Source organism: Macaca mulatta, chromosome 3, assembly GCF_049350105.2.
Source record: "Macaca mulatta isolate MMU2019108-1 chromosome 3, T2T-MMU8v2.0, whole genome shotgun sequence".
Taxonomy (NCBI): Eukaryota; Metazoa; Chordata; class Mammalia; order Primates; family Cercopithecidae; genus Macaca; species Macaca mulatta.
This window is the reverse complement of record NC_133408.1, coordinates 158,260,139-158,332,227: the sequence shown is the minus strand read 5'-3', so window position 1 is coordinate 158,332,227 and position 72,089 is coordinate 158,260,139.

Here is a 72,089-nt window from a genome sequence, read left to right as displayed (position 1 = left end):
TTAAGTCACAGTTTAGAGGCAGATTACTCTATATTTGTTGTCAGTAATATCAAGACCCCAGGCTCACTCAATCCTTCCCGTTGACTATCCCCAGCATGATAGCTGACTCTCACCTCCATCTGACCTTAATAAACAGTCATGACTTCCTCACATGACAGCAACACCCAAAGTAAGGAGCAAAGTTTGCTACAAAGAGATTTTGGGTGTTTTTTGTTTGTTTGTTTTTATTCTTTCTTTTTCTACACCTCTGTGTCATGGAGAAAAACTACTGTCTAGAGGTTCTTAGCAGATGACTCATTGTGTCTTGTTGGCTGAAACCAATACCTATGTCCATTTTTTTGAGTAGTTACTGACAAAGTTTGATGAGACGGTCATAATTGGTCTATTAAGAAATTCTTACAATGCTATAGAGAAACTTGAGACTGTGTAATTTCTTTTTAAAAAGATATTTAACTGACTCACAGTTCTGCAGGCTATACAGGAAGCATGGCATTGATATCTGCTTGGCTTCTGGAAGGCCTTAGGGAGATTTTACTCGTGATCACACAAAGAGTGGAAGAAAAAGCATGTGTGTGTGAGGGGGAGCAGACAGAGGTGCCACACTCTTTTTTTTCTTTTTTGGATTGCAGAAATTTATTGAAATTGGAGACATTGTTTTAATCTTCTTGTGCCATGAGACTCCATCAGGCTGTCTACAAAGACCACTGGGAGGCTGAGGATCTCTTGAGCCCGGGAGTTTGAGGATGTAGTAAGCCTCAAAAGGCCACTGCAATCCAGCTTGGGTGAGGCAAGACCCTTTCAAGCGGTAAGCTGCATGCTTGCTTGCTGTGGTCATTAAAAACCCTGAAAGCGGCCGGGCGTGGTGGCTCACGCCTGTAATCCCAGCACTTTGGGAGGCCGAGGTGGGCGGATCACAAGGTCAGGAGATCGAGACCATGGTGAAACCCCGTCTCTACTAAAAATAGAAAAAATTAGCCGGGCGCAGGGGCGGGCGCCTGTAGTCCCAGCTACTCGGGAGGCTGAGGCAGGAGAATGGCATGAACCCAGGAGGTGGAGCTTGCAGTGAGCCGAGATTGCGCCACTGCACTCCAGCCTGGGCGACAGAGCGAGACTCCGTCTCAAAAAAAAAAAAAACAAAAAAAACCCTGAAAGCAAAGACAGCATATTAATCATGGCAAAAAAACAAATGGCCACACACTTTTAAACAAGATATCAAGAACCCACTATCATGAGGGCAGCACCAAGCCATGGAGGATCCGCCCCCATGACCCAAACACGTCCTACCATGCCCCACCGCCAATATTGGGGATTGTATTTCAACATGAGACTTAGATAGAAGAACATCCAAACTATAGCAACTGGTTTAAGTTATTATTAATTTCTTTGAACTGGGCACATTACTACCTAAAATGAATCAGAGAAGGGCTGCTGGACAGGCAAGACATCAGTAGTGTCTGATACAACCATTAGCACCAATAAATTATTAAAATTAATTTATCTAATGATTATAAATGTGCATTAGGATGCTGTAGTTCAGCAGGTAGCTCACATGAAAACATTTCCGCTAGGTTTCTTTTAGAGATACTTATTAAATGATGAGTCTGGGATATTTCACAGATGTAAAATACTTCCTTATTTCCTTTGAGTCGTGTCTTTATTTTTACTCTGTTCACTTTCTTTCAAACTTGTAAATATTCTGTTTGCTCAGTTCAAAAAACTGTGTTCAGATATTTAACCTATAGGAAAACCAGCTTAAGAAAGTTAGAATATTTTGTATATATTTTGTAACATGCACATTTCAGAACTTGCTTAACTATCTCAAAGTTTCATGAGATTGTTTTAAAACACCATTTATTCAAGAATATAAAATATGGAACCAAAAAAGACCCCATATAGCCATATGAAGTCTAAGCAAAATGAACAAATCTGGAGGCATCACATTACCTGATTTCAAACTATACTACAAAGGTATAGTTACCAAAACAACATGGTACTGGTATAAAAAGGGGCACATAGACCAATGAAACAGAATAGAGGACCAAGACATAAAGCCCAATACTTAGAGCCAACTGATCTTTGACAAATCAAACAAAAACATAATGTAGGGAGAGGACACTCTATTCAAGGAAAGGTGGGGGGATAATTGGCAAGCCACATGTAGGAGAATAGAACTGGACCCTTATCTCTACCTTATACAAAAATCAACTCAATATGGATCAAAATCTTAAATCTAAGACCTGAAACCATAACAATTCTAGAACATAATGTCAGTAAAACTCTTCTAGACATCAGCTTAGGCAAAGACTTCATGACTAAGAACCCAAAAGCAAATGCAACAAAAACAAAAATAAATAGTTGGAACCTAATGAAACTAAAAAGCTTCTGCACAACAAAAGAAAAATCAGCAGAAAAAACAGACAACCCATAGAGTGGGAGAAAATATTCACAAACTATGCATCCGACAATATACTAATATCCAAAATCTACAAGGAACTAAAAAAAATCAGCAACAAAGAAACAAACTCATCAGAAAGTGAGCAAAGAACATGAATAGACAATGATCAAATGAAGATATATAAATGGCCAATAAACATATGAAAAAAAATGCTCAGCATTACAAATTATCAGGCAAATGCAAATTAAAACCACAAAAAGATGCCACCTTATGCCTGCAAGAATGGCCATAATTAAAACATCAAAAAATAACAGATGTTGACATGGATGTCATGAAAAGGGAACACTTTCACACTGCTGGTGGAAAGGTAAACTAGTATAACGACTGTGAAAAACAGTATGGAGATTCCTTCAATAACAAAAATAATTATCATTTGATCTAACACTCCCACTGCTGGGTATATACCCAGAGTAAAGGCAGTCATTATATGAAAAACACACTTGCACACACACGTTTATAGCAGCACAATTTGCAATTGCAAAAATAAGGAACAAGCCTAAATGCCCATCAACCAAGAAGTGGATAAAGAAAATGTGGTATGTATACACCATGGAATAGTTATAGAAAGGAATGAAATAATGGCATTTGCAGCAACCTGGATGGAGTTGGAGACCATTATTCTAAGTGAAATAACACAGTAATGGAAAATCAAGTATTGTATTCTTTCACTTTTAAATAGGACCTAAGCTATGAGGACACAAAGGCAGAAGAGCAACATAATGGACTTCAGGACTGGGGGGAAGTAGGGAGAGGAATGAGGCATAAAAGACTACATATTGGGTACAGTGTACACTGCTCTAGTGATGAGTACACGAAAATCTCAGAAATTACCACTAAATAACTTATCCAAGTAATAATAAACTACCTGTTCTCCCAAAACTATTGAAATAATTTTTTTTTAGTATTAAATAGTTTTATTCTTGAAGACAAGTGGTTCTTGACGTTGGCTTCTCCACACTCTTTAATAATAATTTCACCTTATAATGAAGAAATTGAATAAGTGATATGGTCAAATAACCCAAATAGAAATTCTAAAATTATGTCAAATAATTTAACTTCACATTAAAGCTTATTTGTCTTGAAATGATACTTATGACCAATTGCTAAGAACTCAAGGCTTAATATTTTTTTTCCTAACTTGAGGATGAGTTATTATAAATGGCACAGGCTTTGTTCTTTTATGACCAGGGTGACATATTTGTGACACAGATGACCTTCAATAATGATGTAATAAAGATGGTCTGCAATGAACTAGAAAATGGCCTTTCCTCTCCACAAGAGCTGCTTAGAGACACTTCTGATTTCAATCAAGTACAATTTTTAAAAATTTATTAAAATATAAAATGGTGAGAGTTACATTTAAGAAAAGCATTTTTTAATCCATTTCTTTTTAAAAAGCAGTTATTGTAACCAAGAAACAATTTGCTCTTTCCTCTTTGCAGCACCAAATTTATAACTTAGTTACCCAAGGGACCCGTTTACGGGTTATAAGAGATTTTACAGGTTATGAGTGATTTGACACTGTGCCTGGACTATGTTATCATCAATTCTAGGTCGTATTTGTGAGTGTTCCTACTCTATAAATTGGTAAGCGTTAGAATTCTGTGTACAGTTTTTTTAGAAGTTGATAATCATCTTTATATCTTTAACTTGTTTTAATCTTTTTTCAAGTTTTATAAGCTTGAAAAAATGGTAAAGTGCTAATATGCCAATTGCTAATTATGAACTTGGAAAGAATCTTGAAATGACTATTTTAATACTTTATTTATAGGATTTCCCATTCCCTTGTTCCCTAACAACAAGAATTAATGAGGATGAACAAGTAATCAAACATTATCTGTGTTAAAGTGTGAAGCGAAACATAGTTTCTCCTGCCATAAATCTTCCTGTCCATATGGTAAAGGTATAATATTGGCAATGAAGCTTACAAGTCCATCTGGACAGATCCTAGTTTTCCTGAATAAGGCAAAGCTTTCTAAATCAAGCCATCTGTTTGTATGCCTTAAAAGAATCTGTAAATAAAATAATGCAATATTTACATGTGAAAAGAGAAATCAATTAGCTTGACATTGATTAGCAGAGCATAGAGCCAATTATGATCACATATTGATAATAGTCAAATGCACTATGTTTGCTGCCTTGGACCAATGAACATTACCTATGCCTATAAAGAATAGCTAATGTGCATGTTAATCATCAAGAGCCAAAGTTCGTAAAACTAGAAAAGACTCCCAATTTTTAGAAGTCACTCCAGCTATTCTTTCTTGTTGCCCATTGGAAAACCTCCACTTACTGCTTTTATCACCGCATTTAGTAGAAATCTTTAAGAAAAAAATTAACAGGCTACATCTTAATCAAGAAAATATAAGGAATGGTTAAAATGGTTCACTCTGGGGAAAGACATAGAAAGATGTATTTTAAAAAGTTGTTAATATTTGCCTATTATAAAGCAGCTTTAATATATTGTTGTAGTAAGCAGAATTCTAAAGCAGCTCTCAAAGCTACTTTTGCTTCTGGGCATTAATCTTGTAATTATATGACTTTTTATTGTATTGTAATTTATATGACTTTTTATGATAAAAAGTGTTTTTTGCCCATATAATTCAGCTTACTTACCAGTTGCCTTTAAAACAAGGATATAATCTGGATGGGCCCAATTTAATCCCACAAACGTCTTAAAAGCAGAGTTTCCTCCAGCTAGTAGAAGAATAGAAAATCAGAGAGGTATACTCAGGCCTGAAAGAAAGTAAATGTGCAGATTTTGAACTGCTGATGGGTGCCACATGGCAAGAAAGTGTGGAAAGAATCTAGGAGAAGGGAGAAGTACCTGGTAAAAGCTGGCATGAGAACGTGGGTCTCTGTCATCTAATTGCAGGATTTCACGTTCATCACAACCAGTGAATTTCAAGGAAAAGAACCCCAGGAGTCTCATTAAAACTTCAGACCTGACCAGCACCTCAGTTTCACCTGGTGAAACTTGATCATGCCAAGTGTGAATTTCTAACCTACAGAAACTATCAGATAATACATTTGTGTTGTTTCAGGTTGATAAGCTTTGGTATTGTGTTGTATAGCAATAGAGAACTAATATAATTGTTTGTGTGGCAGTTTCCCATGTCTTATCCCTGAACTTGTCTGGTAAGTTAGAAAGGGATGATGTGGGCCATGAGGGAATGATTGGCCCTTCAAGATTTAGTACAAAAGCAAACTTCTGCCTGTGCTGGATATCATATGTGGCTTAATATTAGAAAAAATCAATAAAGATGAGACATTCTCAAATGATAGTGTCACAGAGACAATGAGGGCTCGCTGCCCAATGTGCTAGAAGCCAGTACTATGACACAAGCTTCTTGTTTTTTTTAGGGAAAAATAAAAGCTTCAGAATGCAAGTCGAGTCACAAAGAGGCAGGAGTGTCAAGCTAAACCTGTCTTCCTGCACTGTCTTTAAGGCAGTATTTTATTAGAAAAGTTTTAACAGGTGGATACTGGCATTAGCGCGTGATTGGTAGAATGTTTGGAAGTCCTTGGGGCATGCACAGGCATGCAAACATGGGGCACATGTGCAAATTTAAGGGGGAGTTGATATGAAACATTCAGTGGAATTCAGGCTGTGACGTCAGCAAACTCATTTTGCACAAACTCCAGTGGAACATCCTGGTTTCAACTGATGTCGGTCCTTTTTTCTTGATCTCACAAGGGAAGGGAATTTCAGCATCTCAGAAAATTGTTGTTTTTTCTTGTCTGTTATCCTGCCAACTGAAGACTTTTTGTTAGTTATTGGTTTCTTATTCTTTGATGCACAGCTTGAGTTTCCATTTTTCAGTGAATTGTTTGTTTTTAAAAAGGTACTATCCTGTAAGCCTAAGAATTTAGTAATTGGTTTTCTTAACTCTTTGGGGCATAGTTTCAATAGCTTGACTTTATTTTTCTGATTGAGGCAGATAAACATATTGAGTAGATAAAGGTTTTCAATGTGTTATGATTTACATGACATCTTGAAAAATGTCTTAAGTTTAAATTATTAGAATCCAAGGGATTCTATAGAATCAGATGGCACCTATTGGATCAGATGCCACATTTTATTTCCTGCTAGAAACAGTTCTGTTATATAATTGCCATATTAAAAAAAAAACAAAAAACTTTGTTCTTCTTTTAGTACTAATATAGTTAGCACTGAAGCATATGAATGCTAAATCCTCTGAAAGTGGCTTGACTTTATTCAGACTACATTTTCTCTGTTGTTTAGAAATTGGAAGCAGGTACCTAGCTTTAGAACTAGCTGATTGTTTCGAAGTGGAACTGTGATATCACTAGATATATTTACATATATAATATATTGATGCAATGCTGTAAATTAAATTAGTCTGTATTTAGTTATTTGCATAATAACTATTGTACAACATGGTAATTTGGCATAAATAGTATTTCACATTCTTTGTTAAAGTTCTACACAAATGTGATTTTTTCTTAACTTTTGAATTTTCTAATATGTGTATATAAAAACAATTGATGTGATAAATTTCTGCAAACTATATGCATTTAATCATAATAATTATCCTAATCTAAATACTACCTTTCAAAGACACTTGGACACTTACAGTTGCTCTAGATTGGACTCCTTAATTCATAAGGTTCTCACAAATCCAGACTTCCTTGTCTCATTCCCGGATGAGTTCACTTTTTCCGGTTTCATGTTTTCCCACAGGCCTCTCCAATTCTTTTTACAATTTGCGGAAATGCTTCCAATTCTTTTTGCAATTTGTGGAAATGCTTCCTTTTCAGGATTAGGACTTAGAGTGGGATTTGGGGTCTTTAAGAATTAGAAACTCTAAGAGAGAACGTTGCTGAAGCACCATCTGACTTTTGTGATGAAATGTGAAAGGCAGAGGAAGAGACACGAGAAGGGTCTTTGCTAAGATAATGGGGCTGGGAAGAGGGTTTTGTTTACTTGTTCATTTTTTAAAAAAGAAAAAGGGACCCGTTTCTTCTTATCATCCTCCCCAGGTGAATATGAGAGCCGGGAATGAGGGCAAACTAGGCTTATTTAAAAGGCCCCTATACCCAAGTAAATTGTAACTACCTGTTTCTATTACCTAAACTTTATAAAGACAGAAAACCTTGAACATGATAGTTAAGAGAAAACATCTCTAAAAAGGTGAACATATGGGAGAATTTAACATCTAAACAAATGTGTAACATCAGAATACTTAATATCCGACCAGATTTGTTGCCCTTTTGATAAAAGGCCTGAAAACCACCAGAGTATTGAATTGGAGAAAGTGAATTTGATTAAAGTTGAAAAGAGAGCAAAACAGGAATGCCAGTGACTCAGAACAAGTTTTCTCACTCTGAGCAATTTGGCTAATTGTTGCATTATTTATCTTAACTTGAGTGAAAGTAAGGTTGAGTACCAAGGGTAAATAAAAGTCATATGTTTATAGATCTGTACACCTGTGCAGCTTAGAGGAGGCTACAGTTTACAACCAACCCACCTTTCACTGAGAACCTACCTTTAAACCAAGTTGATATAGTAGGACACAGATAGCCAACTTCTCCTCCCTACAGTCTTTGCAAATGTCCTTGGATATATGTAAGACCTACATTTTGAAAGAAAAGCAAAACCTTTTGATTCAAGGAGAATCCCTATTAAAGACTGGGAATATAACTGTTGGACATCTTCTTTGGCAATGAGCCTGCTGATTAGGTCTTGCGCCAAGATGTGTAGGAGAAAGGCACTGGAAAATGATGGTATGGTGTAGATAGGGGAAAAAAGCAGAATGGTTATCCCAAGGTTCAGCATATCAAGGAGGTTTGATCTCTTTATGAAAAATTTGGACCCTTGAAGAAGTTGGCTGGGTTAGTGCTGCCTTGTGGGTAGGGGATCTCAATACCAACATGCTCTGGGGTTATACTCTATTTGTTAGAGCTGAAAAAAATGTGAAAATATTGACTTGTAGCTGGAACACCCTCAAGACAGTCTGTAAAATGCAAGTACTTATAGAGCACTTCAAAGCATTCAAGCAAGAGCTACAGGAAAGAACAAGCTCACAGAAAAGGCACCAAGGGTCAGCTGGGTCAGTCATAGAGGCAGTAACAACTGAGAAAGAGATTTAAGAACCAGTTAAGTATAGCGCCACAAGTCCCTTTTCTCACCACACTTCCTGTTACTTTTTCACTGTAACACAGAAAAGGAAGTAGGATTTCAATAGAGTAAAGCAGGTATCTGAGAATCAGAATCACGTCCCACTTCTGTCTCTGATCAGTCAGGATATCAACTTAAGACTTCTAGAAAGGTCAAAAGTGGACAGAATGTAATGAGTTTGAGCTTGCAATATTAACTGAATGGATCAAACAATGGTGAATATTTGAGTTATCTGACTATTTAATATGGTATAATTTAAGGTGATGAGAGAAAATATAATTTTATATTAAAATCCTACTGAAGTATGTCTAATTAAAAACCAAATCAAAACAAAACAACTAAAAACCCAAAAAGTGTCACTTCAAACTCATAAGCTCATTTGTCAAAGACTTCTAGGCATAAGTATCCAACTTGAGAAACAGTCTAGACGTCAAATTACCAAAGGTTAATTTGTATTTATTCCACTACTGCAGGAACACACCCAATGCCCTCAACTAAACAGAAAATTTAATTTCATAGATTTTCCTTTTTTCTAGAATTCTGTTTATTTGACATTCGAGGAAACGATAAATATAGAAAAAAAAAGATTATTTATTCCAGAGATTCATTTACAGTAAAGTTGAAGCCATTTGATTATAGTTGATATATAAAATCTATTTTAAAACATTTAAAAATTATTAAAGTAATATTAGTACCTAGACAAATTGCTTTATTTATTTAAAAGGAGTATTTTGGAGGTAAGTCTAACAATTGCATTAAGTCAAAAGTACATATTAAGAAGCATAAACATGTAATTATTAATTCAACAATTATATTATCTCTTTAATAATTTGATCTGTATTCTCTTACTATATGTTATTTTTACATCTTAGCTATTTTTGCACTTTAATTCAGAAGCTCCACTTTGGTATAAAATGCTATAATCATAAATTGTAAATCTTGATATGGACCCTTGGAGCAGCTGATTCCAAATTTTCTTCATGTAGTTTTAGTACATTGCTAATTCTAACAAAAGGTGATGACTTGAATAACTGTTGAGTATTTGCAGAGCATGGGAGCACCAAAACAACCATGTTTCAGTGATTTAGATTTTATTTTTAATTGACAAATTTCGGAGAATAGCCTCTATAAAAATAACTCACTGGATTTTATTCTTATTTATTTATATTTTTGAAATAGGATCTTGCTCTCTTGCCCAGGTTGATGTGTATTGACACAATCATACCCCACTGTAACCTCTAAATCCTGGGCTTAATCGATCTCCTGACTCCAGCCTCCCTCCAGAGTAGCTAGGACTACACACACATGCCATCAATCTCAGCTTATTCTTTTGTTTATTCTTTTTTTGGAGAGATGGAGTCTCACTTCATTGCCCAGTTGCTCTTGAACTCCTGACTTCAAAGGATCCTCCTTCCTAGGGCTCTCAAAGTGCTGAGATAATAGGTATGAGCCACCCATCCTGGCTGTACTTCATTTTAAAATACAATGATCTTCAAGTAAAAACAAACAAACAAACAAACAAAAAAAAAACCACCAAATAATAGAACATTAATCAAAGGAAAGTGAGATTTCACGTTCTTGTTTAAACAAATCATGTGTGTCCTCCTATCTAGTCACTGACTTTTTCAATTTATGAAATGAAGAAAAACTATTAATGATTTATGATAAGTTAAAGGCGATAGTCAGAATCTTTAAAAAGTGTTTCAAATACTTTGGTGGGCAAATTTCTGCTATTTTCAGAATATATAGTGATGAGATATACATATACTCGTTATAGTACTGACATCATAAAATAAATAAAACCTGACAACAAACATCTTTTCCGGAAAGTGGTGAAGTGTTGGTGAACAGTACATTTTTGAAGAGGATTACAATGAAAACTAACATTGACAATTTAGAGGAAACATCTCTCGACACAGGTGAGTTTTAATAACTGTACCATAGAGTCAAAAAATTTCAAAAATACGTAAAATTTTTACATGATGTGCTTAAATGTAACATCAATATAGTATCAATTTATTATAGCTTGTAACTTAACATTAATTTAATAAAAACTGATTGTATATATACATATGTGTTTTTACTGTGGTATAGTGAGAAGGGTGGGCAGACAAACAAAGTTTAAAGTTGACTATTTAAATAAAATTATGAATATGAACTAGTCACAGATCTAATCTGTGTATCTGGTTCTTAATCTGCAAAGTAGAAGGGATAATGACAATCATCCAGGTTTGTTGGGAGGATTAAATTAAATGGCATAATAGATATAATAAAAATTAACAGTCCTTGAAATATAGAAAGACACCAATAAATTTCTTTATGTCAGAATCCTACTATATGCACATTGTAAATACTCTTAGTTTTATTAGACTCCAATTTTATTAAAGATCAATAATTGTTAATATATGCAGTATTTTCTAAAATATACAAACACCTAACCTATTCTTTGTAATGCCAGAACACAAGTTATTCTACAGGTGAGTTTGGGGTTTGAGGTTGAATACCTAGATCAGACAATACCACCAACAAAATCCCTCTAGCATTTGGTCTGATGAAAAAGAGCTTAAATTAGGGAAATTTATGCAAACATCAATTTACTTCTTTCACAATCAGTGCTGCAGCATACTTCTGAATTGCACAAAATGATAACTTTTTCTACTTCCACTTGTGTGACATGAAAGGACATAGCACGAGGCAATTTTCCTACCTGAAGGATGGCCTAATTCACACTAAGAAATAAGATTATAGGGAAACACTGTAATACACACACACACACACACACACACACACACACACACACACACACATCCAATAATGAAGGACATTGATGTTGTCTGTCTGCCAGTTATTCACCATTAGGCCTGTGGCCTATAAAAATTGTATGACTCATTTCAAAGTGAAGGTCATTATACTATATCTCCTAAATTATTCCAACACAAAATAATTTTTCTAAACATAATTCTCTGAGTAGGTTTTGATCTTCTATGGAGTCAGCACTTTTGACTATAGATGATTCATATGAAGTATATGACAAGACCCCTGCCCTCAAGGGAAACAGCTCAAAATACCCAAGTAGAAATTGATATGTAAGTTAATTTAATCAAGTTGATTAGGTGATCAATATTCTAGGCCATCAGAAAAAATAAATAAATAAATATTAATGTTGATTCCAATAGCCTCAGAAAGCCCTCCTGGAAGAAGGTTGATTAGAGTTGGATCTTGAACAATAGATACGATTTCTACTAAGGAGGACTAAGAAGGTCATTTGAAAAAGAAAGTATAACTACAGTAAGAGACCACTACATTAAAAGTGAGTTTTGAGGTTTGCAATAGAAAGACACAGAAAGTAAGTTTGGGAAAACCCAGCTCACATCATAGTGGTGAGGGTTCTAGTAAGAGTATCATGATCTTAAAAAAATGGCTAATGGAGTGGAAAGAAACTTGGTCAGAAGAACATGTTTCTGATTGTCACGAACAGTTGGGGGATGAGGGTAAACTGTTAACCTCTCAGATTTAGCTTTCTCTTCTACAACATGCTTTCTCTTCTAGATGCTTTGACCGTTGTTCTCAAATACCTGACCAGAGAACAGCTGCATAAGAATCACCTGTAAAACAGGGCTTCCTGATGTCTCTTCCGAGATCCTGATTCTTAAAGATCACAAGATATTTATTTTACCCAGGAGATTCTGACAAGAAGCCCAGATTTGGACATGCTGGTGCTGGTGGCTTAAGTATTCCAAAGTTGCTTGACCCTTGTTCTGGCTCATTTCAGGAAAAATAAGGAAAATTTCTTCCTTTGCTGAAGTATGTAGCATCAGTTATGGTGTTTACATGGTGCATTGAACTTATCTGAAATCAGTAGTTTATTTCTCCACTGCACCTGCTAATTATGGTTCTTGATTTAATCACTGGACATAGCATATATTGGTAGAGCGACTCAGTAAAAAGATCCCTAACTTGATGAAATTTCAGCATAGTTATCCCTGCATGGGAGAATGACGAACATCAGCCCTAGCAAAATCTGAGAAAATTTCCTCATCAAGCATCATGATTTCTGCTTGCATCTCCTACGAACACAGGTTTTTCCTCTGGCCTACCACTGAATTCTTTTTCAAATTCTCTTCCTTGAAAGAAAAATGAGGAAATATAACTGAAGCTTTCTGGGGATATACCAGTGTGCAGTGCATTAGGGCTGCCAGTAAAAGAAACACTTGTTGGAATACTCAGGACTGTAATAAAATTGAGTCTGAAAAATAAGCAGCTGCTTATAAATCAGAGGGTAGAAAACTATGACCAGTGAGCCAAGCCTGGCCCACTGCCTGTTATTCTAAATACACTTTTTCTTTTTTTTCTGAAACACAGACACATCAATTTGTTTACATAGTGTCTATGAAAGCTCTTCTATTATAACAGCAGAGTTTAGTTGTTGCAGTAGACCATGTGGTCCACAAAGCCTCAAATGTTTACTATCCATCCCTTTACAGAAAATGTTTGCCGATCTTTACTATAAACATTCTTTTGCCCCTGACATATTTTTGCTTCACAGGAAGTCTATGGATAACACATGTCTGTAGTTGCTATCAAAACTCTTTATCTTATCTTACTGTGGTAGCAAATAGAGTAAGACAAAAGTGAAGATGAGAAAGAATGTCATTGGTAAAAATTACAAATCATAATCATGAACTAAATGGATTTTTTGATGAACAAAGTCACAAGAAATGAATGAGCCACAGTGGAAACTCAGCATTCTTAGAAACTTGTGACTATAAACATTATAAAAAATAAGCAATTAATTGTAACTTCTTTACAAGTATCCGAAATCTTGAAATATCTCTCTCACAATGGTCTCAAAAAATAAGCAAAGATGTAAACATCCCTAGACTCTAGTAGACTGTTTATAGCAGAATGCCAAATAATCTGGAAGGCTACATGACATGCTAAATCAATACCAATGTGTGTTTTGTTTTGGTTTGTTGCTTGTTTTCATCACCCAGTAGAATACAGATGATGCTTTATTGGGTAAAGCCAACATCATCCTGCACACTTTCTGGTGAGATTTGCTGCTGGTTTTGTGAGAGTTGTTTTGAGAGAAAGCCTTGTCAACATTTTATCAAACAGTTTTATTAATCTGTACATTTCAGAATATATTTGTGCAATTCCTGGAAATGCTGAGTTTCACTGTTCCTCAGTTTCAGCAAAATATAAGGTACCTCTTCCTGATGTAGTTTCCTAACAATCTCCAGGCACACGTAGCCTTCAAAATCAATCCCCCTTCACTGATTTTTCATCATATCTTACCAACAAGAAGCACAGTATCCCACCTGCGTTAACATTTCAGGTTATGATGTAAAATGTGCTGCTACAATCAAACCACTGAATTTAAACTAACCACTAGATGAGAGAGTAATTCTTCCACATGCAGAGTAGTTCGACTTGATGGTACTGGTTTTATACAGGGTGAGTTCACAATTCTGCTCAGGCAACTAAGCACAATCCGAAAACTATTGGGTAAAGGGATGCCATAGGAAACAGAATTGACTGTGCCAAATAGTAGGCAAACCAGAATATTTAAATAAATAAGTTAATGGAAATGAAATTTATAGAAAGTTTTTTCCTTCAACATTGTATAATTTTGGTTGATCTCAATAAAGACCCCAACTTTCCCTTCTTACAGAGCCTGTTGAAGCCCAAATCTGCTTAGGTTTACAGCTGTTTACCCCAGACTAGGTGCCTTGCTCCTAGGCAGCTGTTACAATTAGAAGCTTCAGCCTGCAGTAAGGCCCAAGCAAAGTGCGTGGGGATTGACTTCCCCTTCATCAGAAATGATTGAAAACTTTTACACGATCCAAAGCACTGCTTCCATTTTTTTGTTGTTGTTTTTTTGTTTTTTTGTTTTTGAGAAGGAGTTTCGCTCAGTCGCCCAGGCTGGAGTGCAGTGGCGTGATCTCGGTTCACTGAAAGCTCCACCTCCCGGGTTTACACCATTCTCCTACCTCAGCCTCCCGAGGAGCTGGGCCTACAGGTGTCTGCCACCACGCTCAGCTAATTTTTTGTGTGTTTTTAATCGAGACGGGATTTCACCGTGTTAGCCAGGATGGTCTCGATCTCCTGACCTCATGATCCGCCCGCCTGGGCCTTACAAAGTGCTGGGATTACAGGAGTGAGCCACCGTGCCTGGCCGCTTCCCTTTGTATATGAGAATTTTGTTGCTGGCTTCTGATGACCCTTTTCTCCTGTGTGATACCTCCCCGCTTTGAGCCAGCACTGTGTGCCTTGCTCTCTGCTCTATTGATTGCACCTTTGGTAATGCCGTTTTTCACCTAACCTATGACCTACTACTCCCTGTCCAATCTTTCCTGTCAGTGGAGGCTTTGTAGAAAAATAAAGGAGCTCCAAACTGCTTAGTTCTTAAGGATTGGGAAGAAAGGTAAAGCAGCTGTCCTGTAATCCATTCACTTCTTGGTTAAGGAGAGAAGCATATAGGAAGAATAAAAGGTGACCTGAAGTAATCTCCAAGTCAGTTGAATCCCCAAGCAAAGAAGCTAATGACATTTTTTGGGAAAAATAGATGATATCTCTGAAATGCACTTATCAAGTGCATTTGGTTCAGTACATTCTCTAAATTCAGTAAATTTTTCAATAAATTTTTATTAGGCTATAAGGTTTAGTCTTTACCTACATGTCTGACAGTCATTTCACTGATGATCAGTGGCAATACTAATAATGGAAGAATGTAAAAGAGAAAATAAAGGAGTCACTTTAAGAAAAAGAATGTTTCTTAACTGAGCTATTTATCTAATTAATGAATTACCCAAATTTTACTGAAAATCAGGACAACAAGGTGTCCCTGGTTCAGTATTACCTAGAGTCAACAGAACCCAAAATTTGTGAGACATGGCTCCCTAGAGAATGTCATATAGGTGACACTACTCTCTAAAGATATACAATGGAGATTTTTCATAATTTAAATGCTCTCCATGGCATGAGGTGCTTTTGGGAATCTCTCCTATGGACACTTTTCTGGAGAAAATGGAAGATCTTGGGAGAGGCCTTTGACATCCCTTTAATTCACCTGAAACTGTGATTGCCTTAGCCTTGATATTTATTTAGTAATGCTTGATACTGGTATGATCTTTGAGTTATTGGATTTGATAATTCAATACTATGCACTAGCACAGGATTCTGACCCTTTTGTGAAACTACCCGGATTTTCTAGAAGAATTCTTGTCTTTCCAATTACTACCTGTGGGAGTTTGAGTGCATCACCTAATCCTAATCTTTCAGTCATGTAATTCCCCATGCTTAAAATAGTGATGATGAGTAGTTTCTATTTTGAATTAATTGTTATAAACTTAAAAACAATGATTGAGTCAATGTATTATTATTAATATTCAATTCAAAATGTTCTGCCTAGTACCATTTAACATGAATTATTTATCCAGTATGTGCCAGACTCTGTTTTAAGCACTAAGAATCCTTTCTCCTCTAATAACCCTGTGAAGTAGAGAGCAGTATTTATACAAATACAGAAAAAGAGGCAAATACTGAAGTTGTCTCTATATACTCTCAAGCCATATATTTCATCTGGTATAAAATATAATTACACACAATTTCTTTCATCCAAAATAAAGTAATCTCTAGTATCTTGCTACTCTAAATATGGTCTACAACATCTGTTTCTCCTGAGCCCCAGGAGAGGACTTCTATATCCAAATCTGCATGTTTAATGAGATCCCTGTACAATATTCATGCACATTAAAGTTTGAAAAGAGTTTCCAGGGCACAAACTCTGTCTCCTACCATGAAGCTTAGTGGGCCCTGTGTCTCCTTCCCCAAACTTCTGTACTCCATCCCAGGGTTCAGCAAAGAGGAGGTCATATAATCCAAGATTGGCCTCTTTGTCTGTATTAATTAGTTTTGCTGTGAATTTAGCTGTTTATTTCTCATATCACTAAAAAAACTATCCAGGCCCAGTGGCACGTGATTATAGTTCCAGTTACGTGGGAGGCTGAGGCAGGAAGATCACTTGAGCCCAGGAGTTCAAGTTTAGCATGAACAACATAGTGAGAACCTGCCTAAAAAAACTGTACTTATTATGTGCCATAATTTAAAAGTAAATAGTAATTTTTTATTGACTGTAAATTTTTATTAGGCTATAAGTCTTTTATTAGGCTTTAGTCTTTACCTACATGTCTGACAGTCATTTCACTGATGATTAGTGGCAATACTAATAATGGAAGAATGTAAAAGAGAAAATAAAGGAGTCATTTTAAGAAAAAGAATGTTTCTTAACTGAGCTATTTATCTAATAAATGAATTACCCAAATTTTACTGAAAATCAAATACATGAGACTCTTGTTTTCCATCTTTATTATAGGAATGGGAAATGAAATAACTCCAAATGAGAAAACATTATATTCACAAAATCTATAACATTTTCTTGCATAACAGAGATCTGAGCATTCTGGATAATGGATTAGCTTAAGTTCAAGGAAAGACAAGTGCAACCAAGGATACAAGAATGGGAGCATGGACTTACCCTTGGTAGAGAATAGATTAAAATGGAATCTTAACAGAAGTAGGTAAAAAGAATTTTTTCTAGCATTTTAAATAAATCACAAAAGGCTAAATGTGGTCCTACTTGGTAGCTGCAGATAGAAAAGGAGTTTGCACCCACTCACAAGGTCTTTTTCGCAGATTACCACCAAATGTTCATGAGAAAGACTGTGAGCACGACAGGAGAATGCCAAACTTGGTGCTATACAACCGGAAGAGAGGAGTAACTACTGCTGTAAGAAATACATGAAGCCCAACCAAGTCTCTCCCACTCCAAGGAACAAAAATGTTAACTTGCTGGAGGAGGTATAGCAAAATCTGCCAAACCCTGGTCAGAGATGAAGACCCAATGTGACCAGAAAAAAAAAAAAAAAAAAAAAAAAGAATAAAACCCCCTGTTTCCTGGGGCAGGCAGCAAATTGTCCTGGGTCCAGACAATTACAAGTCGCTGTTGAGGACGGGGCTGGGTCATTGACAAAACCTCATTCCTTAGACTCAGGGGCGCAAGACTTACATAATACGGAGACTAAGTAAGTACAACAGAGAACCTTGCCTCTGCCCCCCACCCACCCTAGGCTAACAAGCATCTCATAACAAGCAACAATAATCCACATCTGGAAGAGGGAAGTAACACAGAGAGAAATGCAGAAAGAACATTGAGGAAAATCCTCTTTCGAATCTACTCGCAATGAAAGCACAACAATGATACTAGGAGAATTTGAAGTCAGTGATTTATTAGTGTATTGTTGTTGTTGTAATTCTATAGAGTCTTTTATTGTTTTAATTGACAAACATAAATTATATGTATTTATGGCATACAGTATGATGTTTTGAAATTTGTATACATTGCAGAATGGCTAAATTAAGCTAGTTGGCATATATATTACCTCACATACTTACCATCTTTTGGTGAAAACATTTAAAATCTACATTTAACAATTTCTGAGTATATGACATATTGTTATTGACTATAGTGACCATAATGTGCAATGAATCTCTTGGACTTATTCTTCCGGTCTCAATGAAATTTTGTATTCTTTGACCAAGACCTCCCCAATCCCCCAAAACCTCTAAGCTCTGGTAAGCACCATTCTACTCTCTGCTTCTATGAGTTCAAAATGTTAAGATTCCACATATCAATGAGGTCATGTGGTTTTGATTATGTTTGTTTTATTTTTTTCTGTACTTGGCTAATTTTGTTGTTACTTTAATGTTCTCCAAATTCACTTATGTTGTTGCAAATAAGAGGATTCTCTTGTTTTATAAGGCTGAATGGTATTCTATTGTATATGTATACCACATTTTAAAAATCTATTAATGTTAACTGTAGTAAAAACAAAACAAATAAAGAACCCTCAAACTCAGCTTAACTGCTAAATAAATTGACACAACCACCTACACTGATATGCTAGTAGGAGTGTTTCTATTTCGAAGTATAAATAATATTTACCTCAGTTTTTACTATTCCACATATTATATACATCAATCAATTAAAAAACTATTATATGCCCAAAAAGCATATCACAGTTTGCATTGTCAAGGGACAATCCAATTCGCACCTCCAGACTCAGATGACACAGATGTTGAAGTTATCAAACAGGAAGTTGAAAATAACTGTGATTAATACGTTAAAGTTTCTAGAGATAAAGTTAGACACCATGATATGGTTCTCCTCTGTGTCTCCACTCAAATTCCATCTTCAATTGTAATTCTCATGTGTCAAGGGAGCGACCTGGTGGGAGGTGATTGGATCATGGCGGCAGTTTCACCGATGCTGGTCTCATGATAGTGAGTGAGTTCTCATGGTTTAAAAGTGTCAATTCCGCTTCGTTCTCTCTCCCTCTCCTGCAGCCCTATGAAGAAAGTTCTTGCTTCCCCTTCTCCTTCTGCCATAATTGTAAGTTTCCTGAGGCCTCCCCAGCCACATGGAGCTGTGAACCAATTAAACTTCTTTTCTTATAAATTACACAGTCTCAGGCAGTATCTTTATAGCAGTGTGAAAAGAGACTAATACAGAAAATTGGTACTGGCCAAGTGGGGCACTACTGGAAAGACAACCTGAAAATGTGGCAGTGACTTTGGAATTGGGTAATAGGCAGAGTTTGGAACAGTTTGGAGGGCTCAGAAGAAGACAGCAAGATGTGGGAAAATTTGGAACTTTCCTAGAGACTTGTTGAATGGTTTTGAGCTAAATGCTTACCAAAACACACCATGCATAAAATAAACAGAGAAATTTAAAGAGAATGGAAATTGTAAGGAAGAGGGAAGTGTAAGAAATTTTAAGCAGCATCACAGATAGAAAGAATGTTTTCAACAGGCTAAACTTAAATATGAATTAATAGAAATTACCTAATAGGAACACAAAAGTAAAAAATAAAGGAGAGTAAAAGGCAAAATGAGCAAGCCATACACGAGCTGTGGGATAGTATCAAATGATTTATCATATGTACAATTGTAATCTTAGAAAAAGAAGAGAGAAATAATAAAGCAGAAGAAATGCTTGAAAGGATATCAAGCATTTTTAAATATAAGAAGACATTAAATCAGAGATCCAAGAATCTCAGAGGACACAAACAGAACAAGTACTAAAATGCCCACACATGCATATTCACACACACACGCCCTCCAAAACATAACAAAACCATAGTCTAATTAGTGAAAACTAATGTCAAATTTAAAAAGAAATAAAATATTGAAAGTTGTTAGAGAAAAGAACATAGTACATACAAAGGGACAAAGATAAAATCTACAGCAGACACCTTGACAGAATCTATAAGGCAGAAGACATTGAAGTGATGTCTTTAAAGTGCTTAAAGAAAAAACAAATCAACCTAGAAAATCTACTCCATGAAAATACCTTTCAAACATGAAAACCAAAGAAAGACTTTTTTTCCCGGAAATACAAACTTGTGTGATGCTATTACCAATTCACTTCAGATCTATACTGTATAAGAAATGTTAAAGAAAGTTCTCCATGTAGAAGAGATATATTACCAAGAAAAAAAATTGGCTATGCTATAAAAAGATTTCCAGAAATGGCTAAAATTTAAAAAAAAAGGACATTTTTCTCATTTTAAACCTTTTACATAATAATTGACTACAGCGAAAAGAGTAGCAAAGTATTCTGAGTTCATAAAATAAGTAAAAGTAAAATACATGACAATAGCACAAAAGAATGGGTGGGTGAAATTCTTCTTACACCATAGCAAGATCCTTATACTACAATTGAGTGGGTATAAAATTATTTAAAAGTTGATTGTGAATCATCTAATGTGTATGTTTTAAAAGGCAGAGAAATCACTAAAGGCATTTAAAAAGAGGAATAAGTAATGATTCCATGTTTGAAAATAATAAGGTATCATTAAGCTATTTAATTAAATAATAAACCATACAGAAAAAGAAGACAGAAAAAATACATGCAATGAATGGAACTATGAATATCAAGCATATGTATAAATGGCATCATAACATTTATCCTTTACCATTGAAATGGTTTCCCAATATCTTTATTTAATATACATAATTTCAAATTTCAATATATTAAACCCTACAAATATTGCTGTATTTGTAGTAAATTATTAATGAAAACATCTATAGTTCAAATTGACTAAAAGTAAGTTTTCATACATAATTATTATTGTTATCAGAAATAAGACTATAATTTATATAAGATATTAGTTACTCATGAAGTTCAGTAAAGGACATTAACATTTCATATTTTTTGAAAACTCCTCCAGGGATCTGCAAATTTTCCCTACTTTCCCTTTTTGGAATTAAAACAGCATTTCTCAAATTCTTCTTTGGCACAATAATGTGTAGGATAATGTGTACTCATGCTGATAGTTGAAAACAGAACAAAGATGCAAAGGTGTTCACAAAATGAACAATATTATAAATAGACTACAATAACAATTTTGCTTAGTTTATATGTACACTTTAATTAACACAAACATATTTGTGGTCCAAGATGTTGTATCTTTTTAAAAATTCTTGTAATGCTGGTGTTCCCAATTACTTTTGCACTGACGTAATATTATTATTTTGGTATGCCACCTAGAGAAAAAAATTTTAAAAATACCTTCATAATGGCAAAATCCTTGATGCGACATTGTTGATGTTGCCTTATCAGCATTAAAGTAATAATTAAAGTAATGGCAAAACTGCAATTACTTTGCAGTTTTAAAACTCCTAATAAAACCACTTAATTTACAACAATTATACTTAAATTGTATGTCTCCAGTGTTCTAAAATCCTAGTTATCTGACTTTTAATTTAATGAATCAAGTTAGTAGAGGTTCTCAAGCAGGCATGTTAAAATACCTGAGTGAAATGAGAGGCAAAGAGACCACCTGAAGAAGACTGGGTTTTTGTGCCACAGGAATACACCTTCCAGCTTAGTCACTGACAAGTGTTGTGACGCTGAACAAGTCAGTTGAAACTTAGTGCCTCTGTTTTCTCATAGCAATTTTTTGTTTAATTAGTTTGTTGTCTAGGGAAGAAAATTAGTATGAAAGGACTTGAGCATTGGATGAACTCATAGTTATATGAAATAATGGAGAGAGAGAGAAGATAACTCTTATAAATCTTCAATGTATAATGAATCAAGTCAGGTGATTTTCAGGACAATTAAATACATGTGGTATTTGTCTTTCTGTGCCTGGTGCCTGACTTACTCAACTTAATGTCCTCCAAGCTTATCCATGTTGCTGCACAATGACAGGATGACAGGATTTCATTCTTTTTATGGTTTAATAGTATCACATTGTATATATATGTGATACACACACACACATATATATATACACACGCACATATATACATATACATACATACCACCTTTTCCTTATCTATTCATTTATTTATGGACAATTAGGTTGATTCCATATCTTGGCTTTTGTGAACAGTGCTACAATAAACACAGGAGTGCAGATAATCTCTTCATCATACTGATTTCCTTTTCTTTGAAAAAAATATATATACAAAGAGGAAATATATATATTCAAAGAAAAATAGAATTATCATATATATATACACACACACTCACATATATATATGGGGATGCATATATATATATATATATACACACACACACACACACAGTAGTGAGATTTCTGGATCATATGCTAGTTCTATTTTTAACTCTATGAGAAATGTCCATACTGTTTTACATGGCTGTCATAATTTACATTTCCAAGATGGTGTATGAGTTCCTTTTTATTCCCATCCTCATGAGCATTCGTTATTTTTTGTCTTTTTGATAATAGTCATTCCTGAGGTGAGATGATATCTCATTGTGGTTTCCATTTGAATTGTCCTAATGTTTAGTGATGTTAAACATTTTCCCATATATTTGTTGGTCATCTGTATGTCTTCCTTTGAGAAATGTCTTTCAGGTCCTTTGCACATTTTCTAACCAGAATTTTTTTTTCTGTTGTTTGAGTTCCTCAAATAGGGATAATAATCTGTTACTGGATGAAGAGTGTGTAACAATTTTCTCCCATTCTTCAAGTTGTCTCATTTCTCTATTGATTGTTTCCTTTGTTGTGCAGAATCTTTCTAGCCTGATGTGAGCTGACTTGTCCATTTTTGTTTTGGTTGCCTGTGCTTTTGAAGTCTTACTCAATAAATTGTTGTCTAGACCAATATCCTGGAGTGTCTCCCCAAGTTTTCTTCTAGTAGTTTCTTAGTTTTAGGTCTTACATTTAAGTTTTTAATTCACTTTTATTTGATTTTTTTGTAGTGGCAAATAGGGGTCCAGTATCATTCTTCTGCATATGGATACCCAGTTTTCCCAGCACCATTTATTGAAAAGGGTGTGCTTTCCCCAAAGTATGATTTTGGTGCCTTTGTCAAAAATCAGTTGTCTTTAAATGTATGAATTTATTTCTGGGTATTTTATTTGGCTCACTTGGTCTATATGTCTGCATTTATACCATTACCATACTGTTTAGCTTACTGTAACTTTATCATATATTTTAAAGAGAGGTAATGTGATGTCCCAGCTTTGCTTTTTGCTTAGTATTACTTTGGCTATTTAGGGTCTTTTGTGATAGCATACAAATTTTAGGATTTTTTTTCTATTTTTATGAAAATTGTCATTAGTATTTTGTTCGGTTTTGCATTGAATTTGTAGATCACTTTGGTTGTATGGTCTTTTTAACAATATTTATTCTTCCAATCAATGAACATGGGATGTCTTTCCATTTTCGTGCATCTTCTTTGATTTCTTTCATCAGTGTTTATAGATTTCATTGTAGAGAATTTTCATCTTCTTGGTTAAATTTATTTCTAGATCTTTTATTTAAAAAAATTTTGTAGCTAATATAAATGAAATTAATTTCTTAATTTTTCAGCTGGTTCGATTTTGCTGTATAGAAATGCTAGTGCTTTTTAATGTTGATTTTGCATCCTTAAATTTTACTGAATTCATTTATCAGTGCTAAAAGTTTTTTAATGAAATGTTTAGGTTTTCCTATACATAAGATCATGTTGCCTGGAACCAGACAATTTGACTTCCTCCTTTCCAATTCAGATGATTTTAATTTCTTTCTCCCACATAATTGCTCTGGCTAGAACTTCTAGTACTATCTTGGCTAAGAGTGGTAGAAGTAAACATCCTTGTCTTGTGGTCAGTTCTAAGAGAGAAAGGCTTCAACTTTTCCTTGTTCACTACGATGTTTACTGTGGGTTTTTCATATACGGCCTTTATTGTGTTTAGATATGTTACTTTTATACCTATTTATTGAGAATTTTTATTAAGACAGGATGTTGAATTTTAACAAATGCTTCTTCTGAGTTTATTGAGAAGATCATATGATTTATATCCTTCATTCTTTGCATGTGATGATGTATCTTATTTATTGATTTGCATATGTTGGACCACTCTTGCATTACGGGGATAAATCCCATTAGATAATGGTGTATAATATTTTTCATATGTTGCTGGATTCGGTTTGCTGGTATTTTATTGAGAGTTTTTGCATGTATGCTCATCAGTAATATTGGCACATAGTTTTGTTGTTGTTGTTCTGTACTTGCTTAGTTTTGGTATCCAGGTAATGCTAACTTCATAGACCGAGTTGGAATAATTCCTTCCCCTTTCAATTTTTGGAATAATTTGAGAAGAATTGCTGTTGTTCTTTTAAAGATTGGTGGAATTCAGCAGTAAAATCATCTGGTCCTAGGCATTTCTCTGTTGGAAGAATTTTTTTATTATTGATTCTATTTCATTATTTGTTATTAGACTGTACAGTTTTACTTTTTCTTCCTGGTTCGATCTTGGTAGGTTGTGTGGGTTCAGAATTTAACCATTTCCTCTATGTTTTCCAATTTTTTGATATATAGTTGTTCACAATATTCTCTAATTATCCTTTGTATTTTTGTGGTATCAGTTGTAATGTCTCATTTTTGCAGTTTTTTTTAGCTACAGTCAACATTGGCAATTCCTGCAAATGCCTAATAACTTAGGCTATAGGAGTTCATGTAACTTGTCTGCCTACTGGGACTCAGCTCCTCTGGGGGCAGTGCACTGGGCTGTTCTGTTCTTCCAGGCAAGAGTGAGGCTAATCAGACTGCAGCTAGACTTGGTGGTTTCTGTTTTATTTTTAAGTGATTTAAACATGCAACTTTTGAACTTTGTTTTTGGAGGATGGATTTATCATTTTCAAAATTGTAAATGTTCATATACAGCCAGTGTGACATCTAGTCAGCACGCTAAAATTTTTTATTTAGCTTTTTATTGCTTTTCTTTAAATAACTAATAAGTGCTGAAGAGAAAAATCACTCACATGACTATCTCACTACTTAGCATGCATTGTACATAATGAGCTATATTAATATGCTAACCATATATTTTGGACATCCTGTTTATTTTAGGTGGGTAAAATGCACCTTTTAAGTCTACAATTTTTTGGTGATTTAATTTCCCTTGAAAAAATATCACTTTGTATAGCACATTTTGTGAATTATGCAAGTAATTGAAGTTATTTACTCCTTGTCTGCAAGAAGAGAATGTAAATGAAAGAACTAATAAGTGATTTACCTATCATAAGAAATATCAGTATTTAATATAGATAAATACTGCATATTTGAAATCAGAAACTTGTATATACTTAATATGAAAATCCATTTGTGTTTGACCAACTCATGGCAAGAGGACATGTGTACCCTCGCCTCCATGGCAAACCAGTAAATCCTGAATGTGGTGTTATTAATATCCACAATCTTGCTCTTAATTTCTAAACTTTCTAGGTATGCCGTATTTCAAATTCTTTAGTAAATCAGATAGTTAGAAACTTAGGGAGTTAGACTCTACCTATAGTTGATACGCTACTACGTAGGCTACTAGATAGGCTCTTTGTGGCATACAGGGAAAAGAAGGTCTCTTTTTCTTAAAAACATTCTACATCTTATGTTTTCAGAAAATAAATTTGATAAATTGTTTATACCAGTTTTTTAAAAAAAATCAGTACCTTACTTCTGTTTTCAAATTATATTTTTCATTTAATGCTATTTATTCTTATTTTATTTTATTTATGTGGAGAAGGTCTCAACTCTGTCACCCACACTGGAGTGCAATGGTGCAACCATGGCTCACTGCAGTCTTGAATTTCTAGGCACAATCCTCTCACCTAAGCCTCCCAAACAGTTGGGACCAAAGGTGCTTGTCACCATGCCTGACTTTTTTTTTTTTTTTTTTTTTTTTTTTTTTTTTTTTAGTTTTTGTGAGCTGGGGTCCCACTCTGTTGGCCAGGCTCAAATTTCTAACCTCAAGTGATCCTCCTGCCTCAGCCTCCCAGAATGATGAGATTACAGGTGTGAGCCATCACACCAAGTCCGTTTAATGCTATTTGGATGCTTCATTAAGAAGCTAATTTATATTTCTCTAAGTCGATAATTTGATTATCAAAAGTGCTCTTGCAATATGTTGATTTTTAGACTGTACAATATAAAAGTAATTATCACCCTTAAAACAAATTTTGTATCCACATTTAAAAGAGACAATTTACGTGATAATATAGAAAATTTAAAAATACAGATTTACTAGTTAGAGTCTCCTTTTACTTACAAAGATTTAACCTTTTCAAAAATAATCAGCAAAAAAAAGGAGTGAAGGAATTACTGAATATTTAGGTATAACCCACAAATTTGTGTAGTGGAGCTATTTCGTTGATTAATTTCTCCTTATCCATACAAGTTATGTTGAGAAATTTACTGACTTCCAGGAAACTGCAGGATACTTGATAACTTATTTTACTTAATTAGTTACTCTCCTAAATATGTTGGTTAGAGATTAAATAAATTGAATTACTTAGTCTAAATCACAACAACTGATGGGTAGTTGCAAATTAATATAATCTAACAGTGGTTTAAGTGTTAGAAATCTCTGAACAATGTAGCATAACTTGTTTCTAAGCATGTGGTTTCCAAAAGGAACAATACAGAAAGGAATATCCATGTAAATTAATGAAATTGAAAACTACAACACCCTAATACTCTGCAGATGAACACTATTTTTATCATTTTGAAGGTGACAACGTTACTTATGTTGTTTCCTACCCACATTAGAATATTGGAGACATTCTGTCGTGATGTGACTTGTCTCCTTCAAAGTTGATTATCTAGGCTTTTTCTTGGCCACACAAGCTAAACCCTCATTTTTGCTAACAGAATTTAATTTTGTTCATTTATTTTTCCAACTTTTTCTTAAAGCATCATTGAATCTAATGGAAAAGACTAGCACACTTATATACATATTTAGATATAAGATATGATTTGAAGGCTCTGGGCTATGTTCGTAAGATTTTTTTCCCCAAAACTTTTCTGCTACATTTTATATTTTTTTCTTTGGGAATCTGCTGTAAATTTTCAATTATTTCTAAAACTTCAAGCTTAAATAAACCTTTTATTAATTACTGTCTACTCCTTCTGTCATGTTTTGATGCTTCATTCCTTCAATAACAATAAGTTGGTTGTCATTCCCTCTACCTATCTAGCTGCTTCTTCCTTCTGTGTCTTTGCAAATGGCCGTGAAAGGCTGTAAAGCCACTTTTTTTCATCTGACTGACTTCTAGTCAACCTAGTCAGACTGAGCTCAGGTTTCACCACTGCAAGAAGCCTACCCAGATCCAGACTTGAGTTAGATGCCTCCCTCTGCTATTATCATGTGCTCTCTTGTATCTCCCAGGGTAGAACACTTTGTAGCATGAATATTCTCATCTTTTCACCAGGTGGTAGAGCTCCTCGAAGGTAAGGTTGTGGATTAACTATATCTGTAGCACCAGTGTTGAGATCACTTTACACTCAGTAAGAATATGTTGAAAAAATCAATTAATAGATAAGTAATGAATTAAATAGATGTTTGGATTAATTAATGAATAAATGGAGAATAGCCATGTGTTGATTGTCTATACTTCAATTCATTCTCTTAGTAAGTAGTGCTAAGAGTCTTTTTTCAAAATTAATTTTGTTGTCATTTTCTGAAACACTACACTATATAATTTAAAATAACACTTTTGATTTTGTTTGTATATTCTAGCAAAAAGACACTATAATTCATTCATTTGACAATCATCAGCTTTTCGACATTCCACATCATTTGGATAAACCTGAGCTTATTTCCAGCTCCCAGGTGTATTATGCTAACAGATATTTATATGTACTGTCATGGATCATAATTGTTTCAAAGAAAGACCTACTATTTTGATTAATAGAATCTATTGGTTGGAGATATGTGTTTAATGTAAATATGTGTCTGTTCATATCCAAATGATAGGCAGATAAGTTACTTTTATCCTAAAATCATTGCAATGAGTGGTTCTCAGGACTCTATATTTGTTTGAAAATAAGTAATGATTTTGAAATTTTCCAGATATTGTATATATTTAGAATGCCAACTTTTTTTTAAGTAAAGAAGTATGAATACATGCGACCCTTCTTTCTGAAACAAACAAAAATGCCATCTTAATTCACCTTGTGCATGGACTTAAAACAGTTTACAGTAAAAAAAAAAAAAAAAAAAGTTGATCACTGCTTTGCACCACTGTAGTAGCCTCATCTGTCTTATTCCACAGCTTGAGATGGTTTCACATCAAATTAAAAATGTAGGTTATTCAAAGGATTAGGGTTGCTAGTTCAGCCTGAAGAAATTTCAAGCTCATGCATATTAAGAATTTTATTTCTTTATGATTCTACTGTAAACCATTTTTCATAAGGGTGATAATTATGTGTGCTATCCTTTTGAAAGCATTTTTAATTAAATTGTTAAAAAATAAACCTAACATGTCCACTAGACAATGGAAATTTTAAAACAGTAACTGGTAGTGACTGACAAAGAAATTAAATGTTTCAATGTCATACAGCAGTAATTTCCCAAAATGCATTCCACAGACCACTAATTTACTTGAATATTAATGTGCAATATTTAAATAATAATTCAGTAATCAAACACATTTTTAAACATTTAGTTAAACTATTATGTGAGTTTCATTAATGCAGAAGTTCTCAAAGTTCATTATATGCAATATAAAATTGGAAACAGCTGTTATTAAGGGTATCAATGAGAAGAAAAATATTTGACACTATTCAATCATCAATTTACTATTAGCCCTACTTAATATTGCAATTACTCTTTTATTTTCCCAATTCATTTATTTAATTGCTGAAGAGATAATACATTTACAAGCATCAAATAAAAATTTGTAACCAAATATAAAGTAAAAACCTTCCTTCAAGCGATTTCATACTTTTATCCACTCTCCCTACCTAGATATTTAATGTCAACAGCGTCTAGTTTAACCTTCCACTTTCTTTATGCATAGTGTATGTATATATATGTATATTTAGTATAGTATATACATAGTGTATATATACTCTTTATATAGTATATATATACTCTATAGTATATATATACCCTCCATATAGTATATATAGGTGTATATATGTATATATAGATATATAGATATCTTCCCTGTTTTACACCGATTAGCACACAAATACATAGATTGGAATACTGAAACACACCTTGTCCTTTTACTTAACAGAGCATTCTAGAAATCTTTTCAAATTAGTACATACATAGCTTTCTTGTTCTTTTTCTTTCTTTTTTAACAACTGTATAGAATTTGGTTCTGTAGAGGTAATAAAATTGATTTTCATCTAGAGCAGAACATTAAGTTGTTTATAAAACATTTCTGCTGCAGACAACAAATTACTTTGCATCCATGCTGGTATAATTTCCTTGCATCCATGCTGCTTTATTTGAGTGATGACTTCACCAATATAAAATTTCCAAGTAAAAAAGTATTATATTGAGATTTTGATAGATGTTATTAAATCGCCACCCATAGTCGTTACACCAAACATACCACACTGGAAGAACAGTCTGTCCATGGAAAATGATGCCACTTAGTTTGGTTCTTCTAGTTTGATAGGTGAGAAATACTATCTCAGTATACTTTAATATGTATTTATCTTAATCTGAGCATAGTTGAATATATTTCCATTGGTTAAAGAGTCGTTTGTGTTTCTTGTTCTGTTTTTTTTTTAATATGTTTCATCCATTTCTCTATTAGATTCATATTCATCTTTTTTTTAAACTTCGGTGGACCTTTTTTTATATGCCAGAGAAATATATATAGATAGACTTGTCTTTCTCACTAAACTTATTCCATGTTATTTAATTATTTTACATTACTATATATAAAAGATGAAGTTTTTCCTCCATATTTATCTTTCAATTTTATCAAGTTTCCTGTGATTTATGGTAGTTTCTTATAGAATTTCTGTTACATATTTATATTAATGTAATTAATGGTCATAGTTATGATCATATTATAATTATGTTAAATCACTTAATCTAATATTATAGCATATTAATAATATTGATGTTATGTTATAGTTATATATAGTACGCATCACATGTAAATTTAGTTCTATAACATCTGTTAATTATATCTTGAGTAAAGATAATTTCACTACTTCTTCACATTTTTTTAACTTAAGACTCAGAAACAATGTCAAGTAATAGTTTTGAAAATTGGAAGATGGATCTTATATTTTCCAATGCCTTAGAAATGACCACACGATTCCCCATTTAGATATATAGTAATATGGGGAGCTATATTACTAAATTCTTAGAATTCAAACTTTGTTGTGGCTCCTTGCATAGATTTTCATCAGTCATGGCACATTATTTTTAAGGCTTCATTGTAAATAACAGTTATGACTAATTTCTAACTTTTGCTCTGACAATTCTGTAACTTTCTTTGTAATTGTACTCTTCCAAAACTTTTGATGCTTCCTATTTTTGTTCATTTTTAAATTATTTTAAAAATTCTTCATTTTTATTTTTACTTACGTTCAAGAGGTGAAGAAAACCTGTCCATTGCTTTTTTCTTTAAGTTATCTTTCAAGTGTCTACTAGACCATGGTATTCCCCCTTCTTTCTTTGTGGGTGGCTCTCCAACTTGCTTGTCTTAATTACCTTCCCTTATCTGCCCATTAACTCTGAGAGTTCCTCTAGCTTTGTTTATGAGCCTCCTTCTCTCTTCATTACATATTCTCTTCCTGGGCATTAACATGCTTTAGAGGGAGTGCTCACAAATTTATAACTCCAAGTCTATATTCCCCTAAACTTTTCAGACATATATAGGATATTTTGATACAATCAAACTTTATCTCATCATCTTCTTTCCCTACATCAAGTGTAGTGGAGAGACTCTAGGTTGACACCCTGATTCCTATTTCTTAATGTTCATGCCCTTCTGTGTTATTTTCCCAGCTGAGTATGGGTGGAGTTTGCTTCTAACCAATAGAACACAACATGAGTTACATAATTTACACGATCATGTGTGCATGTTTATGTTAGGTGAGATGTAGTACCCATCTTGTTAGCAAATTATCTTTCCCTTGCTGGTTTTTGGAAGTAAGCAGCCATTATGGGAAGGAATTGAGCTTCACCTCTAGCTGATAGCCAACAGGAAACTGAGGCCCTCAATAGATAGCTATTGAGAAATATAATACCACTAACAGCTACTGAGCTAAAAGGTTAATTTTATTGTAGCCAAGGTTTGGATGATACTGAAGCCCCAGCGAAAACTTTTACTGGAACTTTTTGAGCTTCTAAAGCAGAGGACCCAGTTACATCATGATCAGATTATTGACACAAAGCTGAAATAATATGTGTCTTGTTTTTAGCCACTAAGTCTGTGTAATAAATTTTTGTAATCACCGCAATAGATAACTCATGTGTCAAGCATTTTTCCAGATCTCCTATTTCAGTGAGCTTCCTCTTTCTCAGTTATGCAAGCCAGAGAGACCTAAGATGCTTCCTCATTATTCTCTACCTGATTTTCTCTGCATTTATTCTATTACCTAAGTGTGTAATGAATCTATTCCATCTCCATCAAGAAAATAACAGGTCAACCTCAGAACATTTGTGATCTTGTTCTCTTCAGACTAGTTTATTCAGGATATCTCTAGTTTAGCTTCAATCTTTCCTCTGCACCCAGGATATTCTTAACACCAGGATAGAATCATTTTATGCCTCTTCTAAACATTGGTTGAATGGCTTTCCTTCTTCACCAACAGCACAATCTTTAATTGACTCATAGGCGTTGAAAGCCTGGTTCTTCTTCACTCCTACAGTCTAACGTGCTTTCTTTGCCTTTGCCGTATAGGTCTGCTTTCTGTCACTGGACAGTGCTTATGTTTTTTTATCCACTAGAGATATCTTTGTTCCTGATTTTGGTAGTTACATACTACACATCCTGCTTTCAGTTGTCACTTCTTTTGTTGACTTCTCAGGCTAGTAAGAACTTTATAATGTTAAGTACCTTTTGTTGGTATGATATTTTACAATTGCTGTTTTAATCACTTATCTTCATAATTGTTTTATGAATTCCCTTGACGAGACATATCAATTGACTCTCCAAGGTAGTCTTAGGTCGCACAATAGAGTGTTATGTAAATGTACATTAAATGAATGAAGTGTGGAGACTTCCAAATGCATTTAATCATGAAACCCTCACTTTGAGTTCAAATGGCTTACAGGACTACATTTCTGACAAATAAGCTTTGGAAATTACTGCATAGAATAACAAAGCTGAAAAGGAAACTTTAAATATGAGTTGAATTCCTTCATTGGGCAGATGACAGACCTGGTGCCAGGACAAGTTAAGGGCTTAAACAAGGAATTAACAGGGCTGAAATTAGAATAGGAATCTCTTGACTAACTATAGTTTCATTTTTATGTTGCTATAGAATAAAAACTTAAACTTGTAATTTTGTGTCTTTTTTAAATATTAGAATTTTCACCCAAGGAAACTGTTTTACGAATTAGAAGAAAATAGGCAAAGCTCTGTGACCATAATTTTTAAAAACTTTTAAAAAGACAGTTGAGGAGATAGATACATTATGAAAAATATTCATTACATAAAAAACACTTCATTCAAATGCATTTCCAGAATAAAATGCAAATTATCTTTGCAGGAATAAAAATAAGGTTTTTTTTTTTTTTTAAACTCCTCTGAAGCCTATCATTCTATCTTAATCGTCACTACTATTTCTTACTAAGAGTGGACAATCAATTTATTTTTCCTGTTTACTTTTACTTTTCATGGTGATGGATGAGTCTTGGTCAATGGGGCCTTCCATGGGGTCTTCAGAATCAAAGTTAGAAAACATTCTTGAAACAAATCTCTGCGTGGCCTAGGAGATATTTTGTAGCATGTAATGACAACCAAGTTAGAAGAAGTTTCAGCTTTCTAAATTATTTACCATATTAGTTTTAGTGTTCTGAAGCCAAATTTGTTTAATTAAAAATGGAGGCTATTTTAAATTGCCTGAAAAAATTGTTTAGTGTCTGTGTGAAAAATCATTGGCCCTAATGATAATTCAAGATCATTAGATAACTGTGCCGTTCGTTGATTTCACTTGGCTATACTGACCTATTTTTAGCTCTGGAAACAAACTGGGCATGTTTTCATCGATCCCACTTGACTTGTCCAAAGTTCATTATGGATTTGGGAACAGATGGGCTGCCTATAACGTCCAAAAATATCTGATGCTCTGGTTATATCTACTTTCATAATGTGCAATTTTTTAAGTTGAGAGGAGGAAAAATAATTCTTAAAACAAGTTTTTCTAATCTATTTATACATACACCCTTGCACACAAATGTAGACATATGTTATACATATACACATAAACATTTAAATGTATAAACATATATGTATATACATCACATATATATGATATCATGTGATAGACACTACATTATACTAAATTTTTGCTAAGATGTTTGTTCTTAATGTGAACATTGCAATTGCCTCAGGTTTATGTATTTTGAGTAAAATACCTGCAAGACTCTCATTGCTCTCTCCCAGGAAGTATAAACAGCAGATACAGGTTATTGACAAATGGAGGATATGAGGTCAATAGTCATTGAGAGTTTCAGGATTATAATTTTTACCTTGGAGATGAGACTTGAAAGTGAATTTTGTATAATAAAACAATCTAATGGCATTACAACTGGTGCCAAGTAATATTCTCTGTAATTATAAAATTGATAATAATATAAATAGATTACTTTTTTAAATTGGATAATATGCTGCATTACCGGAACTCTTATATTTGGATGCAAGAATTATCTGAAGGACATAGATAGCTTTGTGTTTCTTGTTCTTTTGGCTAGTAGAGTTTCCCACAGAAATGTATAAAATGGCTTCTTATGCAATACTTGCCTTCTATCAGGGAATTTTAATGTTTTTCACAATTAGTAAAGATGGTATTTATACATTTTCTAAATATTTTTTGTGACTTGGAAGAGTAATTTACATTAAAATAGCTTGATAGTGAACTCTTTAAAGCAGTGTTACTTACCTGTTAATTGAAACAGCATTTCATCCAATGGTAAAAAGGAGCTACTCAAATATGGAAGAGAAAGCAATTGGTTTGGCCCAGAAGGATTGACTGGTGAATTCCATCAAACATTTAAGGAAGATATACAAGTTTTTTTACAATCTTTTCCATAAGATAGGAGCTGGGGGAATATTCCCTAACTTATTATAGGAGATGAACATTACCCTAATTTTCCTCTTTTCTTTGTAATTGACTCACCATCTCCCTCGCAGTGTTACCTTCCTGTACCTAACCAGTAACTTTTGGAGCTCCTTTCATTGTATATTCTCCTCCTGGACATTAACATACTTTGAAGGGCGTACTCACAAATTTATAACTCCAAGTCAATATGTCCCTGGATTTTTCAGACATATAGTTGATACAAGACAAAGACATTTTAAGTAAAAGAAAAAAAACTACAGACCAATATTTTTCATAAACATACAAGCAAAAGTTCTCAAAAATTTAGTGAGTCAAATACAACAATGTATAAAAATAATTATAAATTATGATCAAATGGATTTATTCCAGGTATGCATGGTTAGTCTCACATTCAAAAGTTAATTAATATAATAAGCATATCAATAGGTTAAGGGAAAAAATTATAAGATTAAATCAATAAATTCAGAAAAAATATTTGTATTTTTTATTAGAGACGGGGTTGCACCGTGTTAGCCAGGGTGGTCTCGATCTCCTGACCTCATGATCCGCCCTCCTTGGCCTCCCAAAGTGCTGGGATTACAGGTGTGAGCCACTGCGCCCAGCCAAAAATATTTGAAAAAATCCAACACCATTTCATGATAAAACTTTTGTACAAACTATGAATAAAAGAGAACTTCTTCAATTTGATAAAGAATAGCTATAAGAAATCTAAGGCTAATATCATACCAAAAAATGAGAAACTGGATACTTTCCTGCTAAGATCAGAAAAAATTCAGGAATGTCCCCTTTCACCACTCATTTTCAAAACCTTACTGGAAATCCTAGCTAACACAAGAAAATAAGACAAGAAGTAAGAGGCATGCAAATTGGGAATGAAGCAATTAATCTGTTCTTATTTTCAGATGAAATGATTGTCTATATAGAAAATTCCAAAGAATTGATAAAACATCCTGTAACTAATAAGCAATTATGGCAAGGTTGCTATAAAAGAAACATTTTCTTTAATATATCAGCAATAAACAATGAAAATTTGAAATTAAAAAGACAATACCATATATATTACCCCCATAAAAGGAAAATCTAGGTATAAAGCTAACAAAATACATTTTAAATTTATATAAAGTACAAATATTGATAAAAGAAATCAAATAACTAAATATACAAAGAGATATTCCATGTTCATGGCTAAGAAAACTCAATATTATCAAGATGGCAGTTGTTCCCAATGTTATTTGTGGATTCAATACAATCTCAATCAATATCCTAGCAAGTTGTCCTGAGATATATAAAAAAAAGTGATTCTAACGTTTCTATGGAGATGCAAAAGACCCAGAAGAAACAAAACAATATTGAAGGTGAAGAAAAACAATAGAAGACTGACATTAACCAACTTCAAGTCTTACTATAAAAGTAAAATAATAAAAACAATGTGGTATTGGTATGAGACAAGACAAATAACTCAATGGAACAAAATTAGTCCAGAAATAGGGCCACACAAATCTAGTCAACTGATCTTTGACAAAGGAGTAAAGGCAATACAATGGAGAAAAGATAGAAAAGTAGTCTCCAATAATTCGTGCTGGGACAACTGGGCATAACATGGTAAAAAACCTAGATGCCTTTGGGTTTGGCAATGGCTCTTTAGAAATATACTGAGAGCACAATCTATGAAAGAAAGAATTGATGAGTTGGACTTCAGTAAAATTAAAATCTCCTGCTCTGTGAAGACACTGTGAAGAGAATGAGCAGAAAATTAACAGATTTCACAAACTGTGAGAAAATATTTTCAAAGGATACATCTAGTAAATGACTATTACCCAAAATACATTAATACAAATACCTAAATTCAACAATGAGAAAACAAACCCAATTTATGAATGGACAAAAGATATTAACAGACACCTTACCAAAGAATATACACATATGGCAATTAAGTATATGAAATAATGATCAACAACATACTCTTGTATAGACTGAATGTTTGTGTCCCCACACTTCATATTTTGAAATCCTAATCCCCAGTGCACAGTAACAGGAGGTGAGGCATTTGGCAAATTATTAGGTTACGAGAGTGGAGTCCTCATTCATGGGATTAGTGCCCTAAAAAAAAAGATGAAAGAGCTTTTTGCTCCTTCTGCCATGTGAGGACACAGAGATAAGTCAGCCATCTGTAAACAAAAAACTGGGTCCCCACAAGACACCAGATCTTTAAGTACATTGATCTCAGACTTCTCAACCTTCAAAACTGAGAAATAAATGCTTATTGTTGAAGCCGTATAGTCTATGGTGGTGTTGTAGTTGTTATAGCAACCCAAAGAACTAAGAAATACTTTATTAAGGAAACGAAAATTAAAATAATAAGAAACCAATACTTATCTATTGGAATGACTAAAATCCAAAACACTGACAACACCAAATGCTAACAAGGATGTGGAGCAATAGGAACTCTCATTCTTTGCTAGGCAGAATGCAAAATTACACAGCCACTTTTTTAGACAGTTTGGCAGTTTTTTACAAAATTAAACATAGTCTTACCGTATGATCCAACAATTGCACTCCTTGATATTTAACTAGATGAGTTGAAAACTTCTGTCCATGCAATATCTTTCATATGGATGTTTATGGTGGCCTTTTCCATAATTGGCAAAGCTTGGAAGCAATAAAAATGTTCTTCAACAGAGGAAGAGATAAGTAAACTGTGATACATCTATACAGTGAAATATCATTCAGCTCTAAAAAGAAATGAGCTATGAAGCCACAAAAAAGCAAGGAAAAATCTTAAATACATATTATTAAGTGAAAGAAACATATTTTAGAAGGCTACATACTGTGTGATCCCAAATGTATGACATTCTGGAAAAGACAAAATGATGGAGACAGTTAAAAACAATCAATGGTTGAAAGGGGTTTGGGGAGACAGTGGGATAAATATGTGGAGCATGAGGGAACTTTAGGGCAACAAAACTATTTTGTGTGATACTGTAATGGTGGATACATAAATTACACACTTGTCAAAATTCCTGGAATGTAAAACATACCGAGTGAACCCCACTTTTTAACCATTGACTTTGGTTGATACTGAGGTGTTACTTTTGTTTCAGCCATCATAACCAATGTACCAAAATGGTATGGGATGTTGACGGTTGGGCAGGTTGAGTATGGGTGAGGAGAGTGTACATGGGGACCCTCTGTACTTTCTGTTCAATTATGCTGTGAACCTGAAACTCCTTAAATTATAGAGTTCATTTATTTTTTAAAGCAATTAATTTGTTGTTGTTTCTCTACAAAAGTAGATAGAATGAAATATTTTGAGAATCACAACTTCACATGAATCATACTTTTTTGACAATTTATTTTTTGGTAATCTGGCCACAACTTGTCGGTGTTTTCCTGTGTATGAACTGGAACTGTCTGTTGATCCATGTTCATGAATAGTCCTTCTCTGCTATCCATCTCTTTTCTTCTACTACAACCAATACGTCTCTACAAAAATATAACCTGTTTAGTTTGTACTTCGACAGGGGAATGGGTAAGCAAAATGCTGAAGTATTTTCAACAGGGGAATGGATAAGTAGAATACTGACATAGAAGTATGTATAATTATTGACACTGTACTGTATATTTTCTGCTCTGGGATAATTTTCATTAATCCTACTCCAATATCTAAAACTCTTAGAGATGGGTATAACATATCTTTTACATAATACAGTCTCTTTCATGACCAATATTCAGCTTCTATAACTTCTCTCTCAGTTTCCAAAAGTGGAAAACTGAATGCTTAATATTTTACATTTTTACCAAAACATTTAAATTATTTTTGTCATGAACACATTTTGAGCTGTTTGATATTTAAATGAAATGACAATGATTTTGGAGCTTATGGCCTTCATTTTAACATGCGCACAGTTGCATGTTTGTAAAATACAATCTTTGTTGAGTTGGGAATTATGAAGTGGGCCCGATTGGAGATGACAACCTTTCCATTTTAAACTTTTGTGTAAATCGTTACTCCTTTGCAACAGCTGAGCCTGCAAAACAAAAAATGAGTCAGTCAGATGTTTATTTCATGGAACATGATTATAGAAAGTGCACCTGCCATGCCATAGGCATGACTTCTAAAGGAAATTTGCTAGTTTTCACATCTAATAGAAATTATAGAAGGCATTCTTGGAATATAATTTTGGCCAGCTTTCACTTCAGCAATCCTTGGCCACCTAAAGTAGAATATTCAACATAGAGATGATTAATCATTTAATAGGTAGTACAAATATAAGAGATGTCATAAATAAATTATACTTACCAAAGTAAAAATACAGCTCACAGAAAATTAGAGTATTTGAAACACTATACATCTTATGGAGAGATAATAGCCAGCAGAGCTTATGAGCATGGAGTCTGGAGCCAAACTATTTGAACTGGGATCAGGGTTCTGTCATTTACTAGCTTTGTGACCTTAGGAAGTCATTTAAATTCTCTGTGCCTCAATTTCTTCTTTATTTGTAAAAGAAAGAAAATTATGCCATCTATCTTAAAAATTAACTGTAGGATTAAATAGACTATCGTCTACCTGGTATATTGTAAGCAGTCCTGACGACATCAATGATGATGATAAAGAAAAAGATGATAATTATTACCTAGGTCAATCTATTAATGTATAAAGCACTTTGTTTATTACTTAGAATTAGGTATGAAGCAGCCACTTTCAGAGACATAATTGGTCTGTTTAGAAATAGAGCAAAAGATGATTAATTGGACAAGCGGGAAAAGTCTGAGTTAATTATTCTGAGAAAATGCTGTTTTATTTCTTTCAATTATCTATTTTTCTAAGTGTGCACTTTGATTCACAAGAGGCACATAGACATAAATCAATCATTACTTCCTTCAAATCTACTTGAAGAATATAGGGACGTACAGTGAACCATAATCAGAGATACTTGGTGTGTTATTTCCTTTTTATTTTTTTTATTATTATACTTTATGTTCTAGGGTACATGTACACAACGTGCAGGCTTGTTACATATGTATACATGTGCCATGTTGGTGTGCTGCACCCATTAACTCGTCATTTACATTACGTATCTCCTAATGCTATGCCTCCTGCCTCCCCGACCCCACAACAGGCCCCGGGGTCTGATGTTCCCCTTCCTGTGTCCAAGTGATCTCACTGTTCAATTCCCACCTATGAGTGAGAACATGCGGTGTTTGGTTTTCTGTTCTTGTGATAGTTTGCTGAGAATGATGGTTTCCAGCTGTATCCATGTCGCTACAAAGGACATAAACTCATCCTGCTTTGTGGCTGCATAGTATTCCATGGTATATATGTGCCACATTTTCTTAATCCAGTCTGTCACTGATGGACATTTGGGTTGATTCCAAGTCTTTGCTATTGTGAATAGTGCCGCAACAAACATACGTGTGCATGTGTCTTTATAGCAGCATGATTTATAATCCTTTGGGCATATACCCAGTAATGGGATGGCTGGGTCAAATGGTATTTCTAGTTCTCGATCCTTGAGGAATCACCCCACTGCCTTCCACAATGGTTGAACTAGTTTATAGTCCCATCAACAGTGTATAAAAGTGTTCCTATTTCTCCACATCCTCTCCAGCACCTGTTGTTTCCTGACTTTTTAATGATCGCCATTCTAACTGGTGTGAGATGGTATCTCATTGTGGTTTTGATTTGCATTTCTCTGATGGCCAGTGATGATGAGCATTTTTTCATGTGTCTGTTGACTGCATAAATGTCTTCTTTTGAGAAGTGTCTGTTCATATCCTTTGCCCACTTTTTGATGGGGTTGTTTGTTTTTTTTTTTTTTCTTGTAAATTTGTTTGAGTTCTTTGTAGGTTCTGGATATTAGCCCTTTGTCAGATGAGTAGAGTGCAAAAATTTTCTCCCATTCTGTCGGTTGCCTGTTCACTCTGATGATAGTTTCTTTTGCTGTGCAGAAGCTCTTTAGTTTAATTAGATCCCATTTATCAATTGTGGCTTTTCAACTCCACTATATTGGCAATTGTTTTTAACCTTTCTCAGTTTCTACTTTTTATTTTTTTATTTTTCTCAGTTTTATTTTTAAGTTGAGGCTTGTAAGTTCCTATAGGAAATAAATAAGAGGCCTGTGTGTAACATTTAATCCTGTTCTGGTTCTTTTGGAAGACATCTTGAGAGCATGAGCTATAGTAAAAATTAAAAAAATATTTAAGTTATCATGGTAATTTTGGGAAAGTTGAAAATTTGTTTTCTTTAAGATATTAAACATAGAATTATAACTGTCTCTGGCACATAGTGATAAGCTTTTAGTACTTTATTTACTTTATCTTCACATCAATTACAAGGCTCCTAAATCAGTGGCAGACTTAATATTTACTTACAAAAATGTTTTGACCTTATTTCCCCATGTTCCGTTTCTTCACCACGTGACATATCAGGGCACATGTGAACTTCCATGTACAGGTAGAGTTAGTACTACAGGAGAGAAGCCCTGAAATTATGAAGTTCAGAGCTTTCATAGAATGGTCCATAATGTCCCTCTTTTTCTGAGAGAGGGAGAGAAATTTTTTCTCTATAACATAATCACATTACTTCTGGAAAGGGAGAAGTTCTTTAGGATGTTACAGCACTTTGTAATGCAAGCAAATTAAACTGGGATGATAATAATTAGTACTAGTAGTAGTATCGCCCTTTTAAATTGAACAAATGGCTCCAAGGAAGATTAATCTTTAAATCTGCCTGGAATATTTCACTATCTTTCACTTCCAAGGCTTGTTTGTCATTCATTTATCCTTTAACTCAGGTTGCCAGTATTTTTTGCTCAGAAAGCTTTGACCATGCAGAAACATGAAAGTAGTTACATTGTTTCCTGATACATAGCAGGTGCTCAGTAATGGCTGAATGATTAGAGAACTGAAGGCTGGGACAAACACCTGTGCTACTGCAGAATAAATGAAGAACATGATGTGTCAATGTGTGAATGAGGCTTTCCCCAGTCTGGTCCTGACCTGCTACATTAATGGCATTTTTCTACTAATGTTCTACCCATTCCGTGCGCCAGCTTGCCACTCTTTCTTGTCTCAATACTTTACAGCTAATATGTCCTTGGTTTTCTCATTTTCTCCCAAGCAATGCCATATATTTCAATCCAGCTCAAAGCTTACTTCCTCTGTGAATTCCTTCCAGATTTTTCCAAAGCATTGGCCTTTCCTTTGCTCTCCTACAGTATTCTGTTAAAACAGTAGTGAACCTTTTAGGCAGAATATTGTAATACTACCTATTCCTGTTACTACTTTATGGGTTTACATTTAAAATTTACTTGCAATATGATCCTGATCTGTAAAATTAATGACATTTTCTACCAATGTGCAATAAAATGCACAACAAACACAAAAACATACCTTGCTCTCACACAATCTATGTTAATTTCTAAAAATGTTTATAACTTAAATATTATCAGTGTGACTGTAGCTTCCTACAGTCAGGCAAGTTTAACACCGTCCATAGAAAATCTCATGTAGAGTGTAAAGGCCAGACCGGTAACCTGTATGTACATTGCCCTCTGTACTCATTCATTCATGTTAAAATAAGATGAAATTTAAATATGCATAACCAAAAAAATTCAAACAATTGTTTTTGTATCTTCTTGGTATTTAGTTTACCTGATGAACAACATTTTGTTGTGTGTGTTGGAAAACTCATTCTATTATATTTTAAGCTTCTGATTACATGTCTGACTCAACTCCATGGGTCTTCTTTTTTTGTTTGTTGCACTTTGTTTTTTACTGTAAAACGTAAAATCAGAAAAGTGCGTGAGACAAAAATGTGACTTTAATAAAATAAAATTATCAACCATGTCACTCAATGCAAGAAATAAAACATATCACATATCAGTTTTCTCTCAATTACGGCAGCTTTCATACATGTTTTATCTTATTAGTTTATCTCATCTTCTTCTAGACATACTTGCAGTATATTATTATAAAAATAGTGAAACCAACAGAACAGTGGAGAGTGTTAGGAAATAGACCAATGGATGTAAAGTCACATGATTTATGTTGGGAGCATCAGCACAATTTAGTGGTTGATATGATAGTCTTAAATTTAAAAGTCTGGACTCAACTATATAGTCATAAGGAAAAATGTAATTTTAACAATTATCTCACACCAAACCAAAATAACTTCAAACAGATAAATAAGGCCAGGCACGGTGGCTCACGCCTGTAATACCAGCACTTTGGGAGGCTGAGGCTGGTGGATCACTTGAGGCCAGGAGATGAAGAACAACCTGGCCCATGTGGTGAAACCCCCTCTCTACTAAAAATACAAAAAACAATAGCTGGGCATGGTGGTGTGCACCTGTAATCCCAGCTACTTGGGAGGCTGAGGCACAAGAATTGCTTGAAGCCGGGAGGAGGAGGTTGCAGTGAGCCGAGATCATGCCACTGCACTCCAGCCTGAGCAATAGAGTGAGACTCCATATCAACAATGATAATAACAAAAGATTATAAGGATAAAGGTAAATTTAAAAAAATAAAAACATAAGAAACATGTTTACAATCTTAGGGTAGACAAAGCAAAGAGAAATCATACAGTACTAACTTTAAAAAATATTTAGAAGTTAAACTAGAAAAAGTTGAACAGTTACCTCACAAATACACCAAAATCATATGATGAAAAAACCAACATCACTAGTCATGACAGGAGTGCAAGCCAAATCCACAAACATGCAAAAATCCTACCACACATCCACCAGAATAGTTAAAATAAAGAAACTGACCACACCAAGTCTCAAGCAAATATATATATATAGACCAACTGAAACACATATATTGCTTGTACCACTGTAAATTGGAACAACTACTTGGGAAAAGTTTTTGTCAATAAAGGTCAACTTCAGTATATATTAACAAAAAGTTTTCCCAAGTAGTTGTTTCAATTTACAGTGGTACAAGCAATATATGTGTTTCAGTTGGTTTACATCCTCTCTGGATACTTGGTGTGGTTACTTTTTTTCATTCAGCCTATAATGCCAAAATTCCATTCTAGGTAAATATTCAATGAAAATTAGTGTTTATGAAAAAGCAAAAAAAGTAAAACAATGTTTATAAGAGCACTATTTATAACAACAAAAACTAAAATCAATCCAGATGTCTAGCAACAGTAGTATATATAAAATGTGACGGTATATCAAAAGGAATGTAATGAACAATGCAAAAGACCAAACCTCGTCTACAAAACCCAGCATAGATGATTCTTACGGGCACAATTTTGACTAAAAAAATGTGAGGCAAGGCCGAAATGTGAGACAAGGCAAGGAAAAAATGTGAGGCAAGGCCGAAATGTGAGGCAAGGCAAGGCAGTGGCTCACGCCTGTAATCCCAGCGCTTTGGGAGGCTGAGGCAGGTGGGTCATGAGATCAGGAGTTTGAGACCAGCCTGACCAACATGTGAAGCCTCATCTCTACTAAAAATACAAAAATTAGCTGGGTGTGGTGGCAGGCACCTGAACTCCCAGCTACTCTGGAGGCTGAGGCTGGAGAATTGCTTGAACCCGGGGGTTGGAGGTTGTAGCAAGCCGAGATTGCGCCACTGCACTCCAGCCTGGGCAACAGAGTAAGACTTCATCTCAAAAAAAAAAAAAAAGTGAGGCCAAAAAACTATATTGCATAATTTCATTTAAATAAAACTCTCTGTAGTGATAGTGATCATGTTTGTTAGGAGAGTTGACTGGCGAGGGCTATCTTACTGGTAATGTATGAAAGGGAGCATGTTGGGTCTGGAAATAATATAAACCTTGACATGAGAGGTAATTGCATGCATATATAAAAATGTAAAAATTTTGGCTACATCTTTATTAAAATTGAACTATAATTCTAAAATTTGTGCACTTTAATATAGCTAAGTGTTACCTTAAAAAAAGAAAAATATTTTCTTCCCTGTGTTTCACTTTTTACTGTCTAAATTCTGGAATCACATCATTACATAATATTATTCATCACAGAAATTTGCTGGAGGTGCATTGACTTGATAGATCTATTTAGAGGGAATTGACATCTGTACAATATTAAGTCTTCTAATCCCAGAATATGACATATATTTTCTTTTGTTAAAGTCTTTTTCATTTTTCTCAAAAATATCATATTTCTATAGTCTTCAAATATCTTAGATTTATGTTTTATAATTGTTCTTTTTGACACAATTGCAAAAAGCACCCTCTGTTTGCAGCTGAGAATTATTATTTCTCTTAAATTTATTAGACGTTGTAAAAAACAATAAAGGTTTCAATTCATGTTTATACGATTTGAAGAAAAAGTAATGTAAAAGTCACCTTCTACCTCTAAAGTTTCACTAACTCTAAATTAGTACATTCACCTCTAACATATGAATATAAAAACTTTTCATAAAATTTGTGACTCAAATATTTTTATTTTCTTAAAATAATAACCATTTATAACCATAGCAAACATTTATTGTTTAATTGTAATATGCTAAATGCTGTGCCAAGCATTTAACATATGTAATCATAATTAACCTTAACACAAACCTATGATTTAAAATTCATAATTATGTTCATTTTGTAGGTAAGGAAATTAAGACATAGACTATTAATATCTGTGATACCATACCGAGTTAGGGTCAGAGCTAGATGAGTGATTCAAGTCTTTCTGACTATAACAAAAATTAGTTTAAACATGATTTAATGTATTCTAATTAATTATAGGATATAGCATGATTATTGATTAAAGCAGTCCCATGCTTCACTATTATATGCTTTAATTTAACAAAGACTATTTATAACTCATGTTGTATGAGGGATTTAATTATTTTAATCAGTTGTTGATGAAGCTCAAATATAGATTAAAAACACATTCTATTACACTGAAAAAACAATTTAACATCATTATAAATGAGCTAACCAAGGATTGCTGATATTTGCCAAATAACATTACGAACTATGTTATCTGTTTAGTGTGGATAGAAAATATATCACTTCAAATTTGCTTTAATGGATATATTCTTTAGTGCAAAACAGTGTCACTTTAATGAGACAAAAATTATTCTCTGTATTTCTTAAAAATGAAAAACTATTTTTGCTATATTTAATATAAAATTAACATTAAGGATTATAAGTATAACGTGGCTCTAAAAATGTAATGGAATACATGTGTAATGGAAGAGCAATAGAGTAGATGTCTGTACAGGCATATCAAACATTTGACTTCCTTGATGGCATTTGTAAATACATTGCTTTCTCTAATGGAAATTTTAATATAAATTAATAAAATTAATTTTAGTTAAATGCAGTTCACGAAGAAAATCATGTTTTTCACAGCAGGTAAAGAATTGGCACATGCATTATTTTAAGAATGTCAATAAACCAGCCAATTTTTACCAAAATACAAGGCCATATAACCAAAATGGAGTTCATAATTCTGCACATGAGGAAAAGAAAATTACTTAGATAAGACTGTGTGGGGAATAGCGGTACCTACTTCAGTCTGGAGTGAAATATTTTATAGTAAGAAAAAAACTTCATGGGTTAATTCATTTTTCATCAATAATAGTCTTAAAGTTTACTATTAAAATATTCCAGGAAATTACCATAATTCCGTTTATTTGAAGCCTCTGTACTGTTTATCAGGAGGATGTTTTTTTCTCAGAAAGATGAAATTGCAATAGCACAATGAATCTGAAAACAACAAAAGCAATTGCACTTCTTTTGAAAAATGGAAAATATACACACACACACGCACACATGACAGATAACACAAACTGGTAGGTTTTGAGCTTTGTTTGATGTGCTACTTTCCACCACAAATAACATATTTCAAACAGATTGAAGACAGAGAGTATTTTGTGTTTATTTAACCTACCCAGAGTATACTGACCTTAAATCATAATGATGTGTAAGAAAGTATCTTATTGTCATAAAAATATACCGATACCATCAAATTTAATGAACTTCTTCTATATATAAATACTACATAAAAATGATTAAATTCTTTTTTTCTGTGGAATCATTGGTCTCCTTTGTCTAACAGAAATTTCATTTATGTTTTTAAACTTTAAAAAATATTTTGTTTCTTCCAAAATATTTGAAAAGATTAAGTAACTGTTATTGACATATCTCTTAATGAATTTAGAATTTCTTATTAATCGCAGCACATGGATTTATTCCCCTTCTGTTCCTCCCTCTTTGGAGTCACTTTTTTTCTTTTCTCTTCCCTGTGAATTCCTTGACTGTCATTAAGAACAACTCCTTACTAAACCTGTAGTTGACATTGATTTTACTAAAGATTTTTACAGGTGAGTAAAGTGAGTTCGGACCCAATGAAATATATAAGTGAGCTTGTTTAAAGCAAAAGGAAAGAAATAAAGTGCTGTGAAAGAAAATAATATATTTTTGCTTTATGCTATTTGCAAACTGAAAATTAATGTGATATTCATGTTACTATATTTTGTTGTTTTATTGCAAAGGATATTCAGAGGTTTCTTAGAGATTTCTTGGCAAACATAGTTATAACTAGAAAGAATTTATGTAATATTATAGTAATTATTTCAGGAGAAAAATATCATTGTGCCTTACACTATAATTCCATACAACAGTGGGATTGCTGAAAATGTTGTTCTTTACTTCTTTCCCTGTTTGTGACTATGCACAAGAGGGACCTGGGGAAATGCTCAGAACACTAGGATGGAATGCAAGAGAACAGAATTCTAACATGGATTTGCTACTGATTGTATAAAAAAAGAGAAATGTAGTAGACTTTATTGGGTCTTTTAATAGTAGCAGTAGATTATTGGAAGAAACTAAAATGATATGAAAGGCATGTTTTTACTCAAAAACTCAATACCGAATTGCTTTACAGGTGAGTTCTATCAACTACAAAAAGAAGGTTCAATCCAATCCTGTGTGATACAAGCAGTTCCAGAAAATAGAGAAAAGGTTGTCAAGTGCATTTTATGGGGCTAAACTATTTTGTCAGTAAATGTTTAAAAACCAAACTGTAGCTAAAATAAATCATAAAACATATTTATACTCCAGTAAATTTTCACAAAGTGAATGCCTCTCTGTAACTATAATCTAGATCAAATAATGGAATATGGCCCAGAAGACTCATGCTGCCTCCTCAACTTTATGCTTCTCAAAGGTAACAATTGCTCTGCCTTCTGAAACTAATCTATGTTTTGCTTCTTTAATAACTTCAGGTAAATCAAATCATACAGAAATTACTCTTAATATGTCTGGCTTCTTTCATTCTATGTTTTATCATGACATTCATTCATAAAAGTGTATAGATTTGCATATAGATGAAGTTCATTAAATTTTACAGTAAAATTATACTTTATTACATTAATAAGATACTTTCTTACACATCACCACTATTTACATTCAGTATACTTTGGGTAGGTTAAATAAACACAAAATACTCTCTGTCCTTAATTTGCTTGAAATACGTTATTTTTGGTGGAAAGTTCCACATCAAACAAACCTTGAAACCTAAGAGTTTGTGTTAAGTGTGTTGTTTGTGAGTTTGTGTATGTGTGTATATGTTTTTTATTTTTCAAAAAAGTGCAATTGCTTTGGTTGTTTAAAGATTTACTATGCTATTGCAACTACATCTTTCTGAGAAAAAAAAAAATCCTCCTAATGTACAGGACAGAGGCTTCAGATAAACAGAGTTAATGGTAATTTCCTGGAATATTTTAAGAGCAAACTTTAGGGGTATTACTGATGAAGAGTGAGTCAAACCATTAAGTTTTTTTTCTTACTATAAAATATTTTACTCCAAATTGAAGTAGACATCACTATTCCACACACAGTAATATAGTCTTGTCTAAGTAATTCTCTTTTCCTCACTGCAAAATTATGAACTCCATTTTGGCTACATGGCCTTGTATTTTAGTAAAAATCAGTTGGCCTATTGACCTTCTTAAAATAATGCATGTGCCAATTATTTACCTGCTGTGAAAAACATGATTCTCTTCTGTGAACTGCATTTAACTACTAATAATTCTATTAATTTATATTAAAAATTCTATCCAAGTAAGCAATGTATTTAGAAATGCTTTCAAGGAAGTCAGATGTTTAATATGACTGTATTGGCATTTATTCCGTTACTCTTCCATTATACATATAGTCAATTACACTTTTGATGTCTGTCTTATAACCCTTAATGTTAACTTTAACTTAAATATAGCAATAAGTATTTTTCACTTTTAAAAAATACTGAAAATATTCTTTGGAATTTTGTAAATTAACAAGAAGGAGTGAACCAACAGATCTTCAGGGTTCAAGCAGCAGACATATACCTTCAAGTAACCTGGTGAGGACCCATTGCCCTACATTGGCCATCTTCTTTTAACCCTAAACTTGGGTGGAGAACCCAATTCTGGCTTTTGGATTCAAAGGAGTTTTACCAATAGTGTCCAGGCCTTAGATAAACCTAGCCAGCTGTTCTAGTTTATGTACTGAACACAACATTCTCTATTGAATTGCATTTGAGTTTTCATCATAAATAAAGCTACCAAATGTAGGTGTGTCTCCTTCTGGATGTTTGTTCTGTTCCATTGGTCTATTTATCCTTCCTTATGCCAACATCATAGTATCTCAATTTTTATATCTTGAAGTCTAGAAATCTTGTAAACTAAATCTTCCAAAGTTTTTTTTTTCTCAATTCCTTTGCATTTCCGTACAGATTTTAAATCAGCTTATTCATTTCTATAGAAACACACTGGGATTATAATTTGGATTACATTGAATATATAGTTCAATCTGAGTGCACTTCAGATTATTTCAATATTTTATTGACTTACATATTTTATTAAAAGGAGCTTTTTAAATGAGTGGGTCAATTTTAAAATATTAATTATATGATATGTTATTTTTTATTATCCTTTTCAATATTGCTTCTGTACCATTCTCCTCTTTTCCTTTTGGGATTCCAGTTATACACATTAGACTTTTTCACTAAACCTATCACGGTCTTTTCAGTGTTTAAGTTTGGATGTTTTATATTGATTTGAGTTTCTATTTATCTACTATCACATATTCTATTGTTAAGGTTATTTACTGCATTCTTAGGTTTAATTGTTTTGTTATAAAATCACTGTTTGACTCTTATAAATATATTTTTATCTTATTGTAAAGTTATCTCTTATTTTATTTACTTTCTTTTTTCCTTCTCTATTTTATTAAACTTGGAAATCATAATCATTATAAGGTGACTTTTTCAGTTGTAGGTTTTCTCTTTTGTGTTTTGGTCCCATAGTACTAAGAATGCCTATTTTTACTCAAATACTCTGCATTTTATATTTATTATTTTAATCCCCCTCATTTGAAAGTTTACCATTTCTTTACTAGACAGGTACACTAGGGATTAACTGGGGACTTTGGTTAGTCAGGATTGCACTTTTGTTAAAAGTTCTGTCAAACATTGTGTCCCAGATAATAGGGTATAATGGTAGTTTTCACAAGGCTCCTAACTTTAACATAACCTGACTTATAACCTTTGTTTTTCTTAGTGCAATGGACCTCCCAGAGGTCTGATCTTTTTGGAGAGCATTTGCAGAGTTTTGTTTGTATTTTCTCCCTGTACTATACAGCTTCAAAAGTTGGAAAATATCTTGAGGGAAAATCTGGCAGCATGTGAAACTCAGTTCCCTTGTCCCATGAAATTATCTAAAGCTCTATTTTTTTCTCTATTTCACAGGAGCAGTTTCTTAGCCCAGAAAATTTCTGAACTCACAGACAACTTGTTCTGTGAATTTGCGAATGTCTTTAGGGAAAATGTGACTGTGAACTACCAGCTAACATCTCTGAAGTTCTTTCCTCACCGGAATCTTGGCTCCCTTAGTTCTGCTGCTTCAAAAGCTCTCAGATGTATTTAAGTAGAATATTTTCAGAGTACTCTGCCATGTTGAGAAGGTGCAATGACACCAATGTATAATATTTTAAATTAATTATATTCAAAGTGTTAGAAATGTTGCCATTCTATATATTCTAACACATTCTAAAAGCATCACTTAACTTCATGTGTAAAAATTCATTAAAAGTGTTTGAGAAACAAAGGAAATTATGAGATATTTAAAAATCAAAACAACCACTCATAACATCACTTAAATGGTAATAGAATGAAAGGTGGAGTAAATGTACCACTTGACATTCAGACTATATTCATTTATTTCCCCTGATTACACTCATTTCACTTTGCTTTATGTACTTCTGGGCAATTTTAGGTAATACAATTACCTAAACAATTACAATTTAATTGTAATTAAATTAAACCTATACAATTTAATACTTTATATGTAATGCTTCTGAATTGTGTGTCTGGGCTATTTCTTGATAAAAGGGTTACATAACTCTCAAAATTTTAGGAATTATTCATAGTATAGTCTACTCCTGAAGATTAATTAATGTTTGATTTTAAAATACTTCTTCTTTTATGTCTTACACTGAGAAATCCTGCTTAACTCTGTGTAACTAAATGGTTTCCAGACTTATTTCACAACTACATGATTTCTTTTGCTTTATTTTTGCACAATTTTGACTTCATATTTGGCCAATAAAAGCCTTTCACTTTTATCTTTCTCATAGCCCTTTTAAAATGTCATCTAACTATGGTTCCCCCTTGGAAAACACTACTTTGCTATATTTAATAAAACAAATTTATGGATAATAAATATAAACCTTTCTCCTGTTTCTTATCTTTCCCAGAGTGTCTTTCCAAAAAATTCTATTAATCCCATGAAAAATACAAAATTATACTTCTCTTCCCATAAAATGTCTAAACATCTAAATATAATATTCATGTATGGTACAGTCTAGATTTAATACATTTTGCATAGTCATACTGAACTGCTCCTAAAAGTAGTTTCCCAACAGTCTTTCTCTTAAAATTCCATGTTATTTTTATAATTGCCATACTGTTTCTGAAGAAGAAAATTTTCTCCCCTTTATTTTTCATGTGTAAGGAAATTATTCAACTTTCAAATTTGCATGACATTACTATTAAATTTACACATAATTTAACTTCATTTATGAAGGTTCTTTAAGTCTTGAACTATATACTTATTTTCCTTCTATGATCCCAGAGCTGGCATCTTGATGATGGTACATATTTAATCCAGGGTTATTATATTTTTAACATTAACTTTCATCACTTTTTAAATTTTGCTTATAGTATATGTGAAATGTGTTAGAGAAAAAAATCTCATCTGTTCTCTGCAATTCTCTTAATTAAGCTGATATTTCCCTTTCTGATATTTCTAGTGTTTCGAGTACTTATTATGAATTTTTAAAAATAAGTCTTTGAAAGTAAGGATTAAGTCATAAACTTCTTAACTAGCAAAAATTGCATAGAATAGGACTCAACAAATAACAGGCATATACATATATATATATATATATATATATATATATGCACGTATGTATGGTATTTCAGGTCATTGTCTTAATATTCCCAAGAGAAACTGTAGTGCACTTTTAGAGAATCAATAATAACAAAGAGGGCTGCCTGAACAAGGAGTCTAGTTCTATTCAATAGCATTTCCATAGCTAAGCTTAATGAGCAGCAAGAAAGACAAGTACACTTTACTACAATTGAAGATCTGTCCTCTAATGGATGCGTGGCATGTATAGCTCCTTACTTTGTTCATATGCATGGAAGTAGTGATTTATAAGCTGTATTTGAAAGCAGTTTTTAAGGAAAGACTCAATAAGTTATTGAATATCCCATCAAATTAAATAGAGAGTAATATGTATCTGACCCTTTCTATTAAATTTATATTAGTATAATGTGGAGAATCAAATAAAATGTTTTACACTAAACAATTGTTTCCTCTTGAAAATTTAAAATCTAAAGTTAATACCTATATAACTGAATGACCATCTGGCTCCACCTTTAATATTTATATATAGTTCTTACATTTTTTAGATTCTTAGGTGTGTCCTCAAGATCATATTCAGTTAACTAGAAATGTTTCATTTTCTTGATTTCATCAGAAGACTTATTTTCTTATTTTTTTAATTATATAGCATAATGATAAGCTTTATTCATGATAAGAATCACTTTATGTACAATTATTGAAAATAAAACATACTCATGAAAAACCTGTTAGTATTATTGCTATAAACTACAGCTCATTTTCCAGTAACATTGACAGCATTTTAAATACCTGAGAATCAGGGTTAAATGGAATCTGTATGTGGAAAGACTTATAGTGCCTTTTTAATGTTTAAGTCCTTAATATTCATTTTTATGCTATGGAGTGGCAGCTGGTGTATGTAAGAGAAGAGAAACTGTCTGTCTCTTAAAAACTCAGGGGCATTAAAGTTCAGTTCTATGCCTACTCAGCTACCATAGCAGGTGTTCTTCCTTTTCCATATAGGCCACTGATGTCCAGTAAAACGTGTCATCAACTAATATTTGTAGGTTAGACAACAAAAGAACAAATTTGCACAAATTTAGTCTCCATTTGAAGGCTGTTTAATTAAATACACATGCATACTTTATAAAGTGTGGCCACAAGCACTTATGACTTATGTAGACAGGTACCTTTGAAAAACATATTTATCTATTTATAAGTTCTAATTAAGAGACAGAAAACCTATGTAAAGATTTATATTCAGCTAGTTGGATCCAATTATCCCCCACTAGGTATGGCTCCCAATTATTCCTCTTTCTCTTTTATATATGACTTATCCTCTCCTTTGAAGATCTGCATTCTTTGATTTTAGAGTCTTGTTGATGAAGGTGTTTTTCTGTATGTATGTGACAATAAGAAACACATTTTCAGCTCTCTTCTTTGCTGTTTATCTCACTGTTCCTGTAATACTACCCTGTGCTTACACGAATGAGATCCAGAGATACTGATAAATAGTTCCAGTGGATATGTTAAGATACAGATGTAACCCAGATATAATCTTTATCTGTCAGGGTTTAGTTAGGAAACAGAAACATCAGTAAATTGAATAGGAAAAAATTAATATAAAGCATGTTTAGCTATGCAACAGTTGCTTAACTACTAAAATGGATAAGAAATCACTCTAGCAATCAGCAGATGGAACAACTTCAGAATGTACTTCCTATACCTCAGGCTAAAGAATAAGTAAATGAGGAAGAAATACAAAGAAGCTTCTGAAAGGTTGAGATTCAAGCCACTCATGAATGGGTATGATTCCCATGAGAATACAATACCCAGCAATACAGTGATGAAAAACTTTGTTGGAGTGTGCCCACTGCGGAATGGAGGCTCACTACCACTGTAATTGTAAAGAAACTGTCTGAAGGACATTAGTATCAGAATTACAGGGATTGTCATCATTGTGGTCAATGCTTCCAGAACCAGTAGATACAAACGACCTCACTATCACATTGAAACAAATAAAAACTTCAAGAAAATTCCTTAATCTTCCTTGACATATGCAGTATCCCATGGTAGCCTCAATTGGCATAGCATAACATCAGGATACCGAGGAGAAATGTAGTTTGCACGGTCTCAGTTCCATAATCACAAAAATAAGACAAAGCAACATGAGTATGGAGTTCAAAGGCAATAAGTAATAACTGGAAGAGTCTACCTTTTTTGATTATTCAGCATGTGGTCACATCTTTCTATTCACCTTTCAACTTTTACGGAATAACTCAAGTCTACATTTCCACCTAAAAGTACAGCTATCTTTTGTAAAAGTGAAGAAGTTACCATCCTGTCCCCAAGATAAAGACACACAGTCTCAAGAGTTCTTATACCAACAGTGGCCATATCAATTACATCCCCACCATCCCATTGAATATTTTGATATCTAAGTACTAAATTATACTTCGTGGTAAATGCTGAATATTAAATTTCAGTAAACTTGTATAAAATAAGAGGAAAAGATAAAGAAAATTTTATATATTCATATAATAATCCATAACTCTTCATATTATATTTACACAATAATCCAAAAGTCTTCAGAAAAGTAGTTGGGAAGAACCACATTTCAATTTGACCAGTTGCTTCTGGATACTGGAATATGTGGGAAGACTAAACAATTCCAGGGACATGAGACTATTGCTGAACGTCCTTTGCTATAAAAAGAGTCCCTTAATTAGAACCAATTCAGAGTAGAATACCATGACAGTGGATAAGGCATTTGTGAGTGTATAGATATGGATTTTGACAGAATTACGGGCAAGGGAGGCAAATCTACCCCCAGAATAGTTGTCTATACTAAAGGGAATGAACCTGTGCCTGTTGTACAATTGAAAGCATTCAATGAAATGAACATATCATTAAATATTTAGTTGGTTCCACCAGAATAGTGCCATATTGAAAGTGTAGTCTGGAACTCTGCTATTATTAAATTCGGTACTCAGTTTTAGCAGTAGCAGGATGAGCTTTGGTTAGGGGAAGTACACTCAGTTGAGTCTACATATAACCACTATTTCTGCCAGAATGGACACTTTGTTCATGGGGTTGAGTACACACAACATAAACCAGTGTCTCTGGAGAAAGAGGCTGGCTGATATCCATAAAATATGTCATTTTGTCCACCTGATTGCCCAGCCAATCCATTAGAAACTACCCATAAATCAAAGTATATCCATACTTCTGATCTTTTCTCTTTCCAAAGTATCACTCAAAGTTCTGTCCACTGGGCAGAACTGGCTTTACTACAATACTTTAGTACTCCCCCTTAGTGGGTAGTAAATGCCAGTATATGAGATAGAACTAACTGTAAATAAGAATTTTTTTCCTAATCAGCTATTTGTAATAAATTCTCCATGAGACTTTAGGTGGCAACTGAGTAAGCGATAAAGGAATGGTCAATGTCAAAGGAGTCTGAACTACTTCTATACCTACATGCACTCCAGTCTCTTACATAAAATTTTTATTTGTTGATAATTCATTGCTATGCCTTTAGTTGGTTCAGATTTGCTGAACAGTTAAAGGAATCTAAGGTTGTTTAATCACCAGTGTTCCATGATTATCCATAAATTCTCTACCAAACCCAGTGGCAAGACAGAAGCTACGCTACAAAACAATAGTTACTTGCAAGAGAGGACAAGGAATTGCTATAAAATCCCAGAGGTATAAAATTATTTTTGTGTGTATTTGAAAGTGGGTACATACCAAATTCCATTCACCACAGACACTTCATTGGATTTGCTGAATTATAAGTTGCAAATAGAAATACATTTTGTACTATAGTCTAGATTTCTTGTAGAATTTCCATTTTCTGTGGTACTTCTCAGTACTTGCAGCTTATGAATGACTCAGTGGACAGAGAGAAGTAGCACAGCAAACTGTTTTATATGTTGCTGCCAAAATAAATTAAATAAAATAACATATAATGAAGTAATATATAATAATAATTTTAAGAATTCTATCAAGTGTTGAGCCTTCTTTTCTTTTTTTTTTTTTTTTTTGGACAGAGTTTTACTCTTTTTGCCCAGTCTGGAGGGTGCAATGGTGCAATCTTGGCTCACCGCAACCTCCACCTCCTGGGTTCAAGCAATTCTCCTGCCTCAGCCTCCCGAGTAGCTAGGATTATAGACAAGTGCCACCACGCCCGGCTAATTTTGTATTTTTAGTAGAGATGGGGTTTCTCCGTGTTAGTTAGTCTGGTCTTGAACTCCCGACCTGAGGTGATCCACCCACCTCAACCTCCCAAAGTGCTGGGATAACAGGTGTGAGCCACTGTGCCTGGCCCTGGCATCATTTTCTATAGTAGCAGTGTGAAGTACACTAACTTTTACCTTACTTTGCAGAGGTTAGCTTGACATGCTCCAAGCCATTTGGCCCTTAGACACTTCCCTGTGACTGTGGGTCCCTGGCACTTTGTGACTGCGTCAACAAATCTGTCATTCACATGCCTTAATACATTACTTACTACTTTCTGGTCATCACAACCACTTAGCATTATGTCATCCATGTAGTGGACTGATTTGATATTATGTAAAATGCCAAGCTGGGAAAGTATATTATTGGACTTACTAAGTGAAAAGAAAAATTGTTCTTGTGGCTTTTAAAATTATCATTATGAAAATATAAGACTCACATCCACAGCAGCATACTGGGTGCCATGGTGTGTGTTGGTTTCTTCCTACAAAGATGTTACATTAAAAACAGAAGCTGATGAGGCATTCAAAGTTGCCATTTGATGGAATTTGCAAAAATCCAATGTCCTGCACAATTGTCCCAGTTTCTGCATACACACACAGGCAAGCTAAATGTGCATGTGGTTAAGTGTCAATCTCCATGTCGTTTGTTAAGTCCTGGAGGTGGGGCACTGCTCTCTAGAATGCCCTCCATGTTGGGTTATTGCTGTGGTTTACTATCCTGGCATGGAGTTCTATGTGATTCCAATGACCTCTTTCTACAGTGACTTTAACATAGGAGTTAAGGATCCATGTAGAAATTTTGCCATTTGCAAAGAATATCTATTTAATTATATATTTAAGAACCTGGGAAATAATGATTACATTAGTGAGAGGAACAACCATGTCCATTGAGTAGAGATTAGGCTACAAACCTCCTCACACACAAAGGCCGACCATTTGAATTGTGAACTGGGATGGCATTTTGTATTCACTAGAAATTACCATCAATTCAGAATCAGTGTTTAGTAATCCCTGAATAGTCTGGCTACTTCATTGTTACCATCTCATGTTTATTCTAGTATATGAGTGCATATTTCTTTAGAAAGAATTGGAAGAAGATTTAGTTAGTTAACTTGTAGCAGTGATACAGAGTCATTGGTCAAGTAACCCAGGTTTGCTTTAATAAAAGGACTCTGGTGTACATAGGTATAGATACTGCATGAATCTCTGCTATGGAAGCTCATCAGAATTTTGACCAACTGATCTTTACGATTTTCTTCTGTTGATCAAACAATACTGTTGTAGGCTTTGAATCTATTTAATTTCTGCAGAAAGTGTGACCAAGTAGCCACAGACAAAAATCCCTGCGGATAAAACATTATGATTACTGATGTGTCCCTGCTTCAACTTATGGTAAAGTCACCCATTTTGCCTTTGCCAGTAAAGTGCTACCACTATACTACACCATAGTCCTCATCCTCATTCAAATCAGGGAGCTTACTCATGATGACAACTTCCATAATCATATCTAGCCCACATAGGAGATCAAGAAGAGTATTTGAAGAATGAAGGTGCTGACTTCCGTTTCTGGACAACATGACAAGCAGGGATAAAATTTACCCTCTCAATTTTTTAAAAAATTGGTTAAGTATATGAAACCATAATTTTTACACATTAAACGTCAGGAAGGGCTGCTATCCTTGAGAGAGGAAAAACAAACAACTTGCCTGGAAAGATTTTCCAGAATGTGGCAAAAGCATGGGGAGTGCAGCTGGAGTGTGAGAGTCACTCTAAATTGAGGAGACAGAGCTGGAAAACAAGGGAGGCCAAGATGGCAAATGTTCACAGGGCATAGAAGCAGAGAGGAGAGAGATGCAGAATGAGGGAGAAAGCTCCATAAATCTACAAAGGTTCCCTCCCTTACCTTTAGCTGAATAATGATCAGCACATCACATATGTGTGAGGAAACTTCCAGAGGTATTGAATCAATCAAAAGAAAAATGAGTGAACAAGTCCCAGTATTTACACAGGGCTGGAAACAGTTTGGGCTGAAAATACTTCATGCTGCTCTGAACCAGCAAGATCTTGTGATTCCCAGGATGATGGTGGCTTACTCAGCAGAACATCGTCTCAGTATAGGGGCAAAATTGTCTCTACATTAAAGACTGTGCTTGTCCTGCATAATGAAAGCTTGAAAATACATCTTAAAAGAATTGAACCATTTTTAAGTAACTCAATTGTATCATTGTCATGACAGGAGTGATGTTACAGAACTTGGCTTTCTGAAGGCAATAGGAATAATGGGACCAAAAAAACCCAACATAGGCCAGGTGGAGTTTCTTAATTATTAGAAGTTGAGAAGGTATGCATTATTGCAATACTTGGTGAGTTTATAACAACCAGCAAGGGTGAATGGCAGTTAAAATTTGTGTAGCCTTTTCCCATTTCCAAATTCTAAAGTCATTTCCTCCGATTTTAGGTATTTGTTATATCAGTACCCAATTTCCTGGTCCCTGTATCTATTATTACTTTCCAATTACTTGTGTAACAACTAACCACAAACATAATGACTTAAAAACAAGCAACTTTATTATCTTAAGCTTTTGGAGTCAGACGTCTGAAATAGGACTCACTAGGCTAAAATCCAAGTGTCAGCAGAGCTGCATTCCTTCTGAAGGCTCCAGGGCTAGATCCATTTTCTTTTTTTTTTTTTTTCCCCCATTTCCTAGAGACCTCCCAACACTGCTTGGTTTATGGCCCAATTTCCTCATATTTATTCTCAGCAACATAAAACCAATTTCTTCTCACACTGCCATCTCTCTGGTTCTCTTTCTTCCATTTTTAAGGACCCTTAGTATTACATTGAGCCCATCCATATAATTCTGTATAACATTCCTATGGGAGATCAACCGATTGGCATTATTAATTCCATCTGCAACCTCAATTTTCTTTTGTCATGTAACTTAATCTATTCACAGGTTTGAGGAATTAGGATATGAAAATTGCTGGGGGTCTGCTATTCTGCCTATGGCGTGTGATAAGATCATAGTAGAGAAGGCCATTTGGTGGCATCTGAAGTTGCCCTTCACTTGGCTAATAAATCAAAGTAACATCATATTCCAGGAGAGATGGGATGTGGTAGAGGTAAGTGCCAACCTTAGGAATGTAAAATAATGTAGGTGTGTGGTCCCTGTCATATCTATGTTCAGTTCATTAGTTTGCCCTTTGTAGAAACTGGATGATTCATGGAGAATAACTACAAACTATCATCAACTCAACCAAGTAGCAAGTACATTTCAGTTGTAAGCTGATCTTGCTTGTTCAGAGGAGCATGCCAGATGTGATACATTGGCAAAAGCAGGCAAATATGGTCTCAGGTACATGGTAAGTGGCAGTGATTAATTTGTTCTTTTCTAAACTAATCAGCAAGGAAAAACCAAAACTGTTCACATTCACATGAAAGGGACAATAAAACAAATTTATACTTTTTCACAGTTTTTTGGTAACTCTCTTGCTTTCTGTAATAATATTTTCCAAAAACATATGGAAAATCCTGACATCTTATAGAATATCACATTGATGTTTTTCATTAGTGACATATTTTTTAGCCTGAGTGATTAAGGTTGGCTTGCATGCTGAAGGCATGTATAGTACTCGGGTGCTTCAGGGTGTGAGACATAAACCATGTGTGTTTTAGGGCCTGCCATAATTACTACATTTTTATGGTTTTAGTGCCCAGGGGCTTTTATATGACATTCTTAGCAAAAACAAAAAAATAAATTATTTCAACTTGTACCTTCTTCCAAAGAGAACAAGCAAAACATTCAGTGGTTTTTGAGTTTTGATGTCACCATTTTATTAGGGCTAGTGTTCTAGCTACTAGATGAACCAAAACCTGCCATCTTTAAGTAGAACCCAGAGAGAGAAAGCCATGCAGAAGGCATAAGCAGCAGACTCCATGTTGTTAGAGGTATCACTAATGGAAAAAATATATGCCAATTATAGTCTGTGGCAAGTGCCAGTGATAGAATTATAACAGAGTGCGTTTGGGCTCTGGAGCAAGGTCATTTCTTCTGCAGCACAGAATTATTTGTCTTTTGACAAATAGCTCCAGGCATGCTGACTGGGCCTTGGCAGACATGTCATGGTTCATTGTGAGACCAAGAGTTTGCAGCTAAAACTTGCCATTCTGAGATGAGTCCTGTCATATTCATCAAGTCATAATACTGGATGTGTTCAACAACAAATTATAAGATGGAAGAGTTACATGGGAAATAGAGGATGACTAAAACCAGAAGGCATAAGACAGATGCATGGGAAGGTGTCCAGGACACTATTGGCACCCATAGCTTTGCACAAATAACTCTCCCTTATCTCATGGCTATAGCTTAATGCAGGATACCCTGTAGGCAGGTTAAAGAGGATGAAAATGCATGTGCTGAGTTTATGGCTAGGTTAGCATGGTTGTGGATACAAGCTGAGATGGTTGGCAGGTGTTCTATAACCTCACCCATGAATAGGCTTTTAAAACAGGCACAGAAAAATCTCTCACTGGGCAGATATTTGGGGAGAATATGCGGTCATCCCCTCTGTGTGGAAAGCGAGGTGGCCTAAGATTAGAATAGATGTGGATTCAAGGGCAATAGTAAAGGACCTGCTTAGTAAAAAATGAATACAAAAAATATATAAAAATAAAGCTAACTGTATATCAATCTGTCAACCTAATTATACAGAGAAAAGAATTGTTTAAGTAAACTTAAAACATAGTAACTTGAACTATGTTTATACATATAGTCTAAGGACAAAAATAAATATAAAGCAATTAATTTTACTTTTAGTAAATAATTAACAGTACTATTTATTGTAATTTTGAAACTACACTTGGTGGGATAGAGAATATATATATATTCATAAATATTTATTTATGTTACTAGGAAACCTGATGTTTTTATCAAGACTCTCCGGAGAGAGAGAACTGATAGGAGATTCAGATATATATATATATATTTTTTTTTAATATACACACACACACACACACACATATATATATATATATATATAGAGAGAGAGAGAGAGAGAGAGAGAGAGAGAGATTTATTAGAAGAATTGGCTCACTCGATTGTGAAGACAAAAAAGTCACTTCATAGGTTTTCCCAGAGAAATCAGGAGCAAGGCTCAGTCCAAGACCCTAGAACCAGGGAAGTTGAAGGTGTAACATTCAGTTTCCTGAAGGTCCAAGAGCTCTGGGTCTGCTGGTGCAAACCTGGAGTCCAAACACTGGGGAATCTGAAGTTCTGACATCCAAGGACAGGAGAAGATAGATATCTCAGATCCAGAAGACACAGCAATAATTTACCCTTCATCTGACTTTTTGTTCTACTGGGATCTTAGCTGAATGAGGGTGGATCTTTCCTACTCAGTCTACTGACTCACAAGACAACTTCCCCTAGAGACACTTTCACAGACACACCAAGGGCAACCCAATCATTCTGATCAAGAGCAAAACACCCAGGTTTCCCTTTCAGCAGAAGAGGCATGGGGCTCAGTGCCACTGAAGCATTGAGGATAACGCAATGATTTAGAATTAATAATGATTTACTAGCTATCGGAATATTCCTAAATTCACTCACATTGACACACAAAATCAACCATCACACACAGTTTTCACAATAAGAAAATAAGGCTATAAACATATTATTTAAAATGTCTAAAAAACCTGTAATATTACTTTTGACTGTGACATATTGACATGATCTCATGCTGTGATATAGAGATATAAATACAGATTTTTATCTCTGTTCACTGGTAGGGCTTATATGCAGTGTAATCTAGTACTATCTGGTACACATGTCTTTAAGCTCAAAAGACTGGGAGTTCCTTGGAGAAATGTTTGATTCTATGTCTGAAGCTGGGAAAGAAAAATGGTAAGCTTAAGACATCTTTCGCTGGAAAGTAAAAAAGTGCCCAAGTGAAAATGAGGTCACGTCAAAAGGACATGTGCAAGACTGAGTAGTCTCCCACTCGTCAAATACTACAGAATCTTTTCAACAGAATGCTCCTGTGAGAATATCCCGGTAGGACTACTGATGACAAACAAAACAAAATTAGAATCTACGGAATCATAAAGCTTGACTCCCTGGAAAAGGTCACTGAATCTCAGTAACCCTCTGGATATAAAATTAAGATGTTTTAAAATCTAAACACTTTCACGAGGTGAGATGACTGATCTCTAATCCACCTCTACTCCTGGGCTAGAAGTAGGCCCATTATGAGAAAGACTTGACGGGGGACATTGCCAACCCTCTTTCTGCTTTAAGTACAGTTTTAAAGTCATTATATCCTTGAAATTTTTAGCTAAGCTTGAGACTGGTTAACAGCTCAGGTTTATGCAGGTATATGATCCTTTATGGGTCTCATAAATGATTCTGGACTTCTTCATAAATGAGAATCAAAATTATTGAATAAAAAGTTTCTTGGGAAGAGGAAAGTCACAGAAATTCAAAGTATCACCTTGCATATTTCTTAGTGCTTGCAATGCCATGACATTCTACAAGAAAATTGACCTAGATTTTTGAAGATAGTTAATGTCATAAATAATTTTTTTAATTTAAAAAGACTAAAAAGAACTAAAAATGATAAGATGTATAAAATGCATAACAAAAGAACATCTTAAGACATAAGGAATACATGTAATCACTTATATTTATTTATGCCAAAACCTTTTCATGGACATGACAAGAATTTAATAAATATTTGCTGAATTTCTCCATAAGTAAGGTGGGTATCTTTTAACCCATTCAGCCTGTGGCCTTAAGTAGAGGCCAAGGAGAAAGACACAGTCAATGACTAGTGTTTGGATTTTGTTACAAATCACATCAGAACAATAATTCATTCTCAATAGGAAACCCAACTGTAGTTAGCAAAAAATACCTGCTGTTTAGGAACTAGTAGAGGACATTGGTTTAGTAATACTAATGTAAAAAAGCTAATATTACATTGTTTAAATGATTGCATTAATTTAACATATAACCTCTTTTTCTTATGACAACACCTTGATATAGAAGTTCATTAAAGCTTACCTGTAAAAACTTGGGATGCCTTTTCATAGTACATCAAATATACTACAAATGTATTTAGTTAATCCCTTACCAAACTTGTCCATTATAGTAATAAATAGCAAAAAGAGAATGCAAAGTAAATTTTTTTGATTTAATTCTTTCTCAGATTTTCTGTTGTGACTTGAGTTTGTCAGAGCATCAGCTGACTGTCACTGCAGACTTTTGCTACCTCCTCATTTTTTGTGAGAGCATGTAGCTAGCCCTTGACATCTGAAAAGTTTCACTGGGGCCACTTATTCCTCTACTCTGAATTCTTCCTGTTCAAAGTACATATAATTCTAAGTTTCAAGTAACTTGCAACCACATAATCTTCCACTCAGAGTTAATTCTGATTGTCTCCTGATCTTGGCACCTGTCTTCAATACGGTCAACTATGTGATCCTATCTGAAAGACAAATAATCCCAGGAAACCATAGGTTAATCACAATCCTCTGCATCATATTCCCCTAATATTACCTGATCTGTCCCTTAACTAGTAATTATGAAACACTTAACCTTGAAAAAACAAGGTGCATAGCAAAGACTACTACATCCAGGCAATTGCTAATATATGATGTTAATATATGACCATTTACATTTAGATCTACAATACTAATTTTAAAAACACATATCAAGAACGTACTACCACTTCAGATACACTTTCAGTAATCTTTAGTTTAAAATACACCTATCCTATGACTCAAAAATTTACTCTAAAAATACTCAAAAGAATTGAATATAATCGTCTACTGAAAGACATGTACAAGGATGTTCATAATAACTTTATTCCTGCTTGTCCCAATAGAAAATAATCCAGTTGCCTACAACAGTAGAATGATTGCATAAATTGTGGTCCATTCATATAATTGAACATTATGCATCAACAAAAAAGAGTACTGCTAAATGCAAATAGTGTATGAAAGTCAGTCATACTGATGAGTGAAAAAAGTCAGCACAAACATTCATCTGTATGATTCTATTTTTAAGGGATGAAAGAATAGGCAAAACTGATCTACAGGATCTACAGTACTAGAAGTCAGAAAAAGTTGTTATCTCTGGGGCCTATGACTGAAAAGGGGCACAGTAGAGCCTTTTAAAATGTTGGGAATAACATAGAAAGTGATGACATACCACATTGAGTTATATACTTTCTGCCCTTCAGATTTTGTATACCTTGTACATCTGTTTAAAAAAGAAAAAAAAATAGAAATAGCAGAAGAAACTCTAATGTCAAATTGAGAATTCTTTGCTGACCAAGAAGCACTTAAAATTATCTGTTTGCATTAAAATATTTTAAGTACATTGTTTAGTTTAATCTTTAGTAGAAGCCCATATAGATTTCAATATTGATTCTTTTAGTCTGTTATGGCTTTGCAGATGTATATGCCTGTAGAAGTTAACTTTAATTTTGGGCTAATGTCTGGGAATATATGCAGAGAAAGATAGAAAGAGAGAGGGAGGGAGGGAGGCAGGGAGAGAGGAAGGAAGGAAGGATGGAAGGAAGGAAGGAAGGAAGGAAAAACTGGTAAGTCATTGGTTAAATTATATGACAATTCATCATGTGAAACTATACAATAATTTTGACAATAAGAACAGGCTATGAACACAAAGATATATTTAGGATTTTGCTTGAGCATAGAATAAAAAAATGTTTAATAATTAACTCAAGTGATGTTTGCTTCAATGTAGTGGCATCCTTAGCCTTGGTTGAAACTCCTGTTATCATCTGTTGGTGCATACTCCCTGACCTGGAGACCCAAAGGAAAGGCAAAACCATTTATTCCTAGAAAAAATGACTTTCTATAGCAAAGTTTTGCAAGTCCAAGTGCTGTTCTTCTGTCTTAAGTGATCTTTGGTGAAAAAAAAAAAAAAAAAAAAACTTATGTGTAATGAATTCTAGACATTTTCTTGAAGAGCGCTACAAGAGACAGATCTATGTTCTTTTCATGGGAGATGGGAGATGCCTACCTCTGCTTAGCTTTCTGAAACCACCTTAGACTTTGACTTGCAATAGTAAATTGAGTTCCTTCAATGCTTATGTTGCACGTATTTTAAAAGCATGTAATAAAAATCTACTACCTAGGCTTTATGTGAGTTATTTTATTTTAAAGGCAGAGATCAACTCAATTACGGTCTTGTTACTGAGATCTGCAACACAAACTCTAAGAAACCTGCACATCATCACTTCTGAACTACCCCATATGAATTTATGAATTAAGAATAAAATGGTTAGGCTGCTGGTTCTGTACCAGTAACCCTGGTTTGTTTTGCATGTATAGTCTACTCAAATGGCAAGAATAAGTCTTGTCAAACAAATACTTTGCTTTAACTATTATTAAGAAAGAATCTAATATTATTGTATGCAGATTTTTATTTATCCAAACTTAGTTTCTTAAAGGAAGTTGATACTTTTCCTAGAAGTTCATACAGCTGTAGAATTTTCTTTCCTCCTTTCTTTCTTTCTTTTTTATTTTTTTAACTTAGCTTTCTTGCTAGAGGCAGAGGTGTTTCTGGAGCAAGGCACTAAATCAAGCTGTTAGCTCTGCTACATTATTTTATACACTTCAGGTTGCAAGTGGAAATACCTACATAGAAATTTATATGGTTGCATTAAATAACTTCAAGCTCAATGTGTTTCTTCAAGGATGAACTAAATATTCATATGCAGCTTGTACTTAACAGTCAAGCAGAAGCACACTGAAGCTCCTTAAAGGGTAACAAAGGGCTGAAACCTTCCATAGTTTTCAGTGCTAGAACTGAAAGTTTTAGTAATGACAAAAAATGTCCTATTAAACGTATTGCTTTTTATGGCCTAATTTTTCTGGGAGCTGTATCGATCAAAAGTATTTTGGCAACTGAAACTGGACAACAGAATAATGTCCAAGTTCTTACATGTGGCCAAATAATAGCCTGATGTAGTAAATGAAAAACAAGACAAAGAACCCCTAGGAAAGTACATGAAATATAGTATTATAGAATATTAAATCTATTGCAGATAGCCAGTAGCATTTAAGCCATATTAAAACCGAAAATTTAAAGCTAAAAACTGGGAAACATTAATTCATTTCCTACTAATGCTTTCCTAAGGGACAGCTCCAGGGCCCAATGGGGATTTATTTTTAAGTAATATTACTTTTCTACTACACAACTTTGCTTCATCCAAATTATATGAGAAAGAATACTTGGGGAAAAAAAGTATATTTGAGGAAATGGAAATCTTTGCAAAGTCTTTCTGAAAATGTTCTAAACTGATAACACGATTTTAAAATGGTCTATGTATTAAGGCAATTTTAAGATATGATGTGAAGGCAACCACTTAGTATGTATGTTCTGAAATGGGTGACTGAAAGTTTCTGAGCTCACGCTGGCACGTCATTAATTCTGGAAATCCATTGTAATTGCAGAAGCTGGTAGTACAAATAAAATCTCTGTAAAGTCAGTTTATATAAATAAAAGTATATCTCCTACAGTGTACAAGAGCAATTTACATCACTCAAATATTTTTAAAACATCCCAGCTTACTGAATTTATGAACTCAATGCATTTATTTTCATCGGAGAGAATATCCTCATAGGGGGCCTAGAGAGAATTCTCATTGCATGTAAATGTAAATGTAGGCGATCTGTAAGATGATTTGTTGTATAAGCTTTTTCACATATTTTGAAGCTTTAACTCAAATTCCAACTCTATTTCCAAATACAGCCTTCTTTGGTGTTGCAATAATATTAAGTACTCTGAAAATATCATAAAATATGTGTTGATATTTATCTAAATTTCCATAACATCTATGCTTCAACTTCAACTCACAGAACTTACTTTCTATATAGGATTTGCAAGATCAAGCAAGCCTGAATTCAACATGATAAATTATTATTTAAAAAATCATGCTGAGTATTAACATTTTGAAATCTCTAGTCAAGGTTATTAACATATTAGTGGCAATTTAAGTTAAACTTATAGAGAATAGGCTATTAAAGTGACATGTTTAGTATTGTTATTTGTGTGGTATATATGAATTTATAAATAAACTAACATATAGTAGAATAAATGATATTTTCACTTTGCATTTCCATGATATTAATAGAATCTTTCAAATAAAACTTCCAGCATTTTTGTACTGTTAAATGCCATAAATTCATAATTTATAATAACTTGATTCAGACTGCAAAAATTCTATTTTATGTTATTCATGTAATGAATTCTGAGAAAACAAAACATACAGAAAAATTACATGGCTTTTTAGTGCATGAGAAAGAATACATTATTGTGAGGATTTTAGCTTGCTTTCTTCACATACAAACAGTACTTATTGTAAGTGGTTGTTTTCTATTTGCTACATCAGAAGCAAATGAATTTTAAATGTGTAACATTTAGCATTTACAGTACTGCTTCCCATATGCTACATGTTCTGAAACAAAATTACCTTTCTAAGTACCTTAATTTGTATTATTTGTATAATTAATACATTAAAAAGTCAGGAAACAACAGGTGCTGGAGAGGATGTGGAGAAACAGGAATACTTTTACACTGTTGGTGGGATTGTAAACTAGTTCAACCATTATGGAAAACAGTATGGCGATTCCTCAAGGATCTAGAACTAGAAGTACCATATGACCCAGCCATCCCATTACTGGGGATATACCCAAAGGATTATAAATCATGCTGCTATAAAGACACATGCACACATATGTTCGTTGCAGCACTATTCACAATAGCAAAGATTTGGAATCAACCCAAATGTCCATCAGTGACAGACTGGATTAAGAAAATGTGGCACATAAACACCATGGAATACTATGCAGCCATAAAAAAGGATGAGTTTGTGTCCTTTGTAGGGACATGGATGCAGCTGGAAACCATCATTCTCAGCAAACTACCACAAGAACAGAAAACCAAACACCACATGTTCTCACTCATAGGTGGGAACTGAACAATGAGATCACTTGGTTTTGGGAAGGGGAGCATCACACACCAGGGCCTATTATGGGGAGGGGGGAGGGGGGACAGATTGCATTGAGAGTTATACCTGATGTAAATGACGAGTTGATGGGTGCTGACGAGTTGATGGGTGCAGCACACCAACATGGCACAAGTATACATATGTAGCAAACCTGCATGTTATGCACATGTACCTTAGAACTTAAAGCATAATAATAAAAAATATATATATAAATTTACATATATTCAGTGACTTTTGTATAGCATGATTTGTTCTTATACATAGAACATGAATTATTTAATTTATACAATAATCTTCTAAACAACTGTATACAAATTTACAATTATAAATAATCCAATATAAATTAGATACTATTATCCTGATTTCTCAAGGATGAAAATTATATCCAAGGAGATAATTTGCCTAAGTTCAATCAGCTCATAAGAGATGGGACTGGAAATTGAAGCCCAACAAATGGATTCAAGTCTGAAACCCTTACCCTGCAGACTGTTGTACTTCGTGCTTAATCCCTGTTTGCAATTTACGTTGTATTTCTAATAATACTGTAATAAACAAGGAAACGGAGAATTAAAAAACTTAAGAAACTTTCCAAACTAAAACAGCTAATAACTGACAAAATTTAGATTTCTGCCCATAAGACTCTAACTTCCATTACACTTTCTACCCACCATGGTATACATTACCTTATAAATATTCATTAAAATCGAGTTAAATATATTTTCTAATTTACAACTTTGTGAAAATAAAATCACTTTTCTGAAATGATTTATTGCTTAAGACATGCATATTTGTCTACTCTTTGGTATCACATGATTATGGATATGTCTTGACTTTGTCTTGCAAGTTTACAAATTAAGATAAAATTTGATGTAAAATATAAAGATATTAATTTATCCACTTTAAATCACAACATCTAGAAGTCACATGTTCCTGATTAAAAGTAATGGCAAAACCACAATTACTTTTACAACAATTTAATAAATGTCTTTCCTGAAACAAAAATGAAGGCTTAGGCTGGCACTGTGGCATGCGCCTATAGTCCCAGTTATTTGGGAGGCTGAGGTGGGAGGATTGCTTGAACTTGGGAGGCAGAGGTTGCAGGAACCAAGATCACACCACTGCACTCCAGCTGAGTGACAGAGCAAGAGCCTGTCTCAAAAAAACAAGAGAATGCAGGCTCATCTGAATTTCATACTAATGGTAAGATGCTGCTTTGTAGGCTTTGACATAAAATCATTTACAGTGGAAATAATTGTCTATTGTCTTGTATACCTATATACAAAAAGTTAAACTGTAGGGTTTATGTGTGCATACATGAAACTATAGTATGTTAAGTTAATGGTTATTTTCCAATTTATCTTTCAAAATAAAATATTATCTACTCTTAATTAAATTACATAATCTATTGTTATGGTATATTTAGTTCAAATTATTACAGAAGAACTCAACAAAACATAATGGGAATAGCAATTTGGAAAAATGGTGCTGCTTCCAATAAAAACACATGTCACAGCAACCCAGAACAAATTCTGATCACACAGTCAAAATAATTGTTAGAGCATGTAACATTATCATTTCCACAATGCTCCTTTTGCTATTAATTTTACCTCCTACTCTGCTGGGATCTGCCCTCACTCAAATCTGTCTAATTAGCAAATAGCCATTCCTTCTACCTAGTTGCTCAAGTCAGAAATCTAGGGTCATCCTTAACTCTCATGTCTTTCAGCTCATATCACATCAATCACCATATACTGTTGTCTTTATCTCCTTTACACTTTAAATCTTTCCCCTTCTGCCATTTCAATGCTATTATCCTGGTATAGGCTACTACCTTCCTTTACCTGAATTAATGGGCAATCTCTTAAAGAGTATGTCTGCCTCAAAAAGCACTCTGTTACCATTTCTTCGTTATGCAGCCAGAGTGAGTAGTCCTCAATCATTTTTATGTCTCCCCTCAATTAAAGCCATTGATTTCTCACAGTTGTCAAGATATTAACAACATTAGCATAGCAATGCTTTCCACATCTGTAGGTCTCAACTGTAGGTAGTGCCACCTCCCTAGACTAGATCTGGAAAAGTATAGAAGTATTTTTGCATGTCACAATGTCTAGTAGAAAAAGTGGCATCTACTATGTAGATGTCAAGGATGCTAATGATCCTGTTATGCATAGAACAATACCGTAAAATGAAGAATTATCAACTTGAAAAGCCAGTAGTGCTACCATTGAGAAATACCAAGGTCTTGATCATGATCACCTCTGCATCTCAGCCTTATCTCTTGACATTCGCTCTATATAATCCTAACACACACACACGCACACGCCCACATGAACACCCCACAATCATACCACACACAAACATACACAACTGATCCAGCTTTTTTGGATTGTTTTAGTTCTCTAAATGTACTACAAGTATAGGTTTTCAATCGCACCTTGTTTTTAGGGCTGCTGTATCATTTATTATCAGGACCATTTTCTTGACTGTTTCAGGATTAGAAAACTCCTCACCACTGATGGGGTCACAGGACACAACACAGTATTTTTCTCTGACTGAGAGCACTTAATAAATGTTTATAAGTTGAAGAAATGAATTTATTCCTTTATTTGGTGTGTCAGTTTTACCCTATCCTGTTACTTAACAAAATATAGGAAACATCTTTCTAAAAAAGTGAAAGTACCAATTATAAAAAATATAAATATATATAAATTTATACATAATATCTATATATTATATATAAATATAATAAATATATATGATATAAAAATTATTTGTATATAATATATAAATATATATTTATATGTATTATATCATAAATATATAATATATAAATATATATTTATATGTATTATATCATAAATATATAATATATAAATATATATTTATATGTATTATATCATAAATATATAATATATAAATATATAATTCTAAAAAAAGTACCAATTATAGAATCAAACCGTGTTTGACAAGAGTGAATCCACGAACACTAATGAACATTGTTGTTTCATGTCGTTTTGATGTCTTCTTTGTAAATAGTTCATTAGGTTAGGTAATTGGCAATTTAATTTCATTTCTTTCAATAAATAAGTTGACAAATAAAGATTGTATATATTTGCCATATACATGATGTTTTAAAATATATGTACATTGCAGTGCAATGGCTAGATCAAACTAATTAATATATTCATTACATCACATACTTATCATTTTTTATGGAGTGGTCACTTAAAATCTACTATTTTAGTGATTTTAACTAATTTAATTTTATATCTATGGCATTGTGATGAAACCGAAAATTGAGAAAATAAGCACAATGCTAATGAACCAATCACTTGTGTATTTCTGTTCAAAGCACCAAGGTCAGAGTTGACTGGAAACAGAGGGAAAACACATGGCCCCTGGTCCAATTGAGCTTAGATTAAACTTCAATGGTAAATATGTAGAATATGATAATTAATGATGAATAGTAATCACCACAGAACTCCAAATAAATGCTGACAATGGGAGAAAAATTAAGACCATAGTATGATTTCTAGGCTCATGAATGAATTTTTAAGGAGACGTAAGTTTTGGTGTCTCCAACTCATGGTATAGAAAGAATTCCATTTTCTCTTACATATTGTCTTTAGAGGTATGAATAATGGATCTAGCATATTTGTCCCAAAACAGTTTTGGTTCAAATTAAACTTGCTTCATAATCATTGGGCCAATGCATGTAACAGAATTACATCTAGGGAGTTATAGTTCAAACAGTGAGCAAACACACCAAATACTAGTATTCGGATTTCACTAACACTTAAAATCATTAAAAAATAATTTTGGAAGCAGTGAAATATCTTAATTCTTTAAGATTTTCAAGGCTTGAAAATCGGTAGCTCTTTGTATCTATACATATATACACACAGAGAGAGAGAATATATAAATAAATATATGTAGGAAGAGAATACAGATAATATAGATAATTTAAAAATAGTTACTATATTTTTATTTTTTGATTTTTTTTTGTTTTGCAAGAAATTTTAGCAGAACATTCAGAGAGTTCCTGTATACTTCTTCTCTTTCTCACCAACCACAACATACAACTTTCCCTATTATTAATATCTTACACTGATGTGGTACATATGTTACAACTGATGAACCAATATTCATACATTATTATTAAGTAAAGCCATAGTTTACATTAGGGTTTGCTCTTTGTATGGTATCGTTCTATAAGTTTTGACAATAATGTCAT